The sequence below is a fragment of the Diabrotica virgifera genome, chromosome 2, assembly GCF_917563875.1.
Source record: "Diabrotica virgifera virgifera chromosome 2, PGI_DIABVI_V3a".
Classification (NCBI taxonomy): domain Eukaryota; kingdom Metazoa; phylum Arthropoda; class Insecta; order Coleoptera; family Chrysomelidae; genus Diabrotica; species Diabrotica virgifera.
In genome coordinates, this window is record NC_065444.1 from 20,951,822 (window position 1) to 21,012,769 (window position 60,948).

Consider the following 60,948-nt stretch of genomic DNA (forward strand, 5'->3'; position numbering starts at 1 on the left):
ACCGGCCATTGTAGACTCCGACGGCAGCTTCATCTGCTAGCAGTCTATATAATAAGGAGGAGGAAACCTCCTCACATGTCCTCTGGGAATGCCCAGCATTGGCCTATCAGAGGTGGCAGATCCTGGGATCGACATCTATGCAGGCGAGCCAGGTGAGGGAGTTGTCTTTGAAGAGACGTGGCTTTTTGTGAGGCCATAAGGTTTCTGGGAGATTAGATGTTCGAGGTGGCGTCGGCAGGAGAAGCTTAGTTGTACAGACCCTGCTGATTTTGACAGACATGGGAGCCCTGTGCAGCCTGAGAAATCCGAAGAACAGGTTTTTATGGACATAAGATAGCGGTGATACAATGGACCCGCCGTAGGAGGTCTAAGTTTCTGAAGGGCTCACAAGTGGGCCCTTCCCCGATGTACCATACCATACCATACCATACCATACCATACCATACCATACCATACCATACCATACAATACCATACCATACCATACCATACCATACCATATCATACCATACCAGGTGGATGAAGAGCCAGTTGAAGGAAAAACGTATGTTTTTGATGATCCTACAGGAGTATGAGTGTCACCACTGGCATTCGAGGAGTTAGCTAAAAGCACCTTATATGGACCACCACGACAACAGTATCAACAGTATGAAGAACGATCACGTATGCCAGTATGTTCAGATAATCTGGAACTTTTTAATCAAACTTATGTTAATAATCAAAATTATGCTAATAAATCAAAATTATGCTAATAATTAAACTTACGCTGTACTTAAACTGTCGTCAAACGGTCTTGCACTATAATGCCGTTAACAGCTATGACGTCATTCGTATGATGCGTTTGATGGCATTTTCTTCGGGTACCGTTCGCTTTCACTTGCAGTTCAGCATATATACACGTGGTGAGTTAATGCACCAGTTGACGATTCTCTTATCTTATTTTATTATAGTGCCCGTCTCAGTATATAGTTACAAGCATTATATTTGTACCTAATTGTTAATTATTGTGGGAATAATAAGTTTGAATTTGGAAAACTTATTATCCAAACGTCGATATGTTTCCGGAAGATTCTGATGAAAAAAAATATTTTACATTGCTCACACGTGAAGCCTCGAAGCATGTTTTAAGAGAAATTCGTAATTTTAAACAAATCAGAGATATTACAATTTTTGCAGACGGTGATTACATCATTATCGATAGTCAGGGTTCCACAAATACTTCTGTTTCTTCGTACAACTGTATAACCTATGATTCAATGACCCTATGATAATTTACCTTGCAAGCATATTTTTGTATTGAGACGGCATTTGCAATTAGAGCTTTTTGATAAAATGATCGTAAATCATAGATGGACAATGGACTATTATAAAAATAACCAACGAACATTAACGTCTTTGATTGAAGAAAACGAATCGACAGAATATGAATTACCAAGTAGATCTAATGATAATATGTCTATATCATTGACCACGCAAGGGTATCGACCACCAAGTTCCTATGCACAAAGAAGAAAAAAATGTCTTTTGTTATGCAATGAACTAGCAGATTTAGCTGCACAACGTATGGGCATGTTATTTGAACAAAGGTTTAATCTATTAAAAAATCTCAAAACACTGTGGGCCAATGATACTGGTGTTCTACTTACACCTATAGATGTTACAGACGAAAATAACACGCAAGTTATTATTGACAGTAATGATGAAGTTGTATTTGAAAAAGACACGGAAAGTTATTATTGAAAGTATGTAATGATGAAGTTGTATTTGATAGTAAAAATAAGCTGTGTGGTGAGGTGGTTCGCCAAGAGATAAGTAGGGTAGATAACGTGGAGGGGAATATACAAGAGTCAAGTCCAGAAAATGAACTTCCTATTACTCGCCAAACTCTTCAAGTGAACGATGTTGCTTTGTCGACAATTAAAATGCCAGTGGCAGTAAAGAAACGAGGACGCCCAAAAGGACAAGGCCTGACAGCAATAGGACTACCAAAGAAAAAGAAAAGGAACCCCAAAACATTTTCAAATAAATCCAGGGTTCCATTCCAAAGAAAGGATTAAATTTCTATAATTATTTTTTTTTCTTAGTTTACAACAGGTTTTACAATAAATAAAGACTAATTTATTAATGTATTTATCATTACCCATAATTAAAATACGTTTTAATACTTCACTTTGTTTTCTTTTTCGTTTATAAGAAAATCTTCTAATATTAATAAATTATTTATCAGAAATTGATACTAAGATGGCCATCCTTCAAGCGAACGGCAGCCGAAGAAGATGCCGTCAAACGCATCATAAGAATGGCGTCATAGCTGTTAACGGCATTATAGTGCACGACTGTTTGACGGCAGTTTAAGTACAGCGTTAAACTTATGCTAATAATCAAAATTATGCTAATCATCAAAATTATGCTAACTATGGTGAGTATAGAAGTTACTCATTTTCTTAACGGTTTTTGTACAATACAGTAATTCTTCCAGTAAATGGGTTCAATTATAATACTGAATAATATACATTGTAGTTTCTCTATTTTATGACCTCAATTATTTAATGACAAGGCCAATAAACTTTCAAATTACTTCTTCTTCTTCTTCCTCTTTATAAGCAATCCTGCTTGTTCATTGGCGGATTGATACCTCTATGGAAGGTTGTCACTCCATATTTTTCGCGGTCGGCCAATATTTCTTCTCATCATCCAGCTTCTTCTCTTGTCCACTGCAGGACATAAACCTTCTCAGCACGTCTCCAGGGAGTTCGATCTTGTGCTAATTGCATCCATCTACCACCTATTCTTTTTATGTCGTCTATCCAGCTTGTTGGTGGTCTACCTGCTTCTCTTGTCCATGCGAGGTCTCCATTCTAACAGTCTTTTTATCCACCTGTCATCCTGCAATCTCGCTATATGTCCGGCGAAACTCCATTTTAATCTGGTAATTCTTTCTATGATATCTTGCACACCCGTTCTTTGCCTTAATTCTAAATTTTTCACTTGATCCGCAAGTCTTACGCTTAGTATCTTCCCATTTTTTGCTGTACTATTCTAAGCTTTGACACCCTTGGTTCGGTTAATGTTAGTGTTTCATAATGTTGTTCTGAAGTTATTTCCTTGTGGCATTTTTATAATGAACTATTTTAAATGGGAAATAAGCCACAATTTTACCAAAAAAAAATGAATTTATTAACGTTTCGACGCCCAAGTCGGGTGTCGTTGTCAAAATACAAAATAATACTAAATAAACAAAAATGTTGTTGCTTAGTAAAAAATTCTTCTAATAATTTATTTAATCTGACTCATTTATATCGGCAATTCAGGCATGTATTATATATACATTTTAAAGTAAAAGACTTTAAAATTATATTGCCAATATTGATGAGTTGCGTTCCTGGGACGACTTTACTAAAAGATAGTTCATTCAATTACATGAAATCAACCTCAACTCGAGAATATCCGTCACAAAAATCATAGCATGTGATCTGTCTTTAAAAAGACAACAAATGCAACGATGGCAGTAAAATTCTCGTGCTAGAGATTCCATAGTAAATCACTAGGGAAAACCAGGAAAAAACCTCGTGATACTATCCCGACATCGTAAGTATTTGTGGTTTACATTTAGTTTACTCTCAAAACTAATACTAAATTCTGACTTTAATGTATGTATGCTATTTTAAATTAAAAATAATATTAATAATACATAGATATTATATAAATAACTAAAATATAAAATATGTACTAACTCGATATGTTAATGACTCACTAATCGTGGTATTTTCTTTCTATTGACTTCCTCTTTTAGTATGGATAACCACATCCTACTGCATTCTACCGAGGAATTTGCGACACAATTGTTTTCATTTAGCATAATTAGAGCCGCTTCTTTGATTTTTCTCTTTTTACTATCTGTTTCTTTCAGGGCTATACTTGAATCTCTCCACTGAACTCTATGTTCATTATCCCATGCGTGTTGACATATTTGAGATCTATCAAATTAGTTAGTGTTTCAGCTCCGTACGAAATGACCAGAAGAACGCATTGATTGTATACTTTCCTTTTAAGGCTTAAAGGAATTTCACTGCTGAATATGTCTTTCAATCAGCCATATGCTGCCCAGCTAGACCAATTCTTCTATCTATCTCTTGGGTTAGATATGGGTAGAATATTTCTTCTACCGATTGGTGATATATATTTTTCGCTATTTTGACCCCTCGTGTTTCCCCCATTGTGCTTATGTGGTCATTCCATTCTTTTTTTCTATTTAGTGTCTATTCGTTTATACACTGTACGTTACATTTTCTTCTGTCTTCACTACTCATTCGATCTCACAGCGCATTTCCTGTAATTCTTCTCAGTACTCTCATTTCTGCCGTTTCTAGTAGTCTTTATGTTGTGGATGTATCAGGTCTAGTTTCTGATGGATGTCATTATTTTTCTTACATTAGCTTTATAAATTCTTGACTTCATCTCAGTGTTAATATGTCGGTTTCGCCAAATTACTTAGAAAACCTTAATCTTAAAACACCGGTACATAGTAGGCTCGAAGAGGTGAGAAACGTAAGGAAGAAAAGACACTAAACATCAAAGAAATCAAACAAAAAAAATGCAAATATTATTAAAATAAAAAGGTAAATTTTACTACTTATATCAACTACTATATTCAAAAGTATTAAACAACTAGACATATAAATATCCAGGTAAAATATTCAAATAAGATAAAATAAATACCGCATGAAAAATATCAGAGATACTGATAAAGTTATTATCATAATACATGAGAGATGTCTTCAAATCTTTAAAAACCTACTATAACTCCTTTCTTCACTGGATTAGCTTTGTAAAAAATGCTAAAAGAAAAAAAAATAAATTGTGTAGTTGATCCACCTTGGGCCGGAGACTGTATAAGAATATAAAGTAACATTAAACATTCAAGAATAGTAAAAAATAATGAAATATGCAATGGTTAGATATGAGTGTATAATTAGGTATCCATTAATTAATTCATTCACTCAGCAATATGAGAATATAATCCATTTTTTACAAATAAAAAACGGTAATTCTTAAAAATCATTTTATTTCAAAATCTTATATCTATTAGTCTTAAAAATTCTTATTATTTTCTAAATTTTATTCTGCCCGTATACTACACTAGCTCCAGGAACTATCTTCAACACATATGCCCATTCACTGCTTACTTGTGCTTTATCCGGGAAATTAATGGTTACTGAGGATGCACCTAAAGTCCACTATAACATAATAAAATATAGATTAGATAAGAGGTGTTAACAAAAATTGCAATTAGAGTAGATTTTGGATTTTACATTTAAAGCAAACTAGTTGACAATTATTCCCTATCCCTATCAATTTCTATCCCTAAAAATACAAACGCTAAACACTGCAGTGAATACAGAACAATATCATTAATAAATAAGTCATCTTCTCAAAAAACTGAAAGAAGGAATAGATGATAGTCAGTTTGGATTCAGAAACGGAATAGGAGCCAGAGGGATTTGCTTTAAATGGGATAGCTCAAACATGCATGGAGATGAATGTGGAGGTGCATTGGATTTTGATTTTATGACATTCGAGCATTTCTAATATAAACATAAAAAATTTCCAATTACCTTTAATGCTTCACCACTTTCATGGCCGAGCAAATGCACTGAAGTATTTGTATTTTTGAACAGATCAATAGCAGATCCCAGATCCAATATATTATCTTTAGGCCATTGCAAACTAATGGCATATACATCAGAGCCTTTGCTGGTATACCAAACTCCGTTTGTCAAGGAATCGTTTTGTGATGTCCATGGTCTTGTACTATAAATAGAGTCACCGTTAATTGACAACCAAGTACCCAAATCTTTAAGACGTTGTTGGAAAATAGGAGCAATTATGCCGTCTTTTGTAGGTCCAACATTCATAAGGAGATTCCCTAAAAAATAGTGTTCGATTATTACTTATAGGACAGTTATGATAACAAAAAAATACCTCCACAACTGACTGTAGATACCAATTGGTACAGAAGTTCTTCTATGGTCATGTAATCAGACAGTTTCGCATTTCTTCTAAATCCCCAAGATTTGTGATCAATTGTCATAGCATTTTCCCACTTGTGTTGTTGAAGAGTACCTAGAAAACAAGTCAAATTTATAGCAAGAACTAATATCATATTGTAATAAATTGGCTTGTGTCACGTCTTTGGTAGTGTATTTTAGAATTACGTTGATAGAAATAATATAATTTTCTAAAATTCTACGAAACTATCAAAACATGGAAAGCAATAAATAAAATGGAGTACATTCTGGAAGAGTTATAAAATTCCAGTAACTATTATGGTTATTTAAGCAAAAAAAAAACAACTATCGAAGTCGTTGAGTTCGATAGCTTTGACTGGTTCTTCCACTTTTTCGGACCCTTCACTTGTTCTCTCCAGTACCTTACTCCCATTTCTTCTATATCATTCCGGACGGCATCAAACCACTTCCTTTGAAGTTTTTAGAGTTGTGACTGCATAGCTTCACTGAGGAGGCATGAGGATGCTGAAATAGCTATATGGAGATGGTGGTCCAACTCTGAATCGAATATTAACAAAAATCTGCATTTATCACTTCCTTTGTGGTCTCCCTCTTCTTTTCTTCCCTTTTTCTCCTGCTTGCAGAACTTTAGGACGTTTCTTTCTTTTGGCATTCGTAAAATATGGCCCAACCATCTAACTCTCTGTGCCCTAATTTTCTGGTTATTTTGGGTCTCATGCCTGGTTGCGCCAACAGATTTTAAGCTTAAGACGTGCCTTAAGCTTAGCTTACGAAACATACGCGTTGCATCATTGAATCTTAGATCATAGATCAATTATCAGCTTACCAATATGGATTGCCACGGATTGCATAGATAAGAATCGAAAATTATGGTGCAATGTAAGTGAAACTTAAAGCGGCCCTATCTATAAGCTGAGCTGTGCTAAGCTGGAGCTTGAAATTTGTTGGTGCAACCTTACATCTCCATTAGCCCTTATTTTGTTCTTCTGCGCCATTCTCCGTTAGTCCCCTTCATAACACCAAAAACTTTTCTCAAGATTTTCCTCTTCCAAAACTTTTTTCTTCTTTCTGATTCATTTCCCAAGCTTTACATACATACAACATCGTTGGTCTCGGGTTTCTTGCCTTCAATGGTGCGTTTAATTGTCCTACTGCTTTGGTACCTTTCAACAACCGTTTATTTATTTCTCTTTCTGCGCCTCTTCTACTTGTAACTGTTACTCCAAGGTACTCAAATTCTGTTACCTTTATGATTATAAAAATTAGTTTGCGTAAAGATTGTTTAATTTTTTAAATACCTGGATTGTATCTATCTTGACATGAGAAAAATCCTCCATGAGTACAAGGAATTCCAGATCCCCATCTATCGTTTACTACTACTTCATCTTTGACTGGGCTTTCGTTGTACAGCCATGCCAAGAATTCTTTAGATTTCCAGTAAGTGTCTGGAGCATCCCAGTCACCGTCAGCCCATATAACGGAAGGTTTATATGTGTTCACAAGCTCCCTTAATTCGGGATCTGTCTAAAAATAAAAAAAATAATTTAACAAAAAAATTAATCAATAAACAATAACCAAATTAGGAAATACAGTGATCAGTGCGCTAATAACCGACAAAATAACGCAAAAGATGGAAAACATACTAAATTGTGAGATAAAAAGGAACGAAACTAGTGGAGGTGGGAAATTTAGCGATAAAAACCTATAAATTTTATTTATTGTTTCCCAACTTTTGACGTATCAGAGGAGTATGTCAACTAAAACTGTCACTGTCACAGTGGCAGTTGCCAAACTCCTCGGATACGTCTAAAGGTGGGAAACAATAAATAGAATGTAAGTTTATAGGTTTTTATCGCTAAATTTCCCATCTCTACTAGTTTCATTCCTTTTTTATCTCACAACTTAATATGCTTTCCATCTTTTGCGCTATTCTGCCGGTTATTAGCGCGCTCATCACTGTATAATATGTTATATAATATAAAATAAAGAGCCACCTTTATCTCAATATGTCCGCCTACAGCGTCTTCAAGCATCCAAAAAACTGTTACATGCAAGAATTCAGGAGAAGAGACCTATTGGAAGACCACCAAAATTGGCGTTTTCTCTAATAGAGATTCCTTTGCTAGTGAGAATAACGGTAGAGGACTTAGCCATTGAGTTCCGTGAAATATTTGGGAAAAGAAAATCAGCAAAGCAAAGCTGTTGCAAAATAGTTACTCGCTGTCTTGAACTCTGTGTGAAGGTTCTTGAACTCCCAAATGGAGTATAGAGCTTCAGTGATTAAGTGAAAACACGCCATCCAGTTATATTTTGCGCTAAGGACTTCACCTCATTCCAAGACTTTCCTTGACCTTTTATCTCGTCCATGATGGATCTTCTAGTTTTTGCTGGGCGACCTTTTTTCTTTATCCTTTGGGATTCCATTGTAGGACAGTCTTTGCAATACTGGAGCTATTTTTTCGGAGTGTGTGATTCAACTCCAACTTAGTATTAAATTCCCAAAATCAGCAGGATAGCCGGGCTTAAAAAGATATTGTGAGAGGTGGTTAAACAAGACATTCAGATGATAATATTGTAGTCATATAATAAACAGGATGCAAATTAGTGATGTTGAAAAAGTAACTATTCGTTACAAAGTACTCGTTACTTACGAATACTGAGAGTAAAGATTACTATATAGAGAGGCAAATCGTTACTTTGATTACTCTGATTACTTCGTTACTTCGTACCAATCGTATCAGAGCGAGTAACGACTATTGTATCTACTTTGATTACTCTGATTACTTCGTTACAAAATGCAAAATTAACAAAAGTAGATAATTATAGTAATCAAATCATTTTTATCCCTTAAACAGATCGGTGAAGGTCGTTGTTATATCGGAATACCTATACAAAATACCTACCTAGTGAGAAATACGATTCTCGATATGATTACCGGTACTCAAATACAAAAGTAGCAAAAGTAATCATATTAATCAAAGTAACGAATACTGTAAATGATTACTTTATACAAAAGTAACGATTTGTAACGAATACTCGAAAGTAACTATAATCAACATCACTAATGCACATGCATTCAAAAATATTAATTGTTTTACAATATTTACCTTACGGTCTACAAAATCTTGTGTTTTATACCCATTGGCTTTGTCAGCTAGATATAGTTGATTGAACCATTCATAATAGGAGTGGTATAAACCGAATTTGAGATTCTTAGCCCTTACTGCTGTTGCAAGTTCACCTATAATAAAAATATCTGTGTGATAAGAAACTTACGATAAAAATGAAATGTAAATCCTACTCTAAAAACACAGTACCAACTGTAATACAAGAATGCCAACACAATGATGCTTAGATGTATAGGTGTAAAGAAAAAAATATCAATTGATAGTGCCATTATTCTCAAAATGACGGCACGATTAATAAATTGTTTATATTTCGAAAAAAAAAAATCCAGACCAGGGTATTTGGTATTTGTATATGTAGGGATTTATGTAGTGAGTAACACTGAGCCGCAAGCTTGTCGCACTGCTTATACATATATCCATAGATACACTAGCATATTATTCTGGTCTAAGTAGCAGATCTGTTTAGATCCTAAATTATTGTTATGCCTTTATGTTTTCTGGTCAGGGTTTAAATCGTCGATTCACTAGATCATGCACAGTGCAGTGAGTGCAATAAATTGGTCTATTGGTTATCTAACCGACTTAAGAAATAATATGTATTTAAAACCAGTACTGCTGATGTTAAATACTTACCAAGAATATCTCTTCCTGGACCAACATCTTGAGCATTCCAACTATATGAGTATTTTGATGGCCATAGACAATACCCCTCATGATGTTTACTGGTTAAGACAATGTATCTACAAATGAGAAAGAAACCATATATATATATATATATATATATATATATATATATATATATATATATATATATATATATATATATATATAAAACAAAGTTGAAATATTGGGGTAGCAGCAATCTCAAAGAAAACTCTTTATAATAATTCCAAGCTTTCGATAATGTTTATTATCATCTTCAGGGAAACTACAAATATAAATATACAGTATTTAACAATTAGTCTAACTAAAATCAATAAAAATTGTTATCTTTGTGCCATCAAAAATCCAAAACACCATAGTTTTCTCTCACTAAACCAGGTGTCTAGGATCCCCAGAAACACAAAAATAACAAAATATTGCTCTGAGAAATGCAGAGCTAATACTCTCACTATAAACACCGCATATCACAGAACAACCTTACTAAAAAATTATTTATATGTTTTGGTACTTACATTATTTGAGGATGTAGAGCCTAGTTGTTAAATACTGACATAACAATGAAATTTTGTCTTGGTAAATAGTAAATAATATAAATTAAAGTAAAAACTATATAAAAACTTATAAAAATCTGAGTATAAAGCGATAAAAGCTAAAATATTTTTTAAAAAATTATGTATGTCTAATTGGCATTTTATTATTGTTATTATCTAATTAATCATTGTTCTGTGATATGCGGTGTTTATAGTGAGAGTATTAGCTCTGCATTTCTCAGAGCAATATTTTGTTATTTTTGTGTTTCTGGGGATCCTAGACACCTGGTTTAGTGAGAGAAAACTATGGTGTTTTGGATTTTTGATGGCACAAAGATAACAATTTTTATTGATTTTAGCTAGAATAATTGTTAAATACTGTATATTTATATTTGTAGTTTCCCTGAAGATGATAATAAACATTATCGAAAGCTTGGAATTATTATAAAGAGTTTTCTTTGAGATTGCTGCTACCCCAATATTTCAACTTTGTTTCCTAACTGTTCAGCAAAGATTATATATATATATATATATATATATATATATATATATATATATATATATATATATATATATATATATATTGTTATATTTCTATTTGATATGAAAATTAAAATTTGATAATTATAGACAAAATTCAATTTAATATAAAATATTTTCAATTTTCTCAACCACGGGCATATAAATTTAGAACAACCTGTATACAACAAATTGTTATATTTAATTTTAAGAAGTGATTAAATAAGACTCAAGTGAAATCGTTAATAGGTCATTATCGTTGTTCGCGGAAGGATCGGTCATTAGCCGATGCTAATTAAGACTAAGTGGAAATAGAGAATAGGTCATTAAAATTTGTATATAGTAGAAAGTAATTTTAGAATGGGAATTAACTATTTTCTTTGAAATCCATTAAGCATATTTAGAAAGTTTAAAAATTGGTTTTGAGGAATACTGCGAATGAGAGTTGGTGGTGGAAGTTTGATTTGTGAATCTGGAAGGGATATTTAGAAAGTAGGGGAATGAATGACAAAGTGAGATCAGAATGTTTTGAGCTGTCGAGAAGTGAAGTCGAGTAGTAGACGGTAGTGTACGGAGAGTGAGAAAGCCTGTGTAGTTCCGTGAGTGTGGAGTATCTATCGTAGAACGAGAGGTAGGCCAGGTTGAGAGTAAAAGAACCTCCTTGAGCCAAGAGTTCCCGGTAGCTGATTGCAGTTTCGAAAAAGGTAGAAGACAGCATCACGACAGAAGCAGGAAACGAGAGCTATACGAGCTAGTTTCAGAGGAGAACATTACTGGAAGCCAGGACGAGGTTTTGATTGCAGCCAAGGATAGCAGGAAACGGGTCTTGTGTGAAGACTTTCTCAGTGCACCAGAAAAAGGTCAGTCTCATTTTTTTGGACATGAATGTATGGGTTTTTCGTAGTAAATACCACATTTAAAATTGAAGAAACATAATCAATAATATCAGAAAAGCTTCATCAAACTTAAATAGAATTGTTGCTAATAAATTATAATAGTTAAATGTTAATAAAAACTTTCAATTGGAAATCAAAAGAAAATAAGATTCCCATGTGTAAATGTTATGTTTAAGAATAATAAGATATAGCAAATATTAAGCAGTGATTGCCATTTGAATAAAATAAACAATATTTTGATTACAATTGTAACCCATATGTGTTATTATTTTACTCTTTTCTTTCCTATCCCGATTAGGAACCATTAAGAAATACTTAGAAGCCACGTATGTAAGTAATTAATTTTATAAAAAGCCCTGAGATTGAAAACATATTGATATGTGATCTGGTAAATTAATTAGATTATTAGTAATGCATTGATTAAATTAAATGACATATAAAATTATCATCTCATATCAATAATCAAGATCACAACAACTGTCGTCCAACGTGGGGCATTGTAAAGTATTTCTAGTGGCAAATTTGAAGGATAGAAAGAGTAAAGCCGGTATTTGAAAATTTATATGCCTGTGGTAAAAAGTGAGATACTTACATTTGATAACATAAAATTTTAGATCTCTTTAGGTACAAATTTTACATAACTGATTTAATATTTTATTTTTACGATATTTACATTTGATATATTTATTGACAATTTATAATATTTGGGTGAGAAAAAGTCGTCTTGGTAACATACTAGTAAAATTTCATATTTGGCGGGGACAGTACTTCTTGAAAACAAATGTCTGTGACAAGAAGCCAAAGCAAAGACAACAAAAAACAAAAAGAACATTCAGACCAAGAAGATATCTTAGACACGACAATCATGGCATCAGAACAGCAAGAATTATCAGGAATAGATAAACTATTACAAATGATGCAACTCCAGTCACAAAGAATGGAACAGAAAATGGATGAAACACAACAAAAACTGGATGACAATCAAAGAGAAACAAAACAAGCAATGGATGAAGCAAAAAGGACAATGGATAAAGTGGATCAAAAAATGGATGAAACACAACAAAAATTGGATCAAAAAATGGATGAAACACAACAAAAAATGAAACAAGCAATAGAAGAGAACAACAAGAAAATGGAGGAACGCATAGGAAAGTATGAAAAGGAAGTAAAAGGATGTTTGACAATGATCAAGAACGATATGGGACAACAAGAGACAGAGATTAAAGAAATCAAAAGCAAAATAAAGGAAATAACGAATTGTCAGAAAAAGGAAATAGAAAATTTGGAAAATAAGTTGGAAAATGCTATTCAAGTAGACAGAGAAGAAGTGGAAAAAAGAATCACAGAAATAGAAAAACAAGTCAACGAAAACCGGACACAACAAAATGTAGGAGAAAGAAGAGAAATGGTTATACATAGCACAGATGACGTGAAGATAAGGTTTGGCGGGGACGTAAGAAGATTACACCCAGTGCCGTTCATAAATAGCCTGAAAAAGAAAATACAGCACATCGGAAATTTCGAAACAGCAAAAGAAACTATCAGAAACCATCTCAAATATGAAGCAAGCCTATGGTTCGACAGTAAAGAAGAAGAATTCGGCAATTGGCAACAATTTGAACAAAAATTTTTGAATTATTTCTGGGGAAAAGTCCAACAATTGGAAATTAACAAGGAATTGCAAAATGGGAAATACAATGATAGGATGGGTGTATCAGAAAGGACATATGCTTTGCAAATTTACAATAATGCAAAACATTTACAATATAATTACTCATCGGAACAATTAGTCGAACTGATTGCAAGACATTTCGAGGAAACGCTGGAAGACCATATCACATTGCAAAATTACAAAGACATAGATAGTTTATGCCAATTCCTACAAATAAGAGAATCACGTCTAAGAGAAAGAAAATCAAGAAGGTCGCGAGAAGATTACAGGCCCCGAGAAACACAAGATTACAGAGGTAGAAATCAAAATAGCAGGGACTATACAAGACGAGATTTTAATCCCAGAAGGGAAAACGAAAATAGAGACAACGGAAGAGGAAATTATGAACAAAGAAATAGGCAATGGAATGAGGACAGAAATCGAGAATACCAGAATAGAAACACCACACGCTCAAATCAAGAAAACAGAAATAATGGTAGACAAAATGAACAGGGATATCGAGAAAACCGAAACAGATCCGACAGACCAAGAGAAAATAGAAGAGAAGTAAATAATACCCAGACAGATGAATATGACGGAGAGAGACATTATGACGAAAATATAAACAACGATGAGCAACCGGCGTCTTTTCACGACGGCGCTCACTAAAAACCAAAAATCAAACAGGAATCTTTTGTCACCCCAAGGAGTTTATTAAATTGGCAGGAAACAACGAAAAGAAAAATGGAGTTAATTTAAAATTTGTGGATGGATTTATCAACGAGAAACCAATTAAAATTATGATAGACACTGGATCTGAAATAACATTGGTCAACAGAAAACTAATAGAAGAAGTTAACTTAACAAATTTAATTTACAAAATACCTAGGGTAAATTTAGTGGGCGCAAACAAACGGACATTGGCAACTATAAATGAAGGCATACGAGTAATGGTACGACTGGGTAAGAAGATGTATGCACTACAATGTGTAATAATGCCAAACATGTCACATGACATGATAGTAGGAGTTGACGAATTGGCAGAAAAACATGTAGTGATAGATTTTAAAAATAATACGATGAATCTAACAGAAGAAAAAGAAGAAGAACAGGACAAGGAACAGGAGAAACAAAATACGGACGAATCAGGTAAAGACCAAACAGTGGAAATGAATTTGGCAACGAAGCAAGGACAAAGAAGAAAAGGGAGAAAAAGTCAGAAAAAGACAAAAGAAAATGAAACCTGTGGCTCCTCAAAAGAAGAGTTGAGCCCAGAAGAAGAAAAATTGAGAGTATCAAAAGCAAAAGAAAACTGGGATTCCTCAAAAGAAGAGACGAGCTCAGGAGAAGAAGAAATAAAGCAAAAAAATGAAAGTGAAAAGAATATGATTGAAACAGTCGTATTTGAAGAGGAGGTATATGCAAACGAGGATGCAGAATGCACGGTAAACATGTGTGAAGAATCTGAGAAAAAAGACAGAAAATTGATATGTGGAGAAGGGAAAGAAAAGGAATTGCGGTTGATGTTAAGAAACTATGAAAATTTGATCAATGAGGAAAACAGAGTGGCGAAAAAGTACGAACATTCATTTGAGGTGAAAAACTTGGGAAATTTTCGATCAAAGACTTACCCGATTCCATACAAGTATCGACAAGAGGTGAAAGAAGAAATAAATAAAATGTTGGAAGATCAAATCATCGAAAGATGTGATTCACCGTATGTTAACCCGATTGTGATAGTAAAGAAAAGCAATGGAGAATTGAGATTATGTTTAGATGCCAGGAATATCAACCAGCACACTGTATCACAATATGAATCACCTCTAAACATCGAGGCCATTTTTGGAAGAATCACCGGGTCACACATATTTTCGAAAATTGACTTAAAACACAGTTTTTGGTTGATACCGTTAGCTGAAAAGTGTAGAAACTACACCGCTTTTTCTATTGATGGTATTGTCTACCGGTTTAAGGTAGTGCCATTTGGATTGCAGAGTGCTTGTGCTGCACTCGTCCGAGCTCTACATACCATTTTGAATCGCCACGAAGATTTCATAGTTCATTATATCGATGATTTATTAATTTTTTCACAAGATACTCAGAGTCATCTGAAACACATAGAAATAATTCTGGAAGAATTGGACACAGCGGGATTGAAATTAAACATTGAAAAATGTCAATTTTTTCAAAAAGAAGTCATTTATTTGGGTTTTCAATTGGACACCAAAACAGTAAGATTAGCCGAAGACAGAGTCAAGCTCATAGATGAATACCCAAGACCAACGAATTTGAAAACATTGAGAGGTTTTCTTGGCACGATTAATTATTTTAAAAAACTGATTCCCGATTTGAGCCAAAAGGAAATCCCTCTGATAAAGTTGCTTAAAAAAGGAATAAAATGGAATTGGAAAGAAGAACAGGAGGAAGCTTTCGAAACATTAAAACGAGAATTCGCAAAAGGAACGAAAATATACCACCCCATTTACAATTTACCTTTTATACTCCGAACTGATGCGTCCATACAAAAATTTGCAGGAGTTCTGTCTCAAATACAAAACGACCAAGAAGTGCCGATATGTTTTATATCGCGAGTGACTAAAACACATGAGAGAAAATATAGTGTTACAGAATTGGAGTTTGCCAGTGTACTATATTGCGTAAACAAATTGAGGTTTTACTTATTGGGAGCAAAATTCACAATCGAAACAGACCATGCAGCTTTAGTACATATCATGAAGAATAGATTAGTAAATAATAGAATACATAGAGGCATTCTATTATTACAGGAGTATGATTTTGAGTTCCGATATATAAAAGGAAAAGACAACATAATAGCCGACGCTCTAACACGGGATGAGGACACGGGAAAAAAGGAAACAATTACTCTACAGGTGGGACTAAATAGATTAATACAAGAAGAAGGGATATATTCGTTAAATGAGATAAGGTCAAACCAAGAAGACCTAGAGGAAAGAGAGAAAAGAAGAGCGGAAGTAGAAAATGACATATATTTTAAGAGAATAGACGGAAAGGAACTATATTTAGTGACACAGACATTGGCCGAAAAGATAATAAAGAAATTACATGAGGACAATGGGCATATCGGTAGCAGAAAAGTTTGGCTCGTTTTTAGGGAAAATTACATCAGCCGACAGGATTACCGCATTGCAAAGGAAATTACCCAGAAGTGCGATGTATGTCAAAAATATAAGAGTCGGAATTTCAAAAACGAAAATGTTGCCAAAAATATTGAAGCCCGAAACAAACTAGACATTGTAGCAATAGATATGTTAAGCGATCTAATTATGACCACTAAAAAGAACAAACATATTCTGGTAATGGTGGATGTGTTTTCAAAATACGTAAAATTATATAGTTGCCGCACCACAAAGGGGGAGGAAATATTAAGAAAAATCGACAATTTTATAGCCATAGTAGGAACACCAAAAAAGATTCTACTGGACAATGCAACGTATTTCCGAAATGATCGTTTCAAGGGACAACTTCGAGAACGAGAAATAGAGACAAATTTTGTCAGCATCAGGCATCCACAGAGTAATCCTTCGGAACGATTCATACAGGAAGTGACGAAATTTCTTCGCATTGCAACAGATGGTCAACATCGCCACTGGGACAGGAAAATGGCGGAAATAGAAAGGTATCTAAATACAATTCCGAGCACAGTAACAAAAGAGACCCCAGAATACATCATGAAGGGTGTATTGCCGATAAGGCCATGGGAAGACCAAGAGCCAAAAGAATATCAACAGGTGATTGAAACCGTACAGAGAAGATTACGGCGAAGCAACGAAAAATATATCCAAAGACAGGAACAAAATAGAAAAAGAAGACCAGTGACTTTCCAAAAGGGTGAAAAAGTACTCGTGAGGGCATTACGAGTATCAAATCTTCCTGGGGGCATTTGCGCAAAGTTGATGCCTGTTTTCGAAGGCCCGTATATCGTGAATAATGAAAATGGGATAAATAGTTATGAGTTGAGGCACAGGAACTCGGAAAAGATCCGAGGAATTTATAATATTCACGATGTATACAAATATCACGAATAAAAGACAGAATTACATGAAGTAGATAGTAAGTTAAGGTATAAGACATAGATTAAAGTAATGAAATATACAGGGAGTTGGTTTTGCCTCGAGAAAATTTATTTAAAAATTCAGATAAATTTTATCGAATACAAGGCGGGGATTTGTTATATTTCTATTTGATATGAAAATTAAAATTTGATAATTATAGACAAAATTCAATTTAATATAAAATATTTTCAATTTTCTCAACCACGGGCATATAAATTTAGAACAACCTGTATACAACAAATTGTTATATTTAATTTTAAGAAGTGATTAAATAAGACTCAAGTGAAATCGTTAATAGGTCATTATCGTTGTTCGCGGAAGGATCGGTCATTAGCCGATGCTAATTAAGACTAAGTGGAAATAGAGAATAGGTCATTAAAATTTGTATATAGTAGAAAGTAATTTTAGAATGGGAATTAACTATTTTCTTTGAAATCCATTAAGCATATTTAGAAAGTTTAAAAATTGGTTTTGAGGAATACTGCGAATGAGAGTTGGTGGTGGAAGTTTGATTTGTGAATCTGGAAGGGATATTTAGAAAGTAGGGGAATGAATGACAAAGTGAGATCAGAATGTTTTGAGCTGTCGAGAAGTGAAGTCGAGTAGTAGACGGTAGTGTACGGAGAGTGAGAAAGCCTGTGTAGTTCCGTGAGTGTGGAGTATCTATCGTAGAACGAGAGGTAGGCCAGGTTGAGAGTAAAAGAACCTCCTTGAGCCAAGAGTTCCCGGTAGCTGATTGCAGTTTCGAAAAAGGTAGAAGACAGCATCACGACAGAAGCAGGAAACGAGAGCTATACGAGCTAGTTTCAGAGGAGAACATTACTGGAAGCCAGGACGAGGTTTTGATTGCAGCCAAGGATAGCAGGAAACGGGTCTTGTGTGAAGACTTTCTCAGTGCACCAGAAAAAGGTCAGTCTCATTTTTTTGGACATGAATGTATGGGTTTTTCGTAGTAAATACCACATTTAAAATTGAAGAAACATAATCAATAATATCAGAAAAGCTTCATCAAACTTAAATAGAATTGTTGCTAATAAATTATAATAGTTAAATGTTAATAAAAACTTTCAATTGGAAATCAAAAGAAAATAAGATTCCCATGTGTAAATGTTATGTTTAAGAATAATAAGATATAGCAAATATTAAGCAGTGATTGCCATTTGAATAAAATAAACAATATTTTGATTACAATTGTAACCCATATGTGTTATTATTTTACTCTTTTCTTTCCTATCCCGATTAGGAACCATTAAGAAATACTTAGAAGCCACGTATGTAAGTAATTAATTTTATAAAAAGCCCTGAGATTGAAAACATATTGATATGTGATCTGGTAAATTAATTAGATTATTAGTAATGCATTGATTAAATTAAATGACATATAAAATTATCATCTCATATCAATAATCAAGATCACAACAATATATATATATATTAAATAAAATGATGTTGGATAATCGAGTACAAATATAAAAATAAATAAGCAAAATCATTGGCTAATACTCGTAAAGTGAATGTGAATTTAGTTATATATTTCCAACTAAATTCACATTCACTTTACGAGTATTAGCCAATGATTTTGCTTATATATATTTCATATTTTCTAAAATTATTATTAGCGTTCTTTATTTTGTCGATATAAATGTATTATCTAGTGTATTGTCATATGTATAGTTTAAAACAATCTTTTTCTTATTCAAGTGCCATCTGCACGACGAAGGTCGTCAATCATCATAGCTATTCGGACTTTTGAGACGGCTGCTCTGAATGTTCATTTGATGTACATCCGTACCATTTTTTATCCTTCTTTTGCCTTGAATTTTTGCCTGCATTATCAGTTGAAGCAAGTTGTGTATTTCTCCACGTGTAGTATGTCCGATAATATGTAACGTAAACTCTGAAATAATGCTCGAAATAAGCGAAGCAGAAATATAAAATGCACTTAAAGAAATGAAAAGAAATAAAGCACCGGGTAACGATGGAATTCTGGCAGAAATGCTGAAAGAAGGCGGGGAAGAAGTTATCAGATACCTAAAAATACTTTTTAATAAATGCCTATTTGAAGGAAGCATACCAAAGGAATGGAATACTGCTAACACAATATTAATACACAAAAAAGGGACAATACAGATCTGAAAAATTATCGTCCAATATCACTACTATCACAACTTTATAAAACATTCACAAAAATAATTACAAATAGATTGACAACAAAGTTCGATGTATATCAACCAGTAGAACAAGCCGGTTTTAGAAAAGGCTTCAGTACATGCGACCATCTTCACACACTAAAGATCCTAATAGAAAAAGTTCTATCTATCTATCTATTAGCCTTGCGACATCCAATATTGGACATAGGCCTCCCCTTCGCTCCTCCATCTTTCTCTATCCTGAGCCATGTGCATCCATTTTGAGCCTGCTTGGTGTTTTAGGTAATCTACCCATCTCATCTGTGGTCTTTCTCTCTTTCGTTTATATGTCCATGGTCTCCATTCTGTAATAATTTTATTCCATCTCTCGTCTTTTTGTCTAATCGTATGACCGGCGAATTTCCATTTTAGTTTAGCTGTTTGACGAGTAGCATCTTTAACTTTTGTGAAATTTCTTACCCAGGAATTTCTTTTTCTATCTGACAGTAGAAAAAGTTAACGAATACAATTTACCAATCTGCTTAGCATTTATAGACTACGAAAAAGCTTTTGACAGCATAGAATTATGGGCTATTGAGGAAGCACTGGTCAATAGCAGAATCGATTCTAGATATAGGATATTAATACATAATATACAAACATGCTGAAATGGTCGTCACGATGGTTAACGGCATGAAAACTAGGCCAATCAAAATCAACCGAGGAGTAAGACAGGGAGGCACCATATCTCCAAAACTATTTACTGCTGCACTTGAAGACATCTTTAAATCATTAAATTGGGAAACAAAGGGACTCTCGATAAATGGAAAGTATTTAAACCACCTAAGATATGCAGATGACGTGGTACTAATAGCCGACAGCTGGAAAGAACTGAAGGTGATGATCGATGAGCTTCATAGAGAATCCTTAAAAAAAGGACTGAAAATGAACTTGAGCAAAATTAAGCTAATGTTGAACAAAGATGATCAACCAACGATAACCATCCAAGGAACAAAAGTGGAACATGTAAAAGAATATATATGTCTGGGTCAGAATATTAAGGTAAACAAAGAAAACCAAACTACCGAAATAAGCAAACGAGTAAGAATGGGATGAGCTGCATTCGGAAAACTCTCATATATACTAAAAGACAAAAAGATACCACAATACCTTCGAATCAAAGTGTTCGATTCTTGTATCCTTCCCGTTCTCACTTACGGAGCTCAAACCTGGACATTCACAAAAATGAACATGGACAAGATTAGAAAAACTCAAAGAGCCATGGAACGACAGATGCTTGGTATCTCACTCATAGATCGGCAAACAAACGAAGCAACCCGAAACAAAACAAAAGTAAGGGATGCCGTGGAACAAGCGGTTAAATTAAAATAGAAATGGGCTGGACACAACGAACGTCTCGAAAGTGGTAAATGGAGCAAAGAAGTTGGAAACTGGCGACCGTACGAAGCGAAGAGACCAAGAGGAAGACCTCAAATGCGCTGGAGCGATGACATCAAAAGAGTCGCAGGACCAATGTGAAAACGCCTCACACACAACAGAGATGAATGGCGAGAAATGGGAGAGGCCTTTATTCGACATTTCGAATAAAAAAAGCTATAAAAAATATTCCGAGATAAGTATTCCAATTTCCTTCTTTTGATTGTATTTAAGATTTCCATTTCTTTACTCATCTTTCTCAGAACCTCTTTGGCTGTGACGTGTTCTGCCTAAGATATTTTTAGAATTCTTTTTACATTCACAACCCGAATGATTCAAGTTTTTTCACTGATATCACATTGAAGGTCCAAGATTACATTCCATAAAACAAAGTCGAGAAAACGTAGGCCCTAGTCAAGCTAACTCTTAGCTCCAACTTCAAATCACTTGTGCAGAGAACTCTTTTCATTTTGTTAAAATTTGGTCTTCTTTTTTCTCTTCTAATTTTAATTTTCTGGAAGTAATCATTTGTGGAGTTGGTCATTGTTCCAAGATGCATATTGGTCTAATAGTTCGACATTGGTTCCGTTTATGAGAAGATTCTCGTTATTTCTTTGAGTTTTGAGATAAAAGAATTTTGGATATTGGCATTTTGGATTGCGAAGAAGAAATAAATAAAAAACGTACCCAGAAAGATGTTTGCATAATATATAATAATAGGTATAATATTAATGTAAAAGTATGCGTTGGATGGTCACAAGTTTTATACTTACTTTGCTCCAGAATTAGCGAAAATTTCTGCCCACTCATTAGGATCATAAAATTCAGCTGTAAAGTCCTTTGCAAAGTTTTGATACTTCCAGTTGGGAGAATAATAATTTTTTAAGTAATTCACAACCTCTGAATCTCCCGCTAAAACAAAATATAATTTTATAATATACCTAAAGTTTTGTTTTTAAACATATTAGTTACGCATGTGATGTTTCTGGTAGTAGATAAAGGTAGTCTCTTTCACGAATTTTATTTTAAATAAGAGATACCAGCACTTGCCAAAATTTTGGATGTAAACAATAAAGATCTGTATGGGACAGACACACATATTTATGAGAAACTCAAGAGAATTAAAGCTCAAGTGAGCAAAGCATGATTGAAAACCAACTCTTATTGATACTGAGAAAATTCTTTGTTGGATATGGAGATACCTTCATATCCAACCATTTGTACAATGGAGAACCATTTTTAAACTATGTGCAGAAAATTAACCAATGTTTTATTTTGACGAAACTTTGCTGAATGAGCGTAACACAGTGGGTAAAATTGACAGGACAAAAACGTTCAATCTGCATGACAAGTTTTTTTGAAAAGATTATCTGCAGGATTAAAGGTTTCTTCCGGACTTCCGGTAAGAAACAACGCCTAATATGAACACATTTTGGAAGTGATAACGGGATTTCAGAAGGTGGCTCTTTAATATTTCAATCTAAAAAACAGAAGACTACCATAAATATATGAACCGTGATGTTTATGTAGAATATTTTCAGCAGACGATAGAACTATTTTACCAAAAGGTTCGGTTGTAGTAATGAATATCGCTGGTTATCATTCTCATCAAATTGAACGTGTGCCAAATAATTCTTGGAAGAAACAGGAAAGATATCATTAAGTAGCTAAAAGACAGAAACAAAATTTTTCCAGAAAAATACAAAAACTCATATCTGCTCTGTTCTAAAAGAGATGGTGCTTCGGTAGTTCATTGGAAGTTGTTGTAAACAGATTATAAAACAATTTAAAGTGGGTACTTTAAGTAGGTATGCCAAGAGGATATCTGAGAAAATAAATATTTTTATCTTTGATCTTATTGTTTATCATTTTATATACAATGAAGATAAATATTTATCGGCTATTATAGTAATTACACAATTATTTTCTGTACACTAAAACGAATATACACTATGTCCGTAAAGTATGGAACAAATTCTTTTTTAGCTAAACAGAGCCTTTTAAGAAATAATCCTGAAACACGTCGATTTTTGATTTTAATTTACCGTATTTTAAAATAACATTCTAATATACAGGTTGATATACAGGTAATTACTTTCGAGTAATGACGTGACCGTAATTTTTTTTAAATGGAATACCCCCATTTTGTCTCAATTTTCGGATTACTCTAGCTGAGCTGATTCCAAAAATGTATCACATGTTGATTCAAATTGATACAGGGTGGACAAAAATACAATAGTTTTGTGTGTGTTCATAAAGTAACGCGTTAGTTAAATAGGGAACTTGCATAAAATTTTAAATTCGAAAAAAATTGTATAAATCACAACAGAACATAATTTAGAACCTGTATCAAAAATAAAAAAGTTTTGTTTGTCTTTCGTTTGGCCCCTAAAGACGACTAAAAATTCAAATTATACCAGCCACCCCAAAACGCGTCGTGACGTCACAGGGTTGTATGTTTACATTCTACACCAATTGTATATATAAGTTTAAATTAGACATTATAAACATCAGTAGAAAATACAGTTATATGTGACTTTGCAAATGTTTTTGATCGTTTGAACTATTCACAGAAAATTTGTACTTTTACAAAATGGTTTTATTTTCAATGGTAAACCTTCTTTCCTTTCCTTCAAAAACTGTATCAAACTGCAATCTCAACAAACTGGTATATTTTATTACAATGACATACGATAAATGTCATTAGAATATAAATATTTTTCATTTATTCCCCGACGACGATCTGGTTAAATACCCAAGTAGGTGGAGGCCAATAAACTAAAGAAGAGGAAGAAGAAGAATATACGTAAATTTAACCGTAAACTGAACCACATAGTCAAACTCTGTGACGTCACGGATCGTTTGACATATTTTAAGATAAATAATACTTTAAATTTGTACTTCTTAGTTATTATGAGTTTTTGAAGCGTGAAATTTTGGAAATCTCATTTTTATACAAAACTGAACATTATTATGTAATAAAAAAAATGTGCAAGTTCCCTATTAACAATATTATCAAAAATACTTATTGTCTAGTATACAGAATATGATGAAATACATGACTTTATAAATGTTCGAACTGCAGCCCTTGCTGTATTTGACAGTAACACAAACCTTGTACAAATTCTTGTTGAACCTTGTTTATTGTGTCTTGAGAAATATTGTTTATTGCTGTCCGAATTCCCTGTTTTAATTCTTGAATATTTGCTGGTTTCGTTTGATACACAACATTCTTCAGATGGCCCCACATATAATAATCCAAAGGATTGAAATCTGGTGACCTCGCTGGCCATTTAATAGGTCCACGTCTACCAATCCACCTGTTCGGAAAAATTTCATCTAGGTACCTTCTAACATCTGCAGCATAATGTGGAGGTGCACCATCCTGTTGAAACCATAAACTTTCATCAAAACCTCCAGGATTATCTACATCTGCTGGAAAACAAATTACGTGAAGTAGGTACGAGATACCCCCTTAAAAACTCAAGGTACGTTGCCCCGTTTAAATTACCTTCGATAAAGTAGGGTCCGATTATTCGATTTCTTACAATTCCAGCCCATACATTTACCTTTTGCGAGTATTGTGTATGATGCTCACGCATCCAGTGGGGGTTTTCTTTTGCCCAGTATCTACAATTCTGACGGTTAACCTCGCCATTTAACGTGAAAGTGGCCTCATATGTGTTGTATCAAGAGAGGGTCTCGGTGGCAGTTATCCATCATTGCTTCGCAAAATTGAATTCTTCTATCTGGATCATCTTCGTTATATTCCTGTACAAATTTGATTTTATAAGGATGCCATTTTTCAAGCTTTAATAGTTTGTGTACCGTTGTTTTGCTAACACCGATATCGCGACTAACTTTACGCACATAAGTGTGCGCATCTTCTTCAAAACTAAGTAAAACATCTAATGCTGTATCAGAATTTGCAGAGGAACGACCTGATTTCCGTGCATTTTCAACCGTACCTACCAGTTTCTCGAAATTTCTTTTCAATCTTACTGACTGTTGAACGCGATGTAGGTCTTTCTGGATATTTATCATTAAACAAATTGCACACTTCCATCTGAGTTCGCGATCTGTCTCCATTCCCAATCATCATAAGTATTTGAAATCTTTTCTTTACACTTAACTCCATTTTTACTTCAAATTAAATTTAAGCAATAATTAAAACATTCACAAATACCGAAAATATTGTAGTACTAAACTGTCACTGAACATCAATAAATTACTAAACAAATAATGACATTTAACAAAAACATAGCCTACTATATTTCTTTTAAATTGATAAGAAATAATTTCTTTCATATTCTGTCCGCTAGCCAGGGGTTCTCAATCTGTGGTACATGTACCACTGGTGGTACATTTCATTAGGTGCGGTGGTACACAAAACGCAAAACCACAGCCAAAATTCAGCATATTTGTAGTTAACAGATTATCTACCTCCATAGATACTTCAGTTAGGTGGTACCAAAAATAATTATAAGAATTTTGGTGGTACATGGCTCAAAAACATTGAAAACCACTGCGCTAGACAATAAGTATTTTTGATATTGTTAATTTAACTAACGCGTTACTTTATGAGCACACACAAAACTATTGTATTTTTGTACACCCAAGTGACGACACTATCTTTTTTATTTGGATTAGTGCTGTTTCACTCTTACGCATAGTAAAGCTGCTACAGTTGTCCTCCTCTTCAGTGCCTATATTCACACTGAATGTCATCATAGATTTTCGATACAATGTGTTAGAAAGAGATGCAGCAAACCAGTCCATGAGATCTTGTCGTCAGGAAGCGCGGAAGGTAGGCTCCGTCTATGTTAATATATACCTCTATGTTTGATTATACATTGATAATCAGTAATCGTAAATTGTCAGTTTTAGACAATTCAGTCATGGCTTACTTAAAATTTGGAAAGATTTAGACCCGTAATTATTCATAATTTTGCTCTGAAAAATGAAAATATCTCGAAAACTAATACATTTACACATAGGCAATGTTAGGTATATAAAAATTAAAGTATGGTAATGGTACTTTTCGATGATATAAAATACAGGGTGTTATACTTACCAAACCTTACACTAGTATAAAAAAGTACTTTTTATAATATCACGGTTATTTAAAATGGCATGTATAATAATTAACTTATAAAGTATGAATTTTAAGTATATTAACTTTTAATTTTAAAAAAATTAAAAAAAAGGTAAGCGAGAGGTAGGATTTGAACTCAGGACCAGTATATCTCCGGCCCAACGTTCTACAACTGGAGCTATCAGGACTCGATGTATTATGTTACGTTAAAATGGAATTTAAATGTCATAGCATTAGTCACATTTTTAAAATAGTTTGGAATTTAAAAAAAAATTCATTTATCCATACAATAGCAGGTAATGGTTTTTCAACCAATTATGGGATATATCAGATTTTTATTAACATCCTAAGTGCTCTTAACTTTATTGCAAACACACGTTAAACACAGTTACTCGAAATAACATAGTGTAGTTGTTTACCTCCGAGTTCAAGATTATTTTCCAAGAATTACATTAGTATAAAAATGTACTTTTTATAATACCACGGTTGTTTACAATGGCATAATATAATAATTAACTTATAAAATATGAATTTTAAGTATATTAAGTTTTAAATATGCATTAAAAAATAAAAAAAAGGTAAGCGAGAGCTAGGATTTGAACTCAGGACCAGTAGATCTCCGATCTAATGCTCTACCACAGAGCTATCGGCCCTCGACGTGTTGACGTACGTTAAAATGGAATTCAAATGTCATAGTTAATATAAAATGTCATAAAAATCACATTTTTAAAACAGTTTGAAATTTAAAAAAGAATCCATTTATCCATACAATAGCAGTTAAATATTGCATTGTTAGTCAGCTCTTAGCTATCCTGAAAATTTCAAGTACCTAGTTAGTCTAGAACTATTGTTAAAATGGATTACAAAATTTGCGGAGTCCGTGACACCAACCAAGCCAAGTATATAAAAAGGTTTTAAAAAACTGGTTTCAAAAATAAAAAAACTAGGTGTGCTGGAGCATATTAACAGAAATAAAAAAATACTAGATTTGTTGTAAAAGGTATATTTTAAAATACCCTAAATAAGGGTCACATTAAGACAAAACATTTTCGGATTAAGAAATCTATCACCAGTGTTTCTAAAAGCCAAAAATAGCGTTTTCATGAGCCACCAAAATGTTGTGGGTAAAAACCCTTTAAACGTGAACAATTATGTTATGTTACATGTTAATATAATAGTTTAAGGATGTTACAGATATGCCTGGATATTACCCAGGGCAACACAGGACTCTTCCCACGTGGTTGGAATTTTTTTGGAGAATTAAAACCCCACATATTGGATTTCAATGGCTAACTGCAATCCAATATATGAGGTTTTAATTCTCCAAAAAAATTCCAACCACGTGGGAAGAGTCCTGTGTTGCCCTGGGTAATATCCAGGCATATCTGTAACATCCTTAAACATAATTGTTCACATTTAAAGGGTTTTTACCCAAAACATTTTGACGGCTCAGGCATGCTATTTTTAAACGCGTTTTATTAAACGCTTTTATTTAGTTCAATAGGTTGCGTCAAATCTTTGGACGATAATTTGACTGCCTTTTCTCCAATGCAAATTAATGAAAATTTGCAGATATAGGCATTCGCGAGAACAATACACGAATAGTCAATAAAAATTTTTTTTTACGTTTATTAATTGTTTAAATAAAAAAAAAACGATTTTAATGGAAAATGATTAAATTCTCTTGCTTTTTACAATGTAAAAAACTTGAAACTTTTACGGATTGTAGCTAATGATATGAACTATACATAATTTCACTTTTTACGTTAATTGTTTACGTTATGCTTCATAAATAAACAATAAAGTTTCAAATTTTTTGCCGATTCCGACTACTTTTTATGTTAGTACATCATATGTTTTATACATATTTTAATAAACATGACGATATATGTTAATGTTTGAAAAGTGTAAGACTAAAAAGTAAAAAATAAAAGAATATGAAAAAAATCTTTTTAAGAAACGCTTTTCTTTAGTTACGAGTGACTAAAATTAAAAATATTACCTATAAAAAAATCAACTAAAAAGCAAAAAATAAAAAAAAAATAAAAAAATCTAACACATTCGTTAAAGAAAAACGTGGGGCGAAAACCGTTTATTCGATGAAGACACGCCACGCTTTTCTTTAACGAATGTGTTAGATTTTTTCGATTTTTTTATCTTTTGCTTTTTAGTTGATTTTTTTATAATATTTTTAATTTTAGTCACTCGTATCTAATGAAAAGCGTTTCTTAAAGAAATATTTTTTCCTTAAAAATAGGAATATTGAATCGGTTTTTGCGGCAGAATTACGAGCTATTTATGAGCTCTTGAAATTATATAGTTTCGATTTTTGAGCTCATCCCCTTCACCACCAAACAACCCTTTAATTGATTTAACTTAAGAGAAAAATGCTGAGAAAACTTAAAATATATCGTATTGCGGATATAATTCCTATAGCGTATATACTCTAAGAATAAACTATTAAATCACGTGCATTTCGATTATTGAGCTACAACCCCTTCGCAAGAAAACCACCCTATCTTCCCGGCTTAAGAGAAAGTTGTACTTAAAATGCATTAAACTAATTATTTGGCGACTACATATCATTGAATAATTTATAAGCTTCCAAATTACGCGCATTTAGATCAGTAAATTGCAATTTATTTTGTATAGTGCAGTCACTGAAGGTAAAAATCAACGATTACCTTCAATTTCGGTGAACCTTCATCGATTTTCACGAAAATTGGTCAGTGGTTAGAGGATACGTCAAGAAACAAAGGTGACATGGTACCACCCTGCGCCTTTACCCTGAGGATACCGCCCCTTCTCGGGGGTGAAAATTATTTTATTAAAAATAACTGCACAAATCAATAAAAAAACAAATTAAAAGCAAAATTTATTATATAAAGTTAATAAAATAAGTCAATACTTTTTATGTTATTAAAGATCAAATTAATTATTCGTGAAAAAAAATACATGTTATGAAGCGGTTTTTCGTAAATCACTGGAAAACTGTAAGTTTTTACAAAAAAGTTGATAGTAGTTTAATTCGTATAGCTTATATTCTAAGAATAAACTCTTATAGACAAGGCGGAAACGGCGGGTTCGTTGGGAAAAATATTCCCATGAGATATTTTTGCATAATCACATTCGTGAGACATCCCAGAATAAGGTTCAAGAAGTCGCCCACGTGAAAAGTGGGCCAATTTTTTTTAACAATTTTTTTTAATCAAATTGCAAAAATCAGTATTTTTGGCCCGGACTATTTTTTTAGGTTTTTTGGACCATTCTGGATAAAAAAGCTCTCTTATAATTTTTCTCTAAAGTTGATCTTTTTCGAGTTATAAGCAATTTAAAATTTGAAAAACGCGAAAAGGGCCATTTTTAAGACTTAATAACTCGGTTAAAAATTATTATTATGAAAGTCAGAACGTGACTAAATCAAAGTTTAAAGTCGCCGCTACATGATCCTGAAGAAATCTGTATCATTAATTTACTACTAACCTGTTATTTTTAATTAATAACAATGAGCTGTTAGATCGTATTGACGCCGCTGTAAATGTGAGTGCGAGTAAGATGCACAATTATTGGACTGCTGGAATGGCTTCTCTCTCGCACTCAGAATTTACAGCGGCCGCACACGTGCATGCTGCTTATTATTATTACTTAAAAATAACGGCTTAGTAATAAAATAATGACAAAAATTTCTTCAGGATCTTTTAGGGGGGGCTTTAAACTTTAATTTAGTCATATATTGACTTCCATAATAATAACTTTTAACCGAGTTATTAAGCCTTGAAAATCGCCATTTTTCGTTTTTTTCAATTTTAAATTGCTTATAAGTCGAAAACGATCAACTTTAGAGAAAAATTATAAGAGATCTTTTTTGCCCAGAATGGTCCAAAAAATTTAAAAAAAAATTGTTCGGGCAAAAAATATTAATTCTTGCAATTTGATTAAAAAAAAATTGTTAAAAAAAAATTGGGCCACTTTTCACGTGGGCGACTTCTTGAACCTTATTCTGGGATATCTCACGAATGTTATTATGCAAAAAAATCTCATGGGAATATCTTTCGATTATAGAGCTACAACCTCTTCGCAAGAAAACCATTCCATTTTCCCGGCTTAAGAGAGAGTGGTACTTAAAATAATTAAAATTAATTATTTGGCGACTACAATCGTTTAATAATTTATGAGCTTGCAAAATATACGCATCTCAATTATTGAATTGCCATTTTCTTTCTATAGTGCAGTCACTGAAGGTAAAAATCAACTATGACCTTCGATTTCGGTAAATCTCCATTCATTTTCACGAATTAACAATAACAACTTGGGGTTTTAACCTGGGGTATATGTCACTCCTTCTCGGGGGTGAAAATTACTTTATTAAAAATAACCCCACAAATCGAGAGAGGGACAAATTGTAAGCAAAATTTGTTATATAATGTGATTAAAATAAATCAATACTTTTTGATGCTTAAAGATCAAATATTTTAATTTTTGTTAAAGAAAATGCATGCTGTAAAGCGATTTTTCATAAATAACTCAAAAACTGTAAGTTTTTACAAAAAAGTGTTCATTACTAAAATTGAAGCTAATAAAAAATATAATAAATTGCTTACTTGAAAAACCCTTTAATGTTAATTTAAAACAAGTTATTGGTAATTAAATGTATGTTTTTTTCTGCGACTGTTCAAATCTAAGGATTCAAGCTTAAATAACGGGAAAGAGATGCATTTGATAACACTTAGATACCAAATACTTGTCAAAGTACTTAGAAATACCTATCAAAAATGAGCTCCAGAAAAAGTTGATAGCATCAAAACCCGCTCACCAATTTTCGTGAAAATGAATGGAGATTTACCGAAATCGAAGGTCATAGTTGATTTTTACCTTCAGTGACTGCACTATAGAAAGAAAATGGCAATTCAATAATTGAGATGCGTATATTTTGCAAGCTCATAAATTATTAAACGATATCTAGTCGCCAAATAATTAATTTAAATTATTTTAAGTACAACTCTCTCTTAAGCCGGGAATATGGGATGGTTTTCTTGCGAAGGGGTTGTAGATCAATAATCGAAAGGCGCGTGATTTAAGAGTTTATTCTTAGAATATAAGCTATACGAATTAAACTACTATTAACTTTTTTCTAAAAACTTACAGTTTTTCAGTGATTTACGAGAAGCCGCTTCAAAACATGCATTTTTTTCACGAATAATTAAAATTTTTGATCTTTAATAACTTAAAAAGTATTGACTTATTTTAATACCTTTATATAATAAATTTTGCTTATAATTTGTTCTTTTATAGATTTGTGCAGTTATTTTTTATAAAATAATTTTCACCCCCGAAAAGGGGCGGTATCCACCCTCAGGGTAAAGGCGCCGCAAGGTGGTACCATATCACCTTTGTTTCTTGACGTATCCTCTAACCACTGACCAATTTTCGTGAAAATCGATGAAGGTTCACCGAAATTGAAGGTAATCGTTGATTTTTACTTTCAGTGACTGCACTATACAAAATAAATTGCAAGTTACTGATTTAAATGCGCGTAATTTGGAAGCTTATAAATTATTAAATGATATGTAGTCGCTAAATAATTAATTTAATGCATTTTAAGTTCAACTTTCTCTTAAGCCGGGAAGATAGGGTAGTTTTCTTGCGAAGGGGTTGTAGCTCAATAATCGAAATGCACGTGATTTAATAGTTTATTCTTAGAGTATATACGCTATAGGAATTATATCAGCAATACGATATATTTTAAGTTTTCTCAGCATTTTTCTCTTAAGTTAAATCAATTAAAGGGTTGTTTGGGGGTGAAGGGGATGAGCTCAAAAATCGAAACTATATAATTTCAAGAGCTTATAAATAGCTCGTAATTCTGTCGCAAAAACCGATTCAATATTCCTATTTTTAAGCCCCCTGGGGGGGCTGACTCAGCCCCCCCACTAAAGTATTAAATTCCTGCTCAGTGGAACGAGCTCAAAATTTTTAGTTTGCGGAATATGAAAGCTCATAAATAGCTCATAAATCAGTACTATTCGTTTTTTAATTTTTGCAAGTGGGGGGGGGGGGCAGCTCAACACGGGTCAAAATGCAAGTATGTATGCGGTAAGCACAGCAAGAAGTCAAAAATATTTCTGTATCCTACGATGATGCCAATTCCACTGAAGCCAAAGACTCCGGGTAAATTATAAATTCGTATCTTTTAACTATTCAATTAACGTCTAGGAATAATATAAAAGTGTTATTTTTAAATTAGTTTAAATAAAGAAGCACGTTTTTGATTAATTTATGTGTGGACATTTATTGACCTCCTTGGTCCTCGCTGTTTCTACTAAAAGGTTGGTCCTGCGAGGGTTAATCCGAAATCGTTTTGTCTTAATGTGACCCTTATTTAGGGTATTTTAAAATATATCTACAAAAACCTGCTATTTTTTGTGATTTATGTTATACAGCCAGCTACAGGAAGTTTATTTTCCTTGTGGATTTTATTAACAGAAATCGCAAAGAAGCCGATGAGGAAAGCCAATTGAAAATGAATATAACAAAGTATATCGTACTCTATAGGTATAGATAACAAATTCCTACCTTTCCAATCTGCCCAAAACCACTCTGATTTTACACTAGGAACGGAGAACACTCCCCAATGGAGAAAGATTCCGATTTTGTCTTCATCATACCAAGAAGGCAATGGTCTAGAATCTATACTTTCCCATGTCGGTTGGTATTTGGCTGTCGGTTGGTATTTGGCTTGACACAAACAAAAGAGTGCAAACAAACCGACTAATAACTTTTGTATTACCATAACTGTTGCCGGCGGATGAAGTTTATTAACTGATGGTTCTGACGCAATTGATAATAATGGCTTAGTTATAAATAGTGCATATCAGCAATTATATACAATCACAAACAAAAATATTACTTAATTACAAAAATAATGTGTACGCTAACTTTCTGCCTTGTGTAAATAAAGATATTTATTTGGCAATAGGGTGTAGAGATATGTTTTTATATAAATATCTACAATTAACTAAGTATTATATTAGGTATTTAATGAAAATAAGAGACATCTTATATTTCAATTGGATCAGAGAGGATCATAAACTCCTCACGTACGTTTCACCTTCATTAGGGATCATCTAAGGCAGGGGTTCCCAAACTTTTTTGTACCACGCCCCCTTTTTTGAAAGAAAGCTTCTCGCGCCCCCCCTTACAATAAATTGTATGCGCCTAAATAGGAACAAAACAAAAACAAATAAGTATTAGCTTGAAAACAAAACATTTATTTATTCTGCCATAAGATACAACAATATCAGTTTCCATAAAATACAAAAATTATTAATAAAAGAAAAATAGATTATGTTGCTTAGTGAGATGAATGTGCTTGCATTTTATTTACTAGGATTCCTAGGCTGAGTTTTAGTAAGTGCACAAGTCACTAGCAACATCAAGTTTATTCCGATACTTTGTTTTAATTGCCACAAGTGTTGAAAATCGCACAAATAGTTACTTGAAAAAGGCAAATATAAATGAAGAGCTTCCCGTGATACACTAAGATACACTTTGAAATATTTTAACCAAAATGAAGGTTTGGCCATTATAACAAAGTATTTGGCAGAGGAATCGTGCAAAAAATCATTTGGATTTATTTGCAAAGCATCTTCTTGAAGTGATTCATGCAGGGAGTCTATGTTGACATGGAATGGATCAGTTGACATTCTGTAAATAAAATTGTCACAGGTGTTTGGGAAGTATTTCTGGAACTCTTCAATTAGGCTCTCCAAATGGTTTGATATTTGGATTTTCAAACTTGATCCTTCATAAATGTCCTTTCCTCTGCGTGTTTCTTCTGAGATTGGCTCTACTTTAGAGAAATTTGAATAATTTCAGGGGTTTGCTGATATTTTACGCCTCCAAAGTGGAAAGCCTCCATCACAATGAGTAACTACTATATTTGAGTCTCCACCCTGCAGTTTTAGGTTGATGATGTTCAACGAGTCAAAGATGTCTGACAAATAAGCCAATATTACTTGGGTACAATGTTTTTTGAAGGCCATGTTTAGCTCATTTTGCTTTTGATGTTTCAAGGTGATTACTTCATCTCAAAGGTCAAATAATCTTGCCAACATGTTTCCTTTTGAAAGCCATCGTACTTCTGTATGAAGTAGCAGTGTTTTGTGATCACTTTCTAAATCTTCACAAAGCGTTTTAAACAGTCGAGTATTCAACGAACTCTTTTTTATGTACTTCACTACTTTAATACACAACTTTAAGACAGCCATACGTTCATTTGGAAGGGGTTTTGCTGTCAAGGCTTGTCGATGTATAAAACAATGTATCCCAATCATACCAGCATTTTTCTCTATTACTAATTGCAAATAGCCTGAGCGAAAACCTAACATTGAAGGTGCACCATCTGTACATAAACTGATCAGTTTTTGTCAAGAAAGTTCATGTTTGTCAAAAAACTCTCACACTGCTTTCATAACATTAATAATAGCTTTTGTCGTGGTCTCCAGTCTCCAACTCTGTAGAAAAGAGTAGCTTGTCTTTCATTCTTTCGTTTTGAATATACCGAACATAAACAATTAACTGATAACATTGTGCTATGTCAGTACTCTCGTCTAGCTGAATAGCAAAAAATGGCGATTATTTTACTGCATCAACTACCTGGTTTTGTACGTCTTCGGTCATATCATTAATGCGGCGTTTCATGCACAGTGTTGTCAAAAAGAGGTATTTGAGATAACTTTTGCTTACTCTGCGCTACCAGACACAGTTTGACAAGCGGTTAATATTGAATTTTAGAAAAATATAACTAAATTTAATTTAATGTTCAACTTGTCTCGCGCCCCCCCTGATATGTTCTCACGCCCCCCAGGGGGGGCGCGCCCCCAGTTTGGGAACAGCTGATCTAAGGGCTACATATGGTTACCTCTTACCTCAGATTATTACCATTAATAAAAAAGAAAACTGAACGAGATTCTTGCACAAGACTATCTTACCCGCACAAGTATTTTTCCTTCTTCTTCTTCTTTTTCTTTTATATAGGCAGTACTGCCTGTTTTTCTTCAACGGTGCCTTTCATTTTGTCCCTAAATTGCTGTCATTCCATCTTTTCCTTGGGCGTCCTATACTTCTTCTACCTCCTAACGGTGACTTGTCCCTGGCTATTCTTACTATCCTTGACTCAGACATCCTGCTTATGTGTTGATTCCACTCTTCTTTTCTGTTCTTTACCCAGGTATTTATATTGTCTACCCCACATATGCGTCTGATTCCTCACTTCTTACCCTGTCCTGTAGTCCTTTTCCAGCAACCCTCATTAAGATTTTCATTTTGTTCGTCTTCAGATGTCTTTGTGTTTTGCTTGTATCTTTTTGTTTTTGGGGCTGATATTTTTATATTATTTCTTTTTGCGTTAATGTTGAATTCGTGCAGTAATCTTTGTAGATCGTCTTCGCACTCTGCTACTAACACGGTGTCATCAGCGTTAACAGAGTATTTTTATCTCTCTATCGCCCACTTTCTACCCTCTTTTTTCTTCACTTGTTTTATTATTGCATCCAACATAATGTTAAACAGTAGAGGGCTTAGTGAATCTCCTTGCCTAATTGCTGTGTTTGCTTCTATGGGTTCTGTTACTTATTATTCCATTGATTTTCATTTCTATTTCATTCTTACATAATATATTTATGTTTTCTATCAGTTTTATGATATCTAGTGGCAAATTCTATCAAACGCTTTCTCTACGTCTATGAAACAGAAAAAGGCTGACTTTTTGTATTCTTATGATTTCTCCGCGATTTTCTTATCACAAAAACTGCATCGTTACATGATTTTCCACTTCCAAATCATTGTTGTTCATCCGATATATTTATGCACCTCATCAGTATTTTTGTTGTGAGTTTCAGTATAGTGCTCAGTAAATTTATCCCTCTATGTATAGTTACTGGGGTCTGCCCTATCACCTTTCTTAAATAACGCTATCATTTGGGTGGTTCTCCATTCTTCAGGAATTCTTCTTGTATTTATTATTTAAAAAAGTATTTTTTCCGATGCCTCTAAATCTAATGATGGTATTGGTTGTGCATTTGTTACTCCAATGTCTACTTTTCAATTTAAACTACCGCAAACAACATGTAGAGAAACTAATAAAAATTGAACTACAAATTGTCCAAGGGAACAAAATGATTCGTAAATTTATATGGATCCCATCACAATATAGGAATTATGAATGAAGAGGCATGCAGACAGTAGAAGTGCTCGTGATGCAGCAACAAGTGCGGAATCTGAATTAGGGCTCAGTGTGTATGTAAAGAACTCCAATCGTTTTTTTAAACAAAAAGTGATTGGTCAGTGACAACACGAATGCGTTAAGTCGCAATCTAAAACGCCGTCTACACTCTCGCCGAAGTCGATCGAGGTTCAACAAGTACGAGAGTGTAGACGGCCACCTTGTGAAACTTTGCCTCACTTAGTTCTACTTCCATTCTCTGTCGGTCTGGTGCGTCCGAGTCAAAGGGATTTTTGTCGGTATTGCACCGCTCTTTGTCGGTATCGGACTTCCTCGGGAAGTAGAACGAGTGTATAGAGAGGTATTTCGAACTTCGGTCAACTTTGGCGAAGTAACTTCGCCGAGAGTGTGGAGCCCGCTTACAAGATACACCACAATGAAAAACTAGTGCTAGTACACGGTTTATTCAAACGGTTTTAATGCGCCTACGTATAGGATACACTAAGATCACACACTCATACCTACTTTTGGCCAGTGAACACCCCATGTGCGACCTATATGATACGCCTCTTGCCTTCATCCAGTGAGTGTCCAAAATACTAAAGAGAATGTTCGATAAACAATCTACCAAAGACTCTACCAGCTCTATTAAGAGAAAACTGTCCAGTAAAGACTTATTAAATTATCTAAGATCAATCAATATTTTGTACCAAATCTGAACTTCTTGTTAATCTTTGTTTACTATATTTTTTACCAAATATAAACTTATTATTAAGCTTTGTTTATAATGCCGCTTATAACCTGTTGGTGAATGCGGCAACTTTTCTTAAAAAGAACTTATAAAGTATACTTACAGCTCCAATAAGACCAAAACCATTCAGATGAGAAGCTTGGCACTGAAAAAACACCCCAGTGAAGAAAAATACCAATTTTGGCTTCATCAAACCAAGATGGAAGAGGTCTTGAATCCAAACTATCCCAATCTGCTTTGTATTGTGCCCGAGAAGCACATATGAGCGCAAATAAAAACGTTAATAATAACTTTTTGTTTGTCATAATTAGGAATAGTAACACTACAAAGTTTATTCATCACGATTGACTATTTATATCATTACATTATCTCAAGAGCTAATAAATAATAATTTCAATACTTTATCTTCAATAATGCTCCACATAATGTAAAAACTGACAACAACTGACTAATAATAAATGACATCTATTTTTTTAAGATAAGGTAAAATTTATGTTGTTTGAGAGTAAAATAAATAACAACACACTTAGAAGATCTATAAATACCATTAATTTTTCTGTGGACAAGAACCCTAAGGATCTTTATTAAGGTAAAAGTTATGGAAAATCTTATGAACATCATTTTTATTTAGTATAAATATGATAACTCTTCCGTTCCGATAAAATATGATAAGCAAATTTTCCAAAAACGCAATTCATTAAAAATCTAATAAACAGTGAAGGGTTAATAACCTTTCAAATTAACCGATGCCTTTCCAAAAACGCAATTCATTAAAAATCTAATAAACATTGAAAGGTTAATAACCTTTCAAATTTTAGCGATGCCTTTAAATATTAAGTATTTAACAGTAGGTTAGATGTAAGGCAATACCTTGAAAATCGTATATATCGGGTTTCTGAAATTTTTAGGCCTCCTAGATCTCCAGATTTGACCCCACTAGATTTTTTGGTAGGATGGCCTACAGGAGAAGATCTTCAAAGGTAATTTACAGATGTTGCTCGATTGGAAAGAGCCATTAAAGAATTTGTTCAGAGTATTACTCCGGTTATGGTTAGGAGCGTATTGAAAAACTCGTGATAGAACAAATTTTGTGACTGGAATCGAGATGATGTTGGCCTTTGGCTAATGAAATTAAATGTTAATAGATTCTGTTTTAGATTTTTCCCATTAGTTTGGCATATGTAAGATCGTGGATAGTGCGCACAAAGATTTTATGAAAACTTAAAGTTGCGACGATAATATAAATTTATCGTCTAGCTAGAGTACGCCAATCTATTAAGGAGATGGGTACGTATTTTCGGCTGCAATGCTATTCAAATGGGGATTCATTTTTGTCGAATCCTGAGAAAACTAATAGGTGTTTTTAAAAAATTTAAACGCAGAATGAAAGATTACGTTCTTACCGAGGGCCGAAAGTCCCTGAAAACTTCTATAATCTTTATTTTAATAAGTTACAGGGGTGAGAATCTAAGAGAAAATGTAGTGTGATTTTTAATTTAAAATAGCTCATTCAAAAGAAACTTTTTGTTTATTCTAAGGGACTTTCGGCCTTCGATAATAATTTAGTCTTTCATTCTGCGTTTAAATTTTTTAAAAATATTTATTAAATTTTTCAGGATTCGAAAAAAATGGACACCATGTCCTTGGTGATATTTTCTAAATCGAACATTCGCTATCTTTGTCATACGACGCACTGAGTCAAATAGAATATGATGACAAGACACTGACAGTTTTAAACATTTGACATGGCATCGGGAATATTTCGAGTTGTTGATTAAATAATATTGATAGTGTATTTGATAAATAATTGATTTAAGACGTGAACTTAATACAAAGTTATTTATTGTGTATTTGTGCAAGATCCAAGCAGAGAATACATCAGGATAATATATTTTGTGATCCAAGTATTTTCTTGTTAAAGATGTTCAAAATTATTGTAAGCGTTCCGTAGTAACAATATATTATTAAAAAATCACTTTACCACTTTTCCCCTTTTCTCGATTGAGGATTAGTTTTTGTTGTACATATAAATTATTGCAATCACTGAATACATAGTTAGTGAAAAAATTATCACATTTATTAACTGAATTAATAATTTGCAATTATACAAATAACAGTTATCCAAGAACATTCAAAAGCCATCTTTTTAAAAATAATGATGACATTGTCAAGTAGAATGACATTCTAGTAATGTTTACATATCCATACCAGTGTGAATTTTACTACACGTAATTTGCCATGTAAAGACAGAAAAAGTAAAAAGTAGGGATAGCCGTAAAATATTGGCAAATTATGTACTGATGGCCTTAAGAAAAACGTATTTTTATACCGTCTCTGACAGTATAAAAGACGGAACGGAAAGCCATTTGATCATTCTCGGTGTGCTGAATGAAGAATAATCAACAAGGTATAATAGGTGAGTTAAGTATATCCCGACCATATTCCGAACCCATGTCGACTTGGCGTGCTGGATGATTTCGACGATTCATGTACCCCATCCCATACGAGAGGTGATCGTAATTCCTTACATGTCTTTCTCCTTGGCAAGTTGAGCGAGATGTCCTCCCCTTATATGGCCATTTCACATTAATGAATAAAAGCAATTCCTAATCCACTCGATCATCGTTTAGTATCATTCATTAATGTATCAAATAATATCGTCACATCGACCCGATGTTTACAAAAGTCCGATATGTAACGATATTTCTAATATACATATAACGAATTCTGCCTTCGACTGAATTTACTACCCGATATCATCACAAAGTGGGATCTAAAGCTAAATCGGTTAATAACCTAGATAGGTCACATCATATGAGCAATATTCCAGAATACACCTTTCTAACATAAAACTGAATTAAAAAACTATAACTTAAAAAGTATTTTATTTAAAAATAAAAAAAATAATAGTCTTAAAAATTTTACTAATTCCTAAATTCGGCTGTTCTTGTTTTCTATACTTGTTCCAGGAACAATTTTTAACACGTACGCCCATTGGCTGTATACTTTTGCCTTATCCGGGAAGTTAATAGTTACTGAGGAATCATTTAAAGACCACTAAAATATAATAAAAAAATCAATTAGTTAAAATAAAAACACTGTAGATGGTGCTCTTTCCTTAAAATTATACTCTATTATCAAACCTTTATTAAAGGATATAAAGCTTCCACTTTTTTTGGTAAGATCCCACAATCCCAAGCATAAAAAGGGCACCGCACATACCTTATGGAAAATATAATGTCACTTAAATGCAATAAAATTTACATGAATTGATTCGTCACGAAATTACAATCATTTCGTATCATTGTGCCAACTCAACTCTGAATTTTGATTAACAACGGCGTAAATTGTAATTAAAGTTTATCGAAATCACATTTTTGAAGTCCATAGAACTGTCATTCAAAAATACTATTAGTGTAGTGGCTATTTAAACAGCTTAACCCAGCGTGAGCTAAGCCGTTTAAAGGAACTATATACTTTTGTACACCTAATCAAATTATATCTACTTTTTTATCTAGAAAATAAGAGTAAGCCTCTGCCTTATTATCTAAGGAAAGATTTATAAACTGACGATTCAAATAATCTCTCTCTTTAAGTCTTCTCTCTTTAACTCATTTACATTCCCATTTGATTTTAAATTTATTTATATCAGTTTACGCCGTTATTAATCAAAATTAATAACGAGAAAAAACATGCTCACTATATTTATGTTAATAATCGTTCGGATTCTGACTATATTAGATATTCCCACCTAAGAGCTGAATGTAAACAACTGTCTGAAATTTGTTTCAACAACTATATCAAAGGGATAGATGCTGGCATAAAAAATGATCCAAAATCATTTTGGAAGTATATAAACGATAAGCGATCTAGTCACAGATTACCTAACTCATTATTTTATCAAGCCCAATCAGCAACAAATGGTCAAGAAATAGCTAATTTATTTATGAACTTCTTCCAAACTGTGTATTCACCTAATAGCAATAACCTTTACGTATCTATCCATCCATTAAACAGCAACGTTAGTACTAATATTTGTCCTTCGAAGATTACCACAACCGATATTTTTAATGGCATATGTGAACTGCCCAATAAGCTTACTGCTGGCCCAGATGGAGTGCCTAATTATTTATTAAAAAAGTGTCTCTGTACCCTTGTAATGCCGCTTGTTATGTTGTTTAACAGATCTCTGGAAACCTCTATGTTTCCTTCTTCATGGAAGAAAGTTATATTGTTCCTATATTTAAAAATGGTCAGAAAGACAACATTGAAAATTATAGTAGTATATGTATACAATCTGCAATCCCTAAGCTCTTCGACTGTCTTATAGCAAAGCAACTTTCTTGGTTCTGTAAAGGCTTAATATCTCAATCTCAACATGGATTTTATAGCAAAAGATCCACTGCAACCAACTTGGTTTGTTATCAATCTAATATATTATCTCAAATGGAAAACCGTAAACAGGTAGATTCTATATACACAGATTTTTCCAAGGCATTTGATAGTATTGATCATCAAATACTATTTAATTGGACAAATTAAATAATGTAGGCTTTCATGACACGTTTGTTGAATGGATTAAAAACTCTACATATGGTAGAAGCTAAAGAGTCAAGATAGGTTGTCATCTGTCTGACAGTATTTCAGTAACATCTGGAGTTCCTCAAGGTGGCCACACGTCTCCACTTCTTTTTAATATCTTTGTTAACGACATCACTTCCTGTTTCCTAAATAGCAAATGTCTAATGTTGGCAGATGACTTGAAATTTTGGAAAGTTATAATAGCCTAAAAGACCAAGCTCTGTTGCAAGATGACTTAGACAGATTACAAAATTGGTGCAATCAGAACAAACTTCACTTGAATATAAAAAAATGTTATTTTATAAGTTTTTCTCGTAAAGTCAATAGAATCGAAACAAGTTATACTACTAACAATATGCCATTGAATTATGTTTCTTCTATTCGGGATTTGGGTGTTATTTTCGATGAGAAACTTACTTTCTGTGACCACATAAACACTATTTCAATAAAGGCATCTAAACTTTTTGGTTTTGTTACTAGGAATTGCAAGTACTTCTCCATTAATTCAACAAGGTTAGTGTATTGTTGTTTAGTTAGATCTATTTTAGAATACTGCTCAGTTGTTTGGTCACCCTATTTTCAGAATAATATTGATACATTGGAAAGAATCCAGCATAAATTTTTGAGATAGGTATTGTCTTACCATGTTCACACTGCCATAAGCCGGACCTCACATCAAAGAAACGTGAAACGTAAATTACGTTTCATGGAAATAAACCACTGCTAAACAAATATACGTCCGGCCATTTATGAAACTCTCCGAAAATAAAAATGTGTCATGAGCATGAATCACACTCGTTTCATTGGTAGGCGGACTTTGAGATTTGTTTAGCAGTGTTTTAGTTTCATGAAACATGTTTTTCGTTTCATGTTTCTTTGGTGTGCGGCTTGGCTTAGAAATCATGAATATTGCTATATTGAACAACAAGTATCTTTACCCCCACTTAAGAACCGTCGTGATATATCAGGTGCTATATTCATATATAAGATCATACATGAATTTATTGATTGTCCAAACCTGTTAAATCACATTAACTTTAATGCTCCAAACCAAGCTCTACGTTACCACAATGTTTTCAACATTCCTTTCCACAGAACAACATATGGCATTCATAACCCATTGGATAGATACACGGGGCTATTAAATGAATTTGATTATAATATTTTCAATTTAACTTTATCTCGGTTCAAAAGATCTCTTGCTTTGTGATATGCTTTGTGATATATATATGTATGTATTGTTGAATTTTGTTCTTATTATATTTTGTATGTTTTTAGTAAGTAGTGAACTTTTTAAATGTAACTTTTGTTATTGATTTTACACTCTAAGTAATTTATGTTTTGAAACCTAACTGATATTGTATTGTAATTTAACTGTTAATGGGGTTATCCCGTGTTTTAAATAAAATAAAATAAAAAAAAATTCAGAGTTGGCGCAATGATATGATATTATTTTAATTTCGAGACGAATCTATTCATGTAAATTTTATTTCACTCGAGTGATATACTTTTCATAAGATGTGGACGGTGTTATTTAAAAATCGTTTCTTTGAATGACTTACGTTTAATGCTTCACCATTTCCATCGCCAAGCAAATAAACCTCAGTATTTGTATTTTTGAACAGATCAACAGCCGATTCCAGATCCAATGTACTATCTTTAGGCCATTGCAGGCTAATGGCATATACATCAGAGCCTTTGCTGGTAAACCAAACTCCATTGGTCAAGGAATCGTTCTGTGATGTCCATGGCCTTGTACTATAAATAGCGTCACCGTTGATTGACAACCAAGTACCCAATTCTTGAAGTCTCTGTTGGAAAATAGGGGCAATTACACCGTCTTTCGTAGGTCCGACATTCATCAGAAGATTACCTCCACAACTGACAGTGGAAACCAGCTGGTACAGAAGTGCTTCTATGGTCATGTAGTCAGACAGTTTAGCGTTTCTTCTAAATCCCCAAGATTTGTAATCGATTGTCATAGCATTTTCCCACTTGTGTTGTTGAAGAGTACCTAGAAAATAAAAACAGGATAAAATTTAGAGCAAGAAAATAATATTTGCTATTGTATTGAACGAAAAAATAAAAAAATGTATTTCATTTGTAATAAAAGTAAAAGTAGAAGAATAATTAACTGGCACAATTGAAGCTGGCAATAGGATAAGGCAGGGGGATTCACTGAGTCGTCTATCTGCTATGCAAACGATGCAATACTAAGTATGTCAAAGTGAAGATGGTTTACAACATATGCTGCACCAATTTACTATAACCCCCAGAAAATTGAACGTGTTAATTTCCCCAAAAATGACCAAATGCATGGTTATAACAGCATACCTACTCAGATGTAAATTAGAGCTGGAGGGTCAGATAATAGAACAAGTGATGTAATATCTAGGCATCACACTATATAGCTACGGAAGTGAAGATCAAGTGAATAAAGCACACAGAGACGGAGGTTGCCTGAATGAAACAATATGGAGAAATAAAAATGTGGAGGGCAGAATTTACAAAACAGTCATCAGACCAACAATGACATATGCGGCAGAAACACGACCTAATACTTCTTCTTCTTCTTCTTCTTCTCCTTCTTCTTCTTCGTCCAGCCATTCACGTCCACATCTGAACATAAGCCTCTTGAAGTCTTCCTTTATATTTGTTTTTTGTTGTACGCTACTTGTAGCCAATTTTTCCCGGCATTTGGTTGCAGATCATCTGTCCATTTCATAGGAGATCCGCCTCTGGGTTTTTGTGTTAGTATGGTCTCCAGGTTAGAATTGTTCTGTGCCATTTGTTTAGATCGCTCCTAGCTACATGTCCAGCGTATTCCCATTTCAATTTTAATGATTTTTGTACCATATCGGTGACTTTGGTTTTCTGTCTTATCCATGTGTTTGTTTTCCTGTCCTTAAGTGATATGCCAAGCATTGCTCTTTCCATCGCATGTTGAGTGACTCTGAGTATATTCATATTCTTTTTTGTGATTGTCCATGTTTGTGCCCCATATGTTAATATCGGAATAATGCATGCATCAAGTCCTTCAAGTCAATGGATAACACAAAAAAAGACGACCTGATACAGAGAGGATAAAAATCATGTTAGAAGCAACAGAGATCATGGTAAGACACTATGGAACAGAGCTAGAAGTGCAGATATACGACGGAGATACAAGAAGGAAAACAATAATAGACCACAAGACCACAGAAGCCGAATGACAACAAATAGAATAGTAAGGACGGCGAAAGACGTCAATAGGAAAACGATCAGTGAGAAGACCACGAAAAAGATGGAATGAAGAAGAAGAAATAATAGGACACAATTGGTAGACGAATTTTTAGTTTTTAATATTAAATAATAGTTCTAGCAGAAAGTTTCAATACCTGGGTTAAATCTATCTTGACATGCGTAAACTCCTCCGTGGGTACAGGAAGTATTTATTCCCCATCTGTCATTTACTACGACTTCATCTTTAACTGGACTTTCGTTGTACAGCCATGCCAAGAATTCTTTGGATTTCCAGTAAGTGTCTGGAGCATCCCAGTCACCATCAGACCACACAATAGAAGGTTTGTAGGCGTTTACAATTTCTCTTAATTCTGGATCTGTCTAAAATAACAAAATAATCAGGAAATTAAACTTAGTTTTTGGTATAAAAAAAAGTATGTGAAATATATGAAAAATTTGGGAAAAAGATATATCTTTGGAGATAACGTTAATGAAAATATCATTCAATGTGGATCAATATTGACAACTAATGGAAAAGAGTTGCTGGCAGCCATAAAAGTACGGAAATGTGAAGCAATATCAGCAGGTAGACCTACTTATTGGTCAGCAGCTAGAAACAAAATACCGGACTTAATTGATTTTTTTTGTTACTCAAAATGTTTATCTAGTTTACGGGAGAGAGAGTTAGAGAGTATACAAACGAGAGCGTTTACGGATGATAGCAGCACTGAGTACTCTACAGTTACAGTGCGTCCATAAAGTAACGCATAAATTCGTTATTTCGTAAACCGGCGACTTTAAGGAAAAATCCCGAAACAGGTCGATTTTTATTTTTAAATTACGATTTTTTGGCATATATATCATCCTCATGACGTCATCCATCTGGGCGTGATGACGTAATCGATGATTTTTTTAAATGGGAACAGGGGTCATGTGATAGCTCATTTGAAAGGGTATTTAATTCTCTATCCAATAATATAAACATTAACATAATTATTTATACAGGGTGTTCAAAAAACATTTTTTTAATTAAAATAAGTGAGACAAAAAGAAGAATATATGTAGTTTATTTTAAATCAAAATGCATTTTACTACTGTCAGTAAAGAGAAAAAAATTTTATTTGACAAATAAACATTTTTTTCCTGTTTTCTGATAACAGTAAAACGTATTTTGAATTAAATAAATTACATACATTCTTCTTTTTGTCTCAATTATTTTAATTAAAAAAATGTTTTTTTGAACACCTTGTATAAATAAATATGTTTATGTTTATATTAGTGAATAGTGAATTGAATACCCTTTCAAATGAGCTATCACATGACCCCTATTCTCATTTAAAAAAATCATCGATTACGTCATCATGCCCAGATGGATGACGTTACTAGTATGATATATGCCAAAAAATCGGAATTTAAAAATAAAAATCGACCTGTTTCGGGATTTTTCCTTAATATCACCGGTTTACGAAATAATGATTTATGCGTTACTTTATGGACGCACTGTATATAAAAAGCAAGAAAAACGCTTAAAAGAACAGTAACTCAGAACAGTGGCCTCATATAGGTCAATATCACTCTTACCAGTCATATTGAAGCTTTTTGAGAAATTCCTGCTAAGAAGAATGAGCCCAGTAATAGAAGAGAAAAAGCGACTACAAACCAACAATTTGGCACAGAATTACCAATCTAATTTAAAAATCATTAGAAGAAAAGAAAAAATCTTTTTAGACGTAGCTTAGGCCTTCGACATAGTAGTAAACGATATTCGTTGTAAATAAAAGGGGCGCTTTTGTTTTGTGATTTATTTTACAATACTTACCTTGCGGTCTACAAATTCTGTTGTTTTAAAACCATTGGCTTTGTCAGCTACCCACATTTCATTAAACCATTCATAGTAGGAATGGTACAAACCGAATTTTAAATTTTTAGCCCTTACAGCTGTTGCTAGTTCACCTGGAATTAGAAAAAATGTTTATATTAATTTGGTCTGTGTTTGTCATTTGACCGTGTCATTGTTAGCGAATAAGATCTACAAAACTCTGCTGGATAGCGAAAACACTACCAATGATTATTCCCAAACGATAGCCATTTGGAATAAAAATATTGGTTAACGGGCATTCTACAAAATAAGTAGAAAAATCATATATTGTACCTTGGCTGCCTAATTAACAAATCACTTGATCCAGATGAAGAGATAAAAAAAGGATAGAAAAGCCCAGAAATGCTTTCCTAGAAATGCGACCATTATTTGTAAATAATTTTAAACTTAAACTGCGACACCGCTTGGTAAAATGTAGTGTATATATAGCATTCTGCTATATAGCAAGGAAGCATAGACATAGCATAGACATTAAAGGTTTCCAGGTTTTCCAGTACAATGAGATGTGAATATTTCGTAACATGTCAAATAAAAATGGTTTTGTTGTTAAAAAAACAGTTAAAATGATTTCATTTAGTCAACATAAATTTAATTACGAATTAAATTCAATTACGGATAATTTAAAAGAGTGATGTTATGTTATTATGATACTGAGATTGTTAATATCTGTACGTTTATTCATAGAGTTTTGTTCCCTTAGAATGTGACATATTTCCAGGAAAGATCTCTTATAAAAATGATTTTCTGTGACCATGGATTTCATCTTATGACTATTCTGTAATATTTTATTAATTTATAAATTACATACATAATTTACAATACATACCAACAACATCCCTTCCTGGTCCAACGTCTAGAGCATTCCAACTATATGAATATTTTGATGGCCATAGAGTGTACCCCTCATGATGCTTACTGGTTAAAACGATGTATCTAAAATTAAACGTTATATTATAACGTTAGAATTGGTCAAAATCAATTAGTATTTCACAAAAAATACTTAAGACGGTAAAAAAACTGCTCGATAGTCATATTAATGATGATGTTTTGGTTTTAATGTCTGATACATTAGGGACCATATATAGCAGAATTCTTTACTGCAGCCAGTTTGTACAAAGTAGCTATAGGTACCATCTCGTACAGAGGATGGAAAACCGAAGAGGTGATGCTGGTCTCACTAGATAATAAAATAAAAAAGTAGAAGTGGTATCTGTACAAAGTACATCTGGTTCAGGAGCTGTTAGAAGATGACTTTGATTTCTGATGCCATAACTGAATGGGATATTTCCAAATAGAGAAGATTTTTGGTTTTAACATGATGAGGCTCCTCCACTACAGCGTTGAGCTAACTAAATTTCTTAATAACATTTTCCCGGATAGGTTGATAGATAGAGGGCGTAATGATAAGGATAATGATCGCCAAGGTCTCTAGATTTGATTCCGTTAGACTTATAGGGGATATTAAATATAATATGATCCATTTTATAGTCAATACTAAACTTTTTTGTACTCACTTTGCTCCAGAATTAGCAAAAATCTCGGCCCATTCATTGGGATCGTAAAATTCAGCTGTAAAGTCCTTTGCAAAGTTTGTGTACTTCCAGTTTGGAGGATAATAATTTTTTAAGTAGTTTGTTATATCATAATCTCCAGCTATAAATAAATTAAAATAATAAAATCTTAACTATATAAATAAAATAAAAAACGAATAGGTCCCTCCAAATCAAAGAGTGAAAGTAAAATGCAAAAATATGGTGGAATACAAGAGAGAGAGAGAGAGAGAGAGAGAGAGAGAGAGAGAGAGAGAGAGAGAGAGAGAGAGAGAGAGAAGAGATAAATAAATTAATATAAAACGAAATATTGCACCTGAAAACTTGCGAATATAAATTCATAAAATAGAGCAGAAATCCAAACGCAAAACAGATTGATAACCGCAGAACTTCTTCTTCTTTGAGTGCCTCTCCTATCGGAGATTGGATATCATTAGGGCGATTCTAATTTTATTTACTGCTGTTTTGAACAATTCGTTAGTGGTACAGCCAAACCACTCTCTCAAATTTCTCATCCAGGACATTCTTCTACGGCCTGGATTTCTTCGTTCTTGGATTTTTCCTTGTATTATATTTTGTAGGAATGTGTACTTTTGTCCCCTCATCAGGTGGCCTAAGTATTCAAGTTTTCTCTTTTTTATATTCAGTAGAACTTCTGGCTCGTTATTTGTTCTGCGTATTACTTCTTCATTTGTAATTTTATCCACCCAACTTATTCTTAGTATACGGCGGTAGCACCACATCTCAAAGCTTTCAAGATTTTTAATAGTCCTCTGTTTAAGAGTCCATGACTCAACACCGTAGAGCAAAGTACTGAATACATAGCATTTTAACATTCTAGTTCGTAGATGAATACTAATATCACGATTACAAAATAATTTTTTCATTTTTATAAAAGTAGACCTGGCAATTTCAATACGTCTTTTTATCTCGTGATTTTGGTCACCTGTTTCATTGATAAGGGTTCCCAAGTATTTGTATTCGTTTACTTTTTCAAGTTGGGTACCGTTTATTGTGATACTAGTGTAATTTATTGGATTCTTACTGAAGGTCATATATTTGGTTTTTTGACGTTCATCCTTATGCCGTAGTTATTACATATCTCATTCATACTTTCTACTAGATGTTGTAGATCTTGCGCTGTTCTTGCCATTATCACAGTATCGTCAGCATATCGAATGTTATTGATAACTTCTCCATTGACTATTATCCCTTCGTTTACCCGTGTTGAGCTGCCCCCCCCCACTTGCAAAAATCAAAAACAAATAGCCCTGATTTATGAGCTATTTATGAGCTCTCATATTCCGCAAACTAAAAATTTTGAGATCGTTCCACTAAGCAGGAATTTAATACTTAAGTGCCACTAAAGGAACTGACTTAAAGGTGCTGACTTAAAAATAGGAATATTGAATCGGTTTTTGCGGCAGAATTACGAGCTATTTATGAGCTCTTGAAATTATATAGTTTTGATTTTTGAGCTCATCCCCTTCACCCCCAAACAACCCTTTAATTGATTTAACCTTAAGAGAAAAATGCTGAGAAAACTTAAAATATATCGTATTGCGGATATAATTCCTATAGCTTATATACTCTAAGAATAAACTATTAAATCACGTGCATTTCGATTATTGAGCTACAACCCCTTCGCAAGAAAACCACCCTATCTTCCCGGCTTAAGAGAAAGTTGTAATTAAAATGCATTAAACTAATCATTTGGCGACTACATATCATTTAATAATTTATAAGTTTCCAAATTGCGCGCATTTAGATCAGTAAATTGCAATTTATTTTGTATAGTGCAGTCACTGAAAGTAAAAATCAACGATTACCTTCAATTTCGGTGAACCTTCATCGATTTTCACGAAAATTGGTCAGTGGTTAGAGGATACGTCAAAAAACAAAGGTGACATGGTACCACCTTGCGCCTTTACCCTGAGGGTGGATGCCGCCCCTTCTCGGGGGTGAAAATTATTTTTTTAAAAATAACTGCACAAATCAATAAAAGAACAAATTAAAAGCAAAATTTTTTATATAAAGTTAATAAAATAAGTCAATACTTTTTAAGTTATTAAAGATCAAAAATTTTAATTAGGTATTCGTGAAAAAAATGCATGTTTTGAAGCGGTTTTTCGTAAATCACTGAAAAACTGTAAGTTTTTACAAAAAAGTTAATAGTAGTTTAATTCGTACAGCTTATATTCTAAGAATAAACTCTTAAATCACGCGCCTTTCGATTATAGAACTACAACCCCTTCGCAAGAAAAGTGCAGTCACTGAAGGTAAAAATCAACTATGACCTTCGATTTCAGTAAATCTCCATTCATTTTCACGAATTGACAATAACAACTTGGGGTTTTAGCCTGGGGTATATGTCACGCCTTCTCGGGGGTGAAAATTACTTTATTAAAAATAACCCCACAAATCTAGAGAGGGACAAATTGTAAGCAAAATTTTTTATATGATGTGATTAAAATAAATCAATACTTTTTGAGTTATTAAAGATCAAATATTTTAATTTTTGTGAAAAAAAAATGCATGCTTTAAAGCGATTTTTCATAAATAACTCAAAAACTGTAAGTTTTTACAAAAAAGTTTTTATCGCTAAAATTGAAGCTAATAAAAAATATAATAAATTGCTTACTTGAAAAACCCTTTAATTTAAAGTAAGTTATTGGTAATTAAATGTATATTTTTTTCTGCGACTGTTCAAATCTAAGGATTCAAGTTTAAATAACGGGAAAAGATGCATTTTATAACACTTAGGTACTAAATACTTGTTAAAGTACTTAGAAATACCTATCAAAAATGAGCTCCAGAAAAAGTTGATAGCATCAAAATCCGCTCACCAATTTTCGTGAAAATGAATTGAGATTTACCGAAATCGAATCTCATAGTTGATTGTTACCTTCAGTGACTGCACTATAGAAAGAAAATGGCAATTCAATAATTGAGATGCGTATATCTTGCGAGCTCATAAATTATTAAACGATATCTACTCGCCAAATAATGAATTTAAATTATTTTAAGTACAACTCTCTCTTAAGCCGGGAATATGGGATGGTTTTCTTGCTAAGGAGTTGTAGCACAGTAATCGAAAGGCGCGTGATTTAAGAGTTTATTTTTAGAATATAAGCTATACGAATTAAACTACTATTAACTTTTTTGTAAAAACTTAGTTTTTGAGTGATTTACGAAAAACCGCTTCAAAACGTGCATTTTTTCACGAATATTTAAAATTTTTGATATTGAATAACTTAAAAAGTATTGACTTATTTTAATAACTTTATATAAAAAATTTTGCTTATAATTTGTTCTTTTATAGATTTGTGCAGTTATTTTTTATAAAATAATTTTCACCCCCGAGAAGGGGCGGTATCCACCCTCAAGATAAAGGCGCAAGGTGGTACCGTGTCACCTTTGTTTCTTGAGGTATCCCCTAACCACTGACCAATTTTCGTGAAAATCGATGAAGGTTCAGCGAAATTGAAGGTAATCGTCGATTTTTACTTTCAGTGACTGCACTATACAAAATAAATTGCAATTTACTGATCTAAATGCGCGTAATTTGGAAGCTTATAAATTATTAAATGATATGTAGTCGCCAAATATTTAATTTAATTCATTTTAAGTACAACTTTCTCTTAAGCCGGGAAGATAGGGTGGTTTTCTTGCGAAGGGGTTGCAGCTCAATAATCGAAATGCACGTGATTTAATAGTTTATTCTTAGAGTATATAAGCTATAGGAATTAAATCCGCAATACGATATATTTTAAGTTTTCTCAGCATTTTTCTCTTAAGTTTAATCAATTAAAGGGTTGTTTGGGGGTGAAGGGGATGAGCTCAAAAATCGAAACTATATAATTTCAAGAGCTCATAAATAGCTCGTAATTCTGCCGCAAAAACCGATTCAATATTCCTATTTTTAAGTAGTGGGGGGGGGGGGCAGCTCAACACGGGTCCTTCGTTTGCATATGAGAGAGCTTCTTGGCATATTTGTTCGCTGTAGATATTAAACAAGAGCGGTGACAATATACAACTCTGTCGTACCCCTCTACGTATTTCTATTTCTACCGCAGAACTAACATGGCGAAAACCTATACAATAAGGAAAGATAGACTATAGCAGAATAGCAATATAAAGTTAAAATATTAAACAAAAAAGGAAATATCAAAACCAAATTGATAAATAGCTCAAAATTGCAGAGAGACAGAAAACTGAAATAAGGATAGAATAAACATGGGAAAAACTTAAAGAGAAGCTTGAATAATAAAGAGAGCAGAGGAACTGAGTGGGAAATTAACAATGGTAAATGAAAACCAACAAAGTTTTGTAAAATCAAAACATAAAACAGGAAGAAGCGAGGAAAAAGAAAATAGCATGGAAAAAATACAAATGGGACAAGACAACAAAGTAAGAAACCTAAGAAGAAAGCCTGAAAACAACAGAAATACTAGACGTGTGGACAGCATAGTAGGAAGATAAATGGTCGAGGAGACTGAAGAAACAAATAATAGAGAAACAGACATAGGGAATCATAAAACAGATAGTAGTTAACGAAAACATAAAAAATAAATAAGAACTAAAAAACTAGAAGAAGCAAAAAGTAGAATAAAATGGGATGATGCCAAAATAGGAAACAAAAGAAAAAAGGGAAGGCCGAGAAAGACATGGATAGAGCAGATCCAGGATATAGGTGAAAGGAGAGACATAAGTTTTAGAAATATGAAGAATATGACCACCAATAGAAGCGCATGGAAGAAATATATGAGAGACGGAATCCGACATCCGACGCCATGAAGAGCACTAAGGGTTATGGGAAAGAAGAAGAAGAATTATATATACTTACAGTTCCATTCAAACCAAAACCATTCATTTGCGAAGCTTGGCACTGAGAAAACGCCCCAATGAATAAAAATACCAATTTTGGCTTCATCGTACCAGGATGGAAGAGGTCTTGAATCCAAACTCTCCCAATCTGCTTGGTATTGTGCCTGAGAAGCACATATCAGCGCTAATAAAATCGTTAATAACATTGTAAAAAATAGTAATACTACAAAGTTTATTAATCAAGATGGACCATTTATAGCATTACATTATCTCTAAAAGCTAACAAATAACAATTTCAATACTTTATCTGTAACAATGTTTTATGTAATGAAAGCTTATCAATAATAATTTGGAATAGATTTTGTTAAGATAAGGTAAATTAACTATTTAGATGGGAAATAAGCCACAATTAAATTGAAAAAAATAATTTTATTAACGTTTCGACGCCCAAATCGGGTGTCGTCAAAATACAAAATACTATCTACTGGATAAGGTAAAATTTAAAAACAAAAACATACCAATAAATCTAAAGAAAAGGGTATTCAACAGTTGTATTCTACCAGTTATGACCTATGGAATGGAGACCATGGCACTTACAGAGTTATCTGCCAATAGATTAAGAACGACATAGAGGGCCATCGAACGAGCTAGGAATATCTCTGAGAGAAAAGGTAGTACCCCGTCAAAATAGCCCCGTCGAAATAGCTCCGAAAAAATAGCCCCGCACACAAAACAGCTCTGACAAAATAGCCTGCAGACAAAATAGCCGCGAAACAATAGCTCGCCCACAAAATAGCCCCGACAAAATAGTCCCGACAAAAAAGCCCCCTTCAGAATTCATTATGAAATAATCCCTTAAAAATACATGAAGGGAAGTATCCATTCTCAAATGTGGTCTCGAGGTAAGGAAGTACAAAACTCAAAGAAGTACCACAAAATGTGGTAGACATTTTGTGGTACTTCTTTGAGTTTTGTACTTCCTTCCTTAAAAATACATTTTTTCGTAAATGGTAATTATCGTCTATTCTCAATTCAGATGTTTATCTTAACTACATTAAATAAAAATGGTCTTTTCAGAGAACTCGAACCCTGTGTCTTCTGTTAGGAAAAACCAGGAAAAAAATTCCTGGTTTTTCCTCGTGATTTACTATGGAATCACTAACATGAGAATTTTACTCTAACCATTGCGTGTGGTTGTCTTTTTAAAGACGGTTCACATGCTATGATTTTTTTGTGACGGATATTCTTAAGTTAAAGTTGATTTAATGTAATCGAATGAACTATCTTTCAATAAAGTCTTCCCAGGAACGCAACTCATAAATATTGGCAATATCATTTTAAAGTCTTCTACTTTAAAATGTATAATATATTATGTCTGAATTGCCGATAGGAATGAGTCAGATTCAATTAAATTATTAGAAGAATTTTTGAAGTTATACTTCTTTAGGCGCGATTGAGATTGAGGGTGAATCTATATTGATCTGCGTGCATGCGCACACCGACAGCATGGTATTAGTCGTTATACGGGCTCTGATTGGGTGTTGAAATGATCTGTCAATGATAAATAATTGTTTAATATGAAGGTAAACAAATTTATAATATATTAGTTTTATTGTTGTGATGACAGAAACAAAAAAGTTTATAATTGTAGGGACATTTAAATAGTTTTTAAAAGCAACAGGTACGTAATAATTGTAAATGTATCATAGTTACGTACCTATTTGAACCTACCAAAATACATAGTATGTAATACTTTTATTTACATAATTTGATTACCATCAAAATTTCTATCAATGTTCACCTAATATATTGTTTTCTTACTCTATGTTTTGTTGTATTTTTCAATTCTAAATCATTTCAATTCAAAATCAAAATAATTTAATTTAATTCAAAAATCTCAAAAGCTTAATCCGTTTAGTTAGTCGATCTTCGCACATAATGACACATTGCCTCCGTGGCGAAGCGTTTAAGGCGAATGAACCCCAATATACCAACCGCGCTGATAGCTGCTTCGAATCCCAATAAAAACTTTTATTTTTTTATTTTTTTTATACATTTTATGATTCTAAGTATATTTATTATATAATTTTATTTTCAGAAAATACGTATTTAGTTAAAAAAATTTCCGACAATTAATATTCAGAAATCATTTTTAATGTGTTTGTGTGTGTTTTATTCTTTTATTATTTTAATTTTTGGCACTGTTTTAATAAAAATGTTTGAGAAGTAGTAAGTATAAATTAGTTTAATATTTAAATAAAATATAAATAAAAAGTATATTAATTTCGTTTAAATCATATAATAGAAGTATAACTTCTTACGTGCGTACAAAGTACACACACATTCTTTTTTTTTTACTAAGCAACAACATTTTTGTTTAATTTATTAATATTTTGTATTTTGACAACGACGTCCGAAGTGGAAGTCGAAACGTTAATAAAATCATTTTTTTAAGTTAAATTGTGGCTTATTTTCCAATTAGAATAGTGATTTAAAATAAATGGTACTCCGTTAAAAGGTAAAACTTTTTATTGGGGGTGTTTTCTCCGGGGCTGTTTTAGCCGAGGCTGTCTTGACCGGGGCTATTTTGTCGTGGCTATTTAGTTTACGGGCTATTTTGTCGAGGCTATTTTGTGTCCGGGCTATTTTGACGGAGCTGTTTTGACCGGGCCATTTTGACGGGTCACGGAGAGAACATATTTAGTCGAGGAAATGAAGCATTTTTGCTCGCAATTTTTTCGTCCAGCATGGATTTACTTGAAATTTTCACAGAAGGTAGGGAATAGTCCAAGGATCATTTTCTATATCATGACGCTGTACGCTAAAACCTTGGGGGTAGTTGCCACCCCATCTCGGGGGTGGGAATTTTTTATTACATTTTAACCATGTAAATCGATGTAAACAATGATTCTGAGAAAAAAATGTTTTTTACATATTCTTCGTAAAACTAATATTTTTCGAGTTATTCGCGCTTGAAAGTAACAGTTTTTCGATGAAAAAATCGATATTTTTAAAAGGTTTTTTGATAATACCTCGAAAAATATGCATTTAATAAAAAAAAACTGTAGATATCAAAATTGTATCTTTTGGTAACACAAACCAAATTCTTTTTCTGCAATATATTTAAGACCAATACAAACCGAGATATGGCATGTTAAAAGTTAGCTTTTTTCGTCAAATGCATAATTTGGAATATTCAAAGTAAAATAACGGAAAAACTTTGCATTTTTCGAGAAAAAAATAAATAATCTTTTTTGAAGTATACAGTTAGGTCTTTCAAAAAATAATAATAAAAAGTTTCTATCCTGAAAACTAAGCGACTTATGATAAAAAAAATGGTCGGTACCTGCTTTTCCCTATGAAAAAATCAGTGAAAACAACCTCCTAACTACCCTACTAATTAAAAATTGGTCTTCACCTTTCTCTAATTCCTTTTATATTTGTATTATCAATACATCCAAGAAGTTTGACCTATTTAAAGGCCTAATTTTAGAAAAATTGGAGTTTAAAGAAAAATTAATTTTTTGGAATTTTACCATTTTTCACTTTTTACTTCAAAATATCTCCGAAAATACTGGAGATGCAAAAAAATGATACATTACTAAATTGTAGCTTTTTTATTAACTAAATTTCCCTTTTACATAGATTTTCATTATAGTGAACAGTTAGCGAGATATAGCTGTTTAAAACCTCTATTTACGAGCAAACACCCCCTTATTCGAGCCCTTTAAACCCACCCTAATTAAAAACTAAGGGATCTTACGGAATTTAGTTTACACAGTCTTATTTATCTTCTCTTTAAAAATCCTACAAAGTCATTTTTGTAAAACTTTTTATCGCCAAAAATGAAGGAGCTATGTTTATAAAACGAATTTTTTTTTTCGAAAAATTCGGATAGTCCGCTTATGGATAATTTTCAATGTATGTATAATACCACAGAACCGGTTTGTATACTGGAAGATGACTAAAAAACTATTTGTATATGAATTTGTACATGTGTATTTGTATAAATTCGTATTATAGTGTAAATAAATGTTTTTGTAATTCTTTAATTCTACTTTTTTGAAGATATTCTTCTTTAGCGGCGAATCGATTGAGGGTAAAATTGTACATGATCCGCGCGCCTGCGCACATTGACAGTATGTAGTTCTGACAGTATGTAGTTCATTGCTAATCTTTCAAAATAGGTATGTATGTATCTGTAACCGTGCAAATAAGTCATTAAAAGAATATTTAGTGGTTTTAGGAAATGTATTATTTATTATCATTCTTGTGTTTTTGGATTTGTGTTTCCCTGTAGTAAAATAATAAAATATTATGTAAGCATAACATTTTTACACTATATATCGCCGTGTTGTGTAACTATATCCGAAACTTACATGTCTATTTCTAGGGCCTCGCTGGAGTAGTAGGAAATGCGTTAGCACTGAGATTGGAAGGTTGCGGGTTCAATTCCTGGACGATTCATATTTTTTTTTATTTTTGGTTGTTTTAATAAAAATTTTTTGAAAGTGGTAGATAAGAAAGTTAGTTTGATTTTTAAATAAAATACAAATAACCTTTTAAGTATATTTACTTCGTTTAAATTACCTATTATGTAATAGAAGAATATCTTCTTACGTGCGTACAAAGTACACACACATTCTTTTTTTTTCTGTATAGATCTGTTAAAATATCTACTTATAACTGTAATGTTATTAAGGGTGGTTTTTAAGGGTTGAAATATTATGATATTATATCCTAAAGTATAAAACAATCATTATTTAACCAATCAAAACCAAATTTTACCCATATTAAAGTTAACAATGTTTTTATATAATTTTTGACAATAAGGGGTAATTTACACCCCTAAAAATAATCAACGCCTTTAAGCATGATATAGTATAGAATATGAATTAAAGGGTGAGATAATCCTAATCCCAAATTTTTATGTAAATCGATGCAAGCCGAAATTATTATTTTAGGATAAGTAAATTTTTTATATATAGCTCCAACAAGGGTGGTTTTAAGGGTTGAAATATTATGATAGTATATCTTAAAGCATAAAACAATCATTATGTAACTTATAAGAACCAAATGTTGACAATATTAAAGTTTAAAATGATATTTTATAATTTTTTACAATTAGGGGTAGTTTTCACCCATAAAAAACCCATAGCGTACAACGGCTCAATATAGAAAATGAACTAGAGGGTGAAATGAGCCTAATCCCAAATTTTTGTACAAATCGATGCTGGACGAAAAAATTGCGAGGTTTTGCCATTTTTTGAACTTCATTTCCTCGACTAATTATACGAAAAGAGGATGTGCGAAGCAGGACGAAGGTGGAGGATGCAATTAGAAGAATTGCGTAAATGAAATGGAACTGGGTAGGATACGAAAGGTGCACGTGAAACATTGTACATTGGAGACCACGCGAGCACCGTTGTAATAAGGCAAGGCTACAAAAACGATGGCTGGACTATATCAAAGTAAATCTGGGAAGAAACTGGCACCAAATAGTACAAAACAGAGAAGAGTGGAGAGCTCATGGGGAGATCTCATTGTCCTGGAGTGAAGGAGGCTGAAGAAGAAGGTAAAATTTTAATTAAATGAAAGTAAAATAATTTAACACATTTATAAAAAAAATACTAGTGAAGATACTGCAAGGATCCATGGATCCAAGGAAGCTCATGTTATAAAATTCATTCTATAAAGGGATAAGGGAAATAACACATATGCAACATTTAACTGCAGTAACATGCCTAAGCGTTCTAGCAATAGTAGAAGAAGGTCACATAAACTAGTACATTGTAGAGAAATTGAAGAGATGCTGTAGGAACGGCAGACATTTATTGGATCGATACAAGTGATCTTCAGTTGGCTGAAATAAGGATTATTAAAAGGCCAAAAAATTGTCCAAATGACTTTTTTACTACATACAGTAATGTTCTGGAACCAGTAGTTTGTATATTATACAGTGTGTCCACGGTTGAGGTGCCCAAGAGGAAAAACTTTTTTATTTTCAATTTTAGCGAAAAATGTCATTCTTGATAAAAAGTTTTGCTTGTTCTAAAACCCCATAAAACGAAATAAAATTCAAGTTTTTCAAATCCTTCTTAATTTTGTTGCCAATTTTATGTAAATCCCCATACATTTTTGCACTAAGTTCGAAATCGTAACAATAATCTAGTGTTGCCAATCCACAATGTAGCTTAGTAACTGTCAACTCCGATAAATAATTTGCAAATTGTCATTTTTTTCGACATTGTTAAGCGTTCAATAAAGAATTTATCTTGTGTTAAATTTCATTATTAAAATTATTGGATTAATAATTATTTAATTAATAAATAATTTGATGATTCAAGGAGAATGACAAAGTCTGGCTTCATAATCCAGAAAAGCGATTGGGTTGTTCTCCCAAATTATTATTGTTACAATTTCGAACTTAGTTCAAAAATTTATAGGGATTTACATAAAATTGGCTATAAAATTAAGCAGGATTTGAAAAACTTGAATTTTATTTGATTTTATTGGGTTTTAGAACAAGCAAAAATTTTTATCAAGAATGACATTTTTCGCTAAAATTGAAAATAAAAAAGTTTTTCCTCTTGGGCACCCTATCCGTGGACACACTGTATACCATTCTTTGTATACTTTAAAAAGCAGTAACAAGAATATTCTCTGTTCTCAAGATACTTCCAAACTAAGGTTGCATTCTTTTTTCCTCTTTTTAACTTTTTATCGTCCATTTTTGGATATTCCTCCCTTAACTCCTTCAATCTATCTCTATCCTGAGCAACATATTTACAAGGTATTCTGGCAATTTTTCTACATATCCATCTCATATGTGGTGTTCTTATTGGAAGTCTAAGGTTGTCTATAAACTACAATATCACTGTTGTTCATTACGCTCTAATATACTAGATCCTTTTATAAAACATTGTAATAATAGGTTTGTTCTAGCAAACAGTCAAACTAGTCAGAAACCGTCAGCAAACAGTTGATCAGTGAGAGAACATAATACAGTCACCAGTGCTATCCCCTCTACTCGCGCTGGTCCACTATTCGCTGATGGTTTCAAACCGTTTGAAACTGATGCTAGAACAAACCTATTGTTACAGTTCTTTATAATCTTTCTAGTGAAACAGCAAACAGTATTTAAATTCTTAATAACAGCTACAAAAAAGTAGGTAGCCCACAAATCTCTGGAATGGTGGAGGAATTCATCAGGCCAAAAACAAGCGAAACAGTTCATTACAGAACATTCGAAAAAAACTACGGCAGACCTAATAAGCAAATACAGAAAAAAAAATCAAGCCTTAGTAGGTCTGCTAAAATAGTAGGGAATTGTAAGCTTAATTGGCAGTTGAAGCTGAGAGGATTGTTGATGATGACTTATGGCGTAGAAAAGCCACGGACACAAAGCTACATGGAAAGTTCCCTCTCGAAATTATTAAATCTTTTAAACAAGAGCCAGACTAGAGAATATAATCTAGGGCTAGAGGACCACAATAGACTTGAAAAGGTCACAATGGAATATGCCAAAAACCACCTTATTTGTTTTAAAGACGAACCTAACCTAAAGTTTTTACTTTTAGGCATTTTAATCACAAAATCGCTAGCGAGTTAAACAATAAATAATACCCTATAAAACAATATTTGGATCAGTGTGGAACGCCAAAATGTAAGTCGTGTTGATGGCAAGTCTGCAGCACATGTTGGTGCAGGATCAGTTCAAGCACACTACCTTGTAAAACTCCTGAA

The 60,948-nt window shown here is 33.0% G+C and overlaps 2 protein-coding genes across 3 annotated transcripts; both read right to left on the minus strand.

The window, feature by feature from the left end:
• Positions 1-5,047: 5,047 nt before the first annotated feature.
• Positions 5,048-37,569, minus strand: LOC114326481 (alpha-L-fucosidase). Of its 2 annotated transcripts, none has more exons than XM_028274876.2 (8): positions 37,247-37,569; positions 21,849-21,987; positions 9,790-9,896; positions 9,136-9,269; positions 7,327-7,552; positions 5,982-6,122; positions 5,615-5,925; positions 5,048-5,236 (listed from the first exon to the last, which is right to left on the minus strand). In XM_028274876.2, exons 1-8 carry the CDS (start codon positions 37,446-37,448, stop codon positions 5,111-5,113), a joined length of 1,386 nt encoding a protein of 461 aa, XP_028130677.2. In that variant the 5' UTR covers positions 37,449-37,569; the 3' UTR covers positions 5,048-5,110. The 2 variants fall into 2 exon arrangements, with proteins under 2 accessions (XP_028130677.2, XP_028130676.2); XM_028274875.2 differs by lacking the exon at positions 37,247-37,569 and adding an exon at positions 32,744-33,013.
• Positions 37,570-40,011: 2,442 nt separating this feature from the next.
• On the minus strand, positions 40,012-53,493 carry LOC114326482 (alpha-L-fucosidase). The gene is made up of 7 exons (XM_028274877.2): positions 53,222-53,493; positions 48,340-48,478; positions 47,652-47,758; positions 46,766-46,899; positions 45,102-45,327; positions 43,287-43,738; positions 40,012-40,200 (listed from the first exon to the last, which is right to left on the minus strand). The coding sequence occupies exons 1-7, from the start codon at positions 53,406-53,408 to the stop codon at positions 40,075-40,077; spliced, it is 1,371 nt and encodes a 456-aa protein (XP_028130678.2). The 5' UTR covers positions 53,409-53,493; the 3' UTR covers positions 40,012-40,074.
• Positions 53,494-60,948: the final 7,455 nt, after the last annotated feature.

Excerpts from the sequence above, each read along its gene's own strand:
- LOC114326481 (XM_028274875.2), bottom strand. The coding sequence starts at position 32,960 with ATGGTAATACAAAAGTTATTAGTCGGTTTGTTTGCACTCTTTTGTTTG. Across the intron at positions 21,988-32,743 it reads GTTTTGGGCAGATTGGAAAG|CGGGAGATTCAGAGGTTGTG; the intron begins GTAGGAATTTGT and ends ATTTTGTTTTAG. Across the intron at positions 6,123-7,326 it reads TCAAGATAGATACAATCCAG|GTACTCTTCAACAACACAAG; the intron begins GTATTTAAAAAA and ends CTTGTTTTCTAG.
- LOC114326482 (XM_028274877.2), bottom strand. The coding sequence starts at position 53,408 with ATGTTATTAACGATTTTATTAGCGCTGATATGTGCTTCTCAGGCACAA. Across the intron at positions 48,479-53,221 it reads GTTTTGGTTTGAATGGAACT|CTGGAGATTATGATATAACA; the intron begins GTAAGTATATAT and ends ATTTATTTATAG. Across the intron at positions 45,328-46,765 it reads CAGAATTTGTAGACCGCAAG|ACAGATCCAGAATTAAGAGA; the intron begins GTAAGTATTGTA and ends TTGTTATTTTAG.